This window comes from Macrobrachium rosenbergii, chromosome 9 (genome assembly GCF_040412425.1).
Source record: "Macrobrachium rosenbergii isolate ZJJX-2024 chromosome 9, ASM4041242v1, whole genome shotgun sequence".
NCBI classification, from domain to species: Eukaryota; Metazoa; Arthropoda; class Malacostraca; order Decapoda; family Palaemonidae; genus Macrobrachium; species Macrobrachium rosenbergii.
The window spans coordinates 15,292,999-15,365,087 of NC_089749.1; the positions used below are offsets into that span (position 1 = coordinate 15,292,999).

Consider the following 72,089-nt stretch of genomic DNA (forward strand, 5'->3'; position numbering starts at 1 on the left):
CATCTAGATAGTTAAATGTCTCTCTCTCTTTCTCTTATATAATTATATATATATATATATATATATATATATATATATATATATATATATATATATATATATATATATATATACAGTACATATGTATATTTATGTACATACATATACAGAGAGAGAGAGAGAGAGAGAGAGAGAGAGAGAGAGAGAGAGAGAGAGAGAGAGAGAGAGAGAGAGTCTCCCATACTAATGACCCTTAATATTTGCCTTTATTACCTGTAGAGTGAGAACCACTACTGGCACCTAACACCACCTCATTAACAGGCCATACACCTCATCGGCATTCAAATGCCCTCAAAACTCAGCACTTATTCGTCAGTCATTAGGCAGAAAGTTTTCACAGGTTTCAAGTCTTATGTAAGCTCTTAGTAAGTAAATCATACACGCTCATGCATACCTCTATACGTGTATATATATATGTATATATATATATGTATTTATACATACATAATACATACATACATACATATATAAATGTATTATATGTGTATAAATATAAATATATATACATATATATATTATATATATGTATATACATACACTATAGAGGGTATGTATGAGCTTGTATACGTTAAAATTTTACTTCAATAAAAAAATACGCAGTTGTCAACACACTATTTTAATTGAATTTATTTAATATCATCTGGTGACAACAGTTTAAACTAACTTGTATTCATGTAAAGAGTTTATTCCATTTTGAATATTGTCCATGCATTAATATTTTGTCCACTTTTTCTATCCATTGTAACCATGTGTTAAATACAATAAAATTACTATATCAATCTGTCATGTTGGTACACTTATAAGTTTTATTTGTCATGATGAACTATAATTTTTTAAGTATTTATTTGTAATACTTGGAAAATAATCATTTTTTACGATTTTGAACGTCTAAAACAGTCATAAAAAGCTAACAGGCATTTCTGAACCCTACAACCTTTCTTTATAAATGTATATTGTGATATCTCACCGTGTGCAGTGCTGGATAAACACACCTCTGATAAGCATTCTTTGTAGGTATGGTAATTACTGAAGCTGTGTATGTGTTCATCATAGGGATGCGTGTGGTGCCATACACAACGTAGGAGTAATAGTAATTTCCCATCAGCGGCGAAGTCATTGTATTATAGGCCTACATATTTTCGTGATTCGAAAATTACTTACGTAAAGGAAATGTCATTTCTATATGTAAGCTCCAAGTAACGTAACTGTGTTCCCTTCCCTACGTTGCTAGTTTTGAGATCAGTGAAATAATGTTAATCTTTACAGTACGTATACGGCAGACCGATAGGTTATGGGGTGACCACAGAACCAACAAAAGCCGAATTTAAAATACCCAAACGCCACAGACGCGTAAGTGATAGAACGTTCTTAGACTGTGAGTGTGGGAATACAGCAATTTTCAACAGAGACCCGAGTAGCCTACAGAGTGAAGAGGTGTCACTCGACACTGAACCAAAGTTATATGGTAACGATTTGGCAAACTGATCTTACAAAACAATTTGGATGCCAAGTGTCATACAACGAGGAGATGGAGGAACAATTACGTAATAACAATATACCTTTAAACTGTGGTAGGAAAACGAGACGGCTCTATAGGTCTATAAAAATCTTACGCTAGCAGACAATATGTTTATTCTACAGTATTTAAAACATAAATTGCTGTGAAATTACCTTATATGATATGGACGCCAACAGAAGCCTTCCACTGTCATTTCAAAGGGCCTCTGGATACCAAACTTTAACGTTGCTCGGAAGTTCAATCTTGACTGTGAGTGACTTGCAAGCCTAGGCTATGTCACTCATAACCCACAAGAATAGTATATTACCCGCTGATATTAATCGCTTGGGTAGAATATTCCTCGTGTGCAACTTGACAGTTGCTCTTTGAGGATAGAAAAATGGCTTTCCTTGGTCCATAAGGGTGCATTACTTTTTGGCCGGCAAGGATAAACACACACATATCACTAGTTTTCCCTCCAGCTGTTGATGTCAGGTAAGTTCTTTACAACGAGAATATTATTTTAGATATTGAAGCAGGTATATTCATGAGTTTTATAGTAAATACATTTATATGAATTATTATATTATTAATTTTATTAATTATTTCATACTTTGAATCAATTATAAGATAAATTTTAAAAATAAGCGAACAAGTCTGCGTGTGAACGCCACATTCTGGAATGAAGTGAATGTTTCTCAACTACTGTACATTTCCCAAATAGGTCTTTGTAAAATGTTCTTTCGGTTTTTTATAAATAAAACTGCTTCTGTGTTACATTATGGTTTAATGATACATGAAACATATCGCAGTGAGAAGAAATAGGTAAGAAAGCCAATGAAACGTCGATTTGCCGCGTTTTGTATACGATCTGAATCGAATGCGATCTTGTAGATTCACATACTGATTATTTCAATTTCCACGCAAATTTTCCGTAGGTTGGCTGCTATTACTGAATCTCAGTGAATCTCGGCATTCTTTAAATTACCATATAATGTTATGTGTGGGCTTAAACATTATGGGATCGATGTGTCAAATTATTCCAAGATCAATTTGCTCTTTTTTCACGCAAGATCACACAAAATCGTGAGGTCCCTAGGGATCAGTTGAAGCTTATTATGCAGCAAAAAACAGAAGAAGAATCTTACTATTTGAAGTAGCAACTAAATGGCAAAACCTCCATGTTTAGAGAGCAATGGTTTTTGCATACAATTGTAGTGTGGGAGGAAAAAGCTTTCCCCATGACCTCACTGATCATTCATAGTTTACAATGCAATGAACCCTCACAATCAGATCACTTATACTCTTAGAAAATGTTTTTTTTTTTTTTCAGTGGTAAGGGAGCCTTTCTTTGGACTCTAGATTTTACTTTTCCAATGGAAATCCTTTTATTCTTAATGAGGAAACGCTTACAGACCTGATTTATTCGACATTAAACAGCAACTGAACTTTCTAAAATCACTAAAATCCACATAAGACCACGAAATATTACTTAGAATAAGAAAATTAAACATAAATAACCCCTCTAATTGACACAATTAGCATCATATGCACCTGGTTTTTATACTTGCACCCTGAAGTTCGTAACCACGACATCTTCAAAAACCTGGTCCAGTAAGCTGTTTGCGTAGAAATTACCTGTCACGAATATTTCGTTTAATGAAAATCCCTTTTATTCTGGGTTCCCAAAACCTCACTTTAAGCCTGAACACCGTGGTTCAACTCAACCGGATACCATTTGCATAATTGAGGGCTTTAAGAATCCTTTTTACATCTCGCTCTACACCAGACTCTTGAAGAGACATAAATTCTGAACATAATTGCCTAGACAAACAAAGACGAACATCTTTGTAGCTTTGGTCTTCATGATCACGCAGGCTTTACACTTGTGTATTTCACCAGCAATCACAAAAATCGAATTAGATCAAATTCTATTACAGGCATGTCCTTCTTTGTAAGCCTAGTTTTAAGCATATTATGCGATTTAAGGTTAATGACCAAAACATGCATATTGAACGTACCCAGCGCGACTGGCTGTGGATTTCGCTTTGCTTAGAAACACACGTTGGCATTACCTTTGTTTTCTTTCATAGCCGTTGTCGGAAAAATACCTGAACTAACCACAACCACAGGCTCTGTACTGCGGTAAACAGTTCCAGGGGAAAAATGACAAGAAACTCGTGGCTCCACCTACTGACATATTTATTGTCAGTTTATACAGTCTCATACATCCAGTCGTTCGCATAAACTGTTTGTTAAGACACTCTGAATTATGTCATAGAATTGTGATAACGGGAAAATGTTATTTATTTATCTATTTACAGTTGGAATAAATTACAGGTCATCTATTCTTTATAAAACCTTAAACCTATCCATGGCGATAGGGTCCTTGCTTTTATTTGTAAGGGCTACCAGGATCGAATTCCAGTCCAGGCTATCCAACGAGACAGTAAGCACATTTCGTAAGATAGCATATAACACGGCGTGAAAGAAGACAAGGAAGACATTAAAATAAAAAAAAAAAAAAACATTCCGAGGAGGAGCCGTTCCCCGTAACTTTACGGAGAGAACCAATGGTCACCCCAAAACCTGTTTTAATCCCAGATTATCAGCAATAGTATTGCTTCGCGGTGAAAACGAACAGCAATGTAAGCGACTGTTCCTTTTCTTCTGCTGCCAAGCTTCACAGTTCTCTCACCATTTCTGTTTTCATAATTCCCGCAAAATTTCTTTTGTTTGAATCGGCAGGTCTGCCACTTCCTTCATCCTATTTCTGGCCTTTTAATTTTCTTCTTTAATCTGGGCTAGGCAAGAGCGTCGTTGCACGATTATTGGCCTTGTTCTTCAGAGGACTTGTATACATTCCAAAGGCTAATCGCAAGAGCAAGACTCCATGCTGGCATAATGCCGGTTCGATTTAATAATAAGAGTAATCTGTGGCACCACAGAGCCCAGTTATCTATCAGTCAAATTTCAGTCACGCAGGGCCGTTGGTTTTGTAAATACGACTAAATGGCGGTTTCTCACTGTCTGGTAAACTGATTTTTTTTACTTGTTCATCGTTATTTAGTATAAAGTAACGGTCCTCAGAACTCTTAAAGGTTACCAGTGGATATGGGGTGCAATTAGATTTTTTCGTATATATATTTAACTGTTATATCTGTTACAGACGACTTTATGCTCAACTTTTCTATAACTTTAGATGCATCTGTAGTTTTATTTGCTTAGAGATGTTCGTTTAGTTTTACTAAGTTCAAAAGTGTTATATATATATATATATATATATATATATATATATATATATATATATATGTATATATTGAAAATTTGCAATTAAAATATTTATCTGCTAATTCTTCTGTAATTTCTATTTCCAGTTGACTTATTTCCTTTCTTTTTCCTACTAGGTCTTTTGCAGGTCACATGTCAAACAAAATTAATCTCCAGTGTCTATGCATTTCATAATGAATACTTACAAAGAAGTCATCTGTGATTTACAGAGCTTGTCCGTCAAAGCTTTTGGAAAATGATTAGATTCGCCAAAGAAGAAGAGGCTACGAACCAAAGTTTACTTGTTTTAATTCAACCAGTGTACTCAGCCTGTCAGGATTCAACTTTCTAGTTATTCATTCTAATTATGATATGGTCACAAACAGATGAAGTCAATGTAACTTTCATTTATACGAAGACAACATAGCTTTCCTTCACGTGAAGTCAAATAGTTTTATTGGAGAAAATGTTTCATTTCGGAATTCTTAGTAGAGCGGAACATACCGGCACTGTGATATCACCATATATATAAGCAGAATAAAAGCTGTTTTTTGCCAGATAGCACAAATACTGGATATTATTTTATGGATGAAATCTTCATTTATAGATAGTGTGATATTCCATGCAAATGTAAAGCGAAAAAAAGAAGTATTTTGGAAGATAATCCACCACTGTCCGCTCTGTCAGTATGAAGAACCTGCTATTTCTTTGAATTTATGTTTGTCTAATACGTCTTACGCATTGTATTAAATGAGTTATAGTAAACATGAGGCATTCTGAGTTTCAGTTCCGGGATTAGGACCACATAAAAGGACACAGCGAATCAAAGAAGTGAGAATCGACAGCCGAGAGAAAAGAAGCGCCGAAAGAGGTCCCACGTGAATGCCCAAATTTCCCATTTTCCTCTTCATTACGTGACGTCATCGTCAGCTGTGCGTATAGTAACAAGAGCTTCACCAGTTTGAATGATTTCTCGTCCATTTACTTTTCATTTTACCTGACGATTAAAGATCCAGAGGTATCCTAAATATTGTTCTTAGGTAAGAAAGCATCGTTTGAAGTGTTATTTCCGACGAATTTCGAGAAATATAACCGAATATATCGAAGGTCGTGAATGGCCAAGTCACAACTTTTATGTCTGCCGCCCGTGACAATCTTAACTTTAATGTTGTGTTTCGGTATTTTCGCGGAAATTTGAGGTCACGGGGAGCCTCCTGATGATTAAACATTATAATTGTTAGCTGTAGGACGGGAATATTACCGGCTAAACATAGGCTACGTTATACCAATCGTGTGATAGGCTAAGCCGAACATACCCTACCATACTCTACTTGAGTCAACTTAGGCCAGTCAAATTCAGCTGACCGGGTCAGCACAGGTCAGGGCTGCGTATTCAGCTCACACATCCATCTGTGTATTTAAATTTTGTTACTTTATGCTTATGCCTGGTCAATTCCATAGAATTAAGGTAAGCAATATGCAAATCGCCAAAACTGAATTGATGTGGGGAGGTTCGTGGTCCTTCCTAACCTAGCTCACTGTTCGGGGGCCACAGGTGGGTAATAGGCTGTAGCCCAACGTAGGTAAATATAATGGGTAGTCTGCATAGTAGGAAGACAGGAGAATTCGTAGGTAATTTCGCCTCTTAGTGAAAACTTCCTTCAGATAAACCACCCGAAAAGGAAGCGCTCTGCATTTGGGTATTACTTTGGCTGCATATTAAGAATTTACCGTTATTTTTTGTCGGCTGACCGTAATTAACCTGTAATTAACCTCAGAAGTTGTATGCTAGCCATCTTGGAATGCTACTGCGTATGCGCAGTATTATAAGGAAGCTTTTGGTAAAAAATGGAGTTTCCTTTACCAGGGGGTCTGAGGGGCAAAGCCCCCCCAACTAAGTAACATGGCCTGTTAGGTTAGGTTAGGGTATGTTAGGTTAGTATAATTCCTTTTATAGTAGGTTTCCCTGGCTAATCCTTTCTTAAACGTATGGCTCCCTGATGACATGTGCATGCACGGAACTGTTGCATAACATCAACATGGCGGTCCAGTCTTTCTCCCAACATTTCCAAAACCCCGCGTTCCCAAAGGATCCCCAACCATGTTGGATAGATATGAGGTTAATAATAATTGACCGACAATAAACTCCACCAACTCCCTCATCAACAACACTCAGAGTATAAGAAAAATCAATTTCCAAGGTAATAGTCCGTGAGGAGCTCTTGCTTAGAAATACCCGACAATTTGCCGATAGGCTATTTTTTTCCACAAGATAAATTTTTTCCGAGTACCCACTGCTCAATGTTGTGTGTTGCTTGAGGGGGTCCAGAGTGGGCAAAGCCCCCACGACCAGGTCAGGGCACAGCATCCTAAGTCAGGTTAGGTCAGGGCACAATGCTGAAGGAAAGGTAGGGTTAATGTTGTTTTTGTTAGGTCATAGCCAGTGCCAGACCACTTGTCTGAACTGAAATTTAGTCCTGCAGATCTGTTTTTGATATTCATTGTTATTTTTTTTTTTTTTTTTTTTTGGCAGCTTCCCCAACCAGGGCACGACATGGCACCATGAGTTGGGATAGGAAGGTAAGGTCTGGTGATGTCAGGAAACGACGTTCTAGGGAAGGTTTGGTTTGGCCTGTTTTCATGGTTGGATTTCTCATGCCTACCTGCCTCCCTACTCTGCATCTGCTCCAACATAATTTAGGTTTACCCATCATAGGCTAGTATTTCCGTACTGTGTAGGCCAGTTTCAGGATAGGTCTAACCTGTTATACAGTTCTGGTTAGCGAAGGCTAGGTTAGCCCACTGGGCAAATTCAGTTTAGTCTGCAACAGTAAAATTAAACCAAATAATATACTGTTCCTTAAAGCTAAGGCTACCTTGTTGCATGTATCTTTTTATTTTTATTAGTGAAGAATTCACTACTAATTTTGTTATTTTCCCCTGCATGTTTATCCTCCCCTTAAAATGTAGATGCATTCATATGGGTTATGTCACAGTTTGTGAATAAAAAAAAAAATGTAGCAGTGGGAAAAATAGCCCATAGCTGGTTTTTAATGTTTCATTACAAAAAGAAAAGAAATTAAGTGAAAAAATTAAGGATCACAATACCCTTAAAAATACACAACATGACCTCCAGTACTTTAACCCTACCTAAAGGTAAGTACTGTATCTACTTGCAGGGATTTCAGTCTCACCTGATTCCCAACAGATATAACTTTACATACGACACTATGTCTTGCTTTACTTTGGAAGGTTGTCATTCTTGGCCCCTGTGATATCCCCAAGATGAACAGGTAAAATGGTGCTTAAATCAACACAGTCTTATACGACAAGATGTGCTTTGGCTATGAAAGAACCCTCTTAAGATTCCAGGAGTTGAATCACTAGATGAAGGATGGTAATCTGATCTTTGAATGCTTGTTTGGGAATATTCTGTAATTGGGTGATATTTAGGAGGAAGAGTGATAAACATTTAGTCATTTTACTACATGTGCTTCACCCTGGTTAGCTCATGGTTTAACGTGGGCCCTGGAGTTGCTTTTAGCATGAAAATGCATGTGTCAGTTACGCTTATTCCAGAGTACATCGACCAGTACCTAAGGTACTAACCACGTGCCATGCTCTTGCGACCAGGTGCTGGAGCAGACTGGTGTACCACTGTCTCGGGAGAACCCAACTGATGCTTCTGGGGTTCTGATAGGACTATATATACAGTTCCTAGCCTCTGGAGCTTTAGCTGAGTTGGAACAAAACTTTCAGGAGGTCATTACACTTTTGCAAGCTTCGTGGTCTCAGGGAGACTTCCATGGCTCCACACCTAAACCTGATCTTGTCAGAAGTGCTTACTCTTGGGTAAGCTTCTGAAGTGAGAATGTCAATTATGTTTCCTGGCACCAGCTGTCCCATGGCATTTTGCGCCTCATGAACATTGTGATATCCAGTTCAGAAAATTTCTTGTCCAGTAGATTAGGCAAGCTTCTTCCTCTTGCCATTGCCATATGAAAGGAGATTTTATATGACTGAGAATGCAGAGACTACTTCCCCACCGTTGTACTTGTCAGTCTACAGATTGGTGAATGACCCCTCTATGGAGGGACTCTGTTAGGTACTGCCCTCTGTGCAAAGGAGTCAGGAGCCATAGAGTCTGTCATCTTGGCCTCCTTTCCGGCACTAATGTGTCTCAACCTTTGGTAGAACATGCTTGCTGTTGTCATCATCACAAGTGTCATATCGGAGGAAGAAAAAACTAAGTTTAGAAGGGTGCTGGTTTTGGGAGGAAATGTGTTGATTTTCCTCTCCTACCAGAGTGCCAACTTGTGGGCCAAATTCGTCATGACAAGATGGGATGTGGTTTTTTCCCTCTTACAGCAAGTTTTGGCAGAAAGTAGTGTTACTCTGCAGAGCAGTTTGCTACTGAGTACATCTTTACTCTTTCCAAAGAGTATGGTTGAGGCAGCTGCAGAAAAGGGGCTTTTTGACTTTCAGGACTTTTAAGATAAAATAAGACCCTTTTCTGGACTGTAATTCTTCGTGTATTGCTAAAGATACGGTGAAAAGTATTAAGCTTTAGGAGGACTATGGTCATCATCATAAGAATGTGTTACATTTCCTTTGATGATGAGAACAGTAGTCCTCATAAAGCTTAAGGATTATATCAGCGTACTGTATCTTTAGTAGTGCATCAAGAATTACACTCAAGAAAAAGGTCATATTTTATCCTCATCTTTAAAGAACATGACTGTTCTTCATATTCTTCTCTCAGGACTTTCTTACCTACATGCACTCCTTTAAACCACATTGAGTTAGAAGGTAGCTGCAGCTGAACCTTCAGGAGGTCTGGCATTAGGAGTAAACATCCTCCAAAATTGAGACAAAGTGCCCAGTCATCTTCCTCTAGAAAGGGCAGGGAGCCTTCCCAAACCTTTATTTCTCCCCTCCCAGCCTTGGCCAGAAAGGGAGGGGGATCCAGAGGCTGGTAGTCTCCCTCTGTATCTGCCATGAGTAGGAGGGTGCCTGTCTTGCCAATGGGCAGTGTGGCAGAGATGAAGTGGAGCCTTCAGGACTGCTACAGAATAGCTTTCAAGGACCGTTGACCTCCCCCGTCTCCTGTAAGGGCTCTTATTATATCTTTCAGGATCCTTGAAAGCTCTGGCTTTGTTTGCAGAGGTTAAAGTATGGCTGAGAAAAAAGCGCTAGGAGTCATAGATGACCAGTCTTTGGGGTTTTACAGTTACCTCTTCCTTGTAGAGAAGGCAGCATGAGACTGGTCATCAGTCTCTCCCCATTTAATGAGCTTGTCCGTCTGACTCAGTTCGAGAGAAATGGCATGGTCAGTGTTGTATTTCATGAGAGAGGGTGGCTTCATGCTTTCTTTGGATCTAAAGTTTTAGTGTTGATATAGACACAGTTGCTTCATAGCAAAAAATGCCTATGCATGGTTTGTCATGAGGCACAGTTGGGTCTCATGTCCAAGCAGCAGGGAAGGTACCTGAGCATACACTTGTCAGCAAGTTTAATTAGGTTGCTGTCTCATCAGAAGCAACCAGCACGTCATCTTCAGCCACCTGTCATCACTTAAAAAGTTCATTCTGCGTTGGCAGCTCCATCAGTAGCAACTGGAATGGCACTGGTTAGCTCCAAGCTATCCTCCCTCCTGGCTCACACCTGTGAGTGTGGAAATCAAAGAGGATCTCACTTGGTAGCTGGATAACAGAAGCCTGCTGGGAGTTCCCCTGAACACTCCACCTCCCAGAATGTTTTTGTTTACAGCTGCATCAAAAGAATGTTGGGGTGCACATCCAAACAACTCTTATGTGGATGGTGTGTGGGCATAGGGTGAACCTCATCTGCACATCAGCATGCTTTGGATGGAGCAGCATTGCTAGCCCTGAGAGCATTCTGGCAACATGTGATGGGTCACTCTGAAGTGTTGCTGAACAATAACACCACCAGTGTAGTGGCACTATGACAAGGTGGGATGGTTTTCTTTCAGTCAGTTGACAAGGCAGTTGCATGAGAGGGTGGTTTGCCATGCCATTGAGCTGTCAGTCAGGATTATTCTGTACAGGTGGAATGAAGTGGCAGATCAGGTCTGCTGCTGGGATTAGGTAGTGGGGAAGGATTGGTCCATATCTGCTGATCCCCTTGGTTGAGGTGCTAAGAGAGATTTCCCTGTGGTCCTTTCTCCATCAGCTGCATTTTCTGAGGTATCAGGTAATACAGTCCCTCCAGCTACACAATTACAGGTTATCCAGTAGAACTTGTGAGAGAGTTTGTCACAGGACTGTGTGGGAACAGTCAAGGTACCTCTGCCATTCATCTACTGCAATCTGTGGTCATCTACTGCAATTTGTGTTGTGGATAGGGCCTCTCTTTAGTCAGATAATCATGTCAGTGGATTGCAGACCTCTTAGTATACCTTTGTCAAGATGAACTTCTAAGTCTTAGCTGTAATGCACTGTCAATTAGCTTTGAGCCAGATCGTAATACTGAATGCATTTGCAGAGTTATCCATGAAGAACTTTGAGCATTGATGTTCACCACGGGAACTGTCTTCCCAAGTGGAATGTACAGTAACTCTCGTTCTAAGCTGCCTAACTTAATAGCCATATGAGCCCTTGAGAGAGGCCTTGGATTGGGAGTTCACACCAAGATTCTTAAATTTGACAAATTACATCAGATTGATATAAGGCTTATCCTGTTTAGTGCACCTCTCTTAGGGCTTGGGCCACTCTCTTGTTCATCCCTGAGTTTGTGGCAAAAACTCAAAGCTGATCTGTCTCTTATTTTGTATACTACCTAATAGTAATAGAGATAAGTATAATAATGATTTGTTACTTATGGCCAAAGTAGTTTTTATATTCATATGAAAATAAATTGATCCTGAAGTAGTCAACTTAGTAACAAGCTAAAATGTTTTTGAACTTTTTATGTTTATATTTTTCTCTACCATATTAACTAGCTTCATTTAACTTACCTCATGTTAATTTGTATGTTACAGGATTTCAAGAGTATATTGAATGGTTCAGAGTGTGATGCCTAGTCTAACAGGACCGTTCATCTTGGGCGGTGCAGGAGCAGAAAGAGAAGGAAGTGACGGGGGAGGCAGCCGTGGAGGAGGGAGGAGCAGTGGCGGCATTCGGCCTATGACAAATGAAGAATGCGGCATACGAGAAGTATGGGCACACAACATGGAGGAGGAATTTCATCACATAAGACGCGTTGTACAACAGTATCCATACGTTGCTATGGTAAGTGGCTTTGTGTTTTCTTATAGGGAGTTGAGTATTGGGATGGCAACGTTAATCAGGCCGTATGAAGAGTTAGAGCGATTTGAGGTTTTGAATTTCATAGATAGAGCATTCTTTAGTCTAACAGTCACAAGATGATGGTTAGTAGTGAAGGCAGGCAAAAGTTTCTTCAAGATGAATTAAGTGATGTGAAGAAGGACAGAATTAGCTTTCTCAAACTGTCTCAAGATTGCGATCCTGTAAAGAGTTAGCGGATTTCTGTACTTAACAGCTACCATATTATTTTTCCCTGTGCAACCATTTTAGATATGATACATATTTAGATATATCTTGTAAATTGAATGTTATATGTAATGTATAGGTTAGAAACTATGTGGAATTGCTGTGAGTTATAAGATATCTAGAAAATTTTCAAGTGCAGGCTTTAACCATAGGGTCTTTGTCACTTATCAGAAAGGCCAGACCCCCAAAATGTCTGCTAAGTTGAGGTGCTACTGTATAGTAATGCTATTGTATAGTATTTTCAGAGAGCGTGAGTTCAATACAATATTCACTCTACTTATATGATTTTCTTATTTTTCACTTCAAATTATTTCAGGATACCGAGTTCCCAGGTGTTGTGGCTCGGCCAATCGGTGAATTCAGAAGTAACGCAGATTATCAGTATCAGCTTCTGCGATGCAATGTCGATTTGCTCAAAATAATCCAGTTGGGCCTCACTTTTCTAGATGAGCAAGGGAAAACCCCTCCTGGATACAGTACTTGGCAGTTCAACTTTAAATTCAATTTGACGTAAGTATTTGGCTCGTTCAGTCGACCAGAGTAATTGATTATGTATCTGGTGATCAGTCACTGGTATTGTATCACAAATGGGAGGGGAGACAGAATTGTGAGGGAAAAATAGCAGATATGAGCAACCGTTTCTCAGACCAACCGTATGCTTTCATATTATTTAGAACTACTGGAATCTTGTTATATGATATTCTTTCATGCAAGATCCAAGATCAGGTTGCAATTACCTGATAGTCATGATAGGGTTGCAAATATTTATTAGTCCTGATTGCAGAGTGAACTTGTGAAAGTTGTTGTTTTGTACTTGAACATAAAATTTTTAAGTGTTGCATGCATCTTTTTCCCTAGGGAGGATATGTATGCTCAGGATAGCATAGACTTGCTACAAAACTCGGGATTACAGTTTAAAAAACATGAAGAAGATGGCATTGAGCCTGTTGACTTTGCCGAACTTTTAATGACTTCTGGTATTGTACTAGTCGACAATGTGAAAATGTTGTCTTTTCACAGGTAGGTACAAGAAGCATATTGGTTTGTAAACAAGTTTCTTCACTTTCTATGTATCATTTATTTACATACTTAATTTCTCATGAAATTAGTCACAACACTAAACTGCAATATGTTTGAAGCGGCCCAAACTTTGTAACTATTTTCAAAATGCTGGTCAGCATTTTTCTCAGTTTTGTCTATTAAATGTGACAGTCCACAAATTTGAGTGCACATTATTGGGGAGCCTTCTTTGTCTCCCTTGAAGCCTCAGTGTTTTACAATAAGAAATAGGCTAAATTTTGCAAAGTTGACCATCTACATTTTTGAAATTGTAACATTCTTATTTCTTTTACTTTTTTTTTCCTTGATAACAAAATTACCATAAACAACTTTACAGAAAAATATGAACTTATTTAACATGCACATTTTTCTTTCCCCAGTGGATATGATTTCGGATATCTGCTAAAATTATTAACCAACCAAAACTTACCGGCTGAAGAAAGTGATTTCTTCGAGTTACTGAGACTCTACTTCCCTTCCATATATGATGTAAAGGTAAGTAACAAATTTTGTCAGTTTTACTACAGAAATTTTCAGTTTTCAGAAACTTTGAAAATTTGGGGAAGTGCTGAAAAGCAAACTAAGTGACCAAATAAAAGAGTTTTGTATTTAAAAGGGAGTTGTTCCACTTTGAATTTAATCTCGTTCACTATATTGGCAAAAAATATTACAGTATATGGTAGATTTAATTGCTTCTGTTTTTCTGAAGGGCAAAACCTATTTTCTTTCATCTCTACACCATCATTTATATATACCCACAATATTCATGGTTTTTTATTGTCTCCAGATACCACACGCTTGTCTAATAGAAAGATCAGTATTGAAACAGAACAAGCTCCAACTTAGCCTTCATATACCTGTTAAATTAGTTCCCTTACTGTTCTTTGTTTATTACTGCATGTTGTTAACACTTTAGCAAAATTCAGCAGTGTTTTCTTACAGGAAAAATTGTCTTGTTCATTGTCATTCTGACCAACTTTTCCTCATCACTTATGATCACATGTCCAAAACATCTCGGTCTTGCCCATCTTTTCCAGCCTCTCGATACCACATCCCTTTTATGATGTGATCTCAACATCCTGCCATGAAACTCAGTACAGTCAACCCCTACTTATTCGCGGTCCTGGATTCGCGGATTTCTCTATGGAACATAAATACACATTATTCGCAGAAAATTCGCTTATTCGCAATATTTTTCCTAGAGAAATATTCACAAATTACTGTATTTTCATATTTTCGTGACTTGATGCACATTTTGTGATCAAACTATTTAAATATTCAGGTATAAACATTTTTAGAGGGTTTTTTGGCGTTTTGAACCGTCAAAACAGGCAGTTATAAGAGTATTTAGAGGGGTTTTAAGTATTCGCAGACTTTAGCTATTTGTGGGGGTTAGTGGTACGCATCCCCCGCGAATACGGGGGGTTGACTGTATTCCATGGGTGTATCTTTCCCGGCTGTCATTAATTTTCCTTGTTGGTGCCCATGTTACACCTGCCTTGAATCTTAATATTCCATGGTCACACCTTTCCCAATCTCTTCAGGTTCCCATGTTAGTGCCCATGTTTTTGCTTGTTGTAGTACTGGCCTTATGTACCCATCATAAGTTTTGCCCTTTCTATACTAATTTTAAGTAGTTAAACTAGACTGCTGAGTAAGAATACCTTCTCTCTTAGAACTGTACTGCCCTCTCTGTTAATGGGACAATTTTATTTACCAGTAGTCTTGCTATCTTTATTTCAGTCATGTTTCAGCAACTGTCTTCTCCATTTGCTCTGGTAGTATTTCAGACATAAAAAATCTCAGAATCTCTGATTTATGATGGGGTTGTGGTAATGCACAGTTTTTTCAGACAAACCCATCAGTCTTGTAGGACTATGTAATTAGTGGGTACCTGGCAATTCAGTTGGCTTTTACCTTTTGCTACTTATCTATTTGTTAGAAAAATGCAGTGTTTTGGAATATGCAGAAACCACAAATATTGTTATATATATGATTGTTATAAAAAGAGTCAGGTTTGTATGTATCTTTATAAAAATATAGTTTAGTTGCTTATCACTTTTTTTTATGCTTTCCAATCAGTACCTGATGAAGTCCTGCAAGAATTTGAAAGGAGGATTGCAGGAAGTTGCAGAGCAACTGGAGCTAGAACGAGTAGGGCCACAACATCAGGCCGGCTCAGACTCCCTCTTAACAGGAGCAGCGTTCTTTAAGATGAAAGAAGTAAGGTTCATTCCTTAGTAATTATTTCTTTTTGTATTTTAATATTTTTTTGTTGTATATAGAGAAGAAATGTAGAAATCCCCTTGCTTACAAATTCTGGATGTTACAATGGATATCAATAATCTTCAATAAATAATAAAGATTGTTAGATTTTTTTTTTAGTAAAGTTTGGTTAGGTTTGTTATTCATTGTATTCATTGTCTGATGATTTTTTTGTAAACAGTGCAGTGCTATGTACCAAGGGGATTAGCCAAAATAGCTCAGCTCACCCATTTAACACAAATTAACTTCCTAATTAACCAAGTTTCCATGACTGATTCTAGCTCGTGTTGAAGAAATACTCCTATGTGAAAGCTCTTGTTTGTAGACTTTGGAAAAATACAAGTCAAAACGCTTCAAGTGCTTACTTTAATTGTACTGTTAACCCTTACTTATGTAAAGTTCATACATTTGTACCACTTTAGTATGGTTGTACACCTGAAATAAGACTTGTAGAAAATTGTGGTACTGAACCTCACAAATAAAAAAGCAAGACAGAATTAACAGCATATCTAGTGCTATGTGGTGGATGGCATATTCTGGGAAGATGGGAAGATCTATTCTTTCTTGAAGGAAAAAGACTGGGAGTTTTTAGGACATTCAAGACTGCAAATATGGTTTCCCTATGATAAGAGGAGAAATATTATTTGCGAGGAAATATTTTTTAATGCAAAATCATGTTTATATGAGTGTATCCGTGTGCATGGGCTCATGGAAACTAATTAGACTTGTGTTAAAACAAACTATATTTTTTTAAAACAGTATTTATACTGTATTTTCCTTCATTTTTTTATTATAAAAGTGTTCAGCATTACCTTGATTCAGTTTCGTGTCTTCACATGTAGACGTTCTCTTCTTTGGAAGCCTTGTTAGCAAGACTTTTTTGTATGTTCCATATGAAAATTTGCTCATGTGGATTAATGGTGATGATCACCCTCGTCACCTCACCCATAGCTGATTGTCAACAAATTCACTAACTGGCATACCAGGGAGCATCTGAATCTTAATTCTATTATCCATAATTCAAGGATAGACAGTCATACCAACTTAGCTAATTGTTAACCTCCACGGCGGATGCATACCGAACCTAGTGTTGTTCGACTTTTAAACTAAACCTGGAGGAATTGCAAAATCTTTGAAGGGTTGTTATGTGTCTCATAGGTGCAGTACTAATGCTTCTGAAAGGTTCATCCCAGTTTGAGAGCTCTTTCTATTTTCTCCCCCATTTATTATTGTAGGTAACCATAAAAAGGCAAAATTTTGCTTTTCATATGATCACATGGGCATTTATTAAAGCGAAGTTTTCTTTGTTCCTACACAAATACAAACCCTCGATCTTTACATATGGTATTAACTTCAGCAACCCGGTGAACTTTTGCAGTGTGGTTACGGTAATAGCACCAATGGTAGGGGCAGAACCGCCACCCGCCAAATCAGTGCGCATTCAATTCTTCGCAGTTTACTTTTGGCCATTGTCTCATTTAGACATGCGTTTCTTTTCTCCGATCTACTGTTCATCCTTTTTCTTCTTTGTTTGAATGTAATTGTTTTTATGATATATTGTTTATATTTTTTATTTATGCTTTGCATATATTGATATTGTTTATATTTTTTGTTAATACTTTGTGCATATTGATATATTGAAACATTTCAGTATGTTTTTCTGTCTCCCTAATAATATATTCACTTATTCGTGCTAAGCAGCCTTATTGACAAGTTTTAGCCTGTATAAGTTTTGGAGCCTTTCGCCTTATATATCATTTTACTTCTTTTTATTTTTTGTTGCCTGTTCATATTTATGCAAACCCAACACCTGTTTCCTTGGTGGTTGTTTGTGTATTCTGTTTTCTTTTATTATGAGTATCTATGGAGAGTTGGAGGGATATCCAACTCTCGACCGCTAACTGTTCTATTTTTTAGACATCTTCCCAACCTGGTTTTCAAGAACTTCCCTCTTTGACGTTCTGTACTTCCCTCTTTGACGTTCTTTTTCTCCTTGTTCTGAAATGCTTTTTCATAAACAATTTGTTTTTTTTTACTACACCATTTCTTGGAATGTTGTAATGTATTGGTCTTTCAGATGTTGCATAGATTGAGAGGCTTGAGGCAAGGCAGGCTTTTCATGTTTTCCAGGCGAGGGTTTCGTATTCAGTTATGCGAGAATACTTCTTGCCTAGTGCGAGGATACTTCTTGCCTAAACCTAGCAAGTTTCTCCCTCACCCTCAACACGGAGGTTGATGTTGCAAGAACTTTGACAGTGCGTTTGGTCCCAGCTTGCTCTCCAAGACCAGTGGGAGTTCCTGTCTTTTTTTCTTGCCCCAAGTTTGGGGGGGGGGGGTTTGAGTCGAAGGCTCACTCCCTTCCCCCTCTCTTTGTTCTTGTGATGATGAGGAAACCCCCAAACAGTTTTCATCATTGTATGCTGTTCCAACTGTTAAATCCTTTCAAGTTTCTAACAACTTCGCCAACTTTGCCTTTTTATTGGAATAGACAAAATTCCATCCCTTTGTGTCTCATATCCTGTCCAGGAAGTTCCTTCCACAGTCAGTTATCTTCCTTGGGAACAGTTCCTGGGTGCCTTCCATCGTTGGATTTGCAGCAGAATTTGTGCCTTCTCCTTCATCAGTTGCGCCTCCTGTCAGTACAGCCCTCTCCCAGGTCGTCTTCATCAGCCAGGGAGGATGCACAGCCGGGCTCAGTTTAACACGTGTGTGCAACATGACACGTCCATTTCTTGCTTTGAAGGAATACCACATTGTTCCTCCTTTTGGGGAGTAGGTTCTTCATTACAGCTATGAGTTTCGTAGCTGTATTGTCACTTAACTACAAACTACTACCCATCTCTACACGTTCTTTCAGGAACAAAGTGCCAGGGTTTCTTACGTCGTTGGATTTTGCAGTGGAAGTAGAGAGATACCTTCACCGTCTTCTGTCCCCGAGAGGGCTGTACAGACTTCTTGTGTACCCTTCTCTTCCCTGGCAGTTTTTTTGGGAACAGTACCAGGTTGCCGTGTTCAGTGCCCATCAGCGTAACACAGACATACATGCAAGGACATGTCTGTGTCTGTTTGGAAGGATTGTATGTATGTGCAACGAATCACGTCTGAATTGGCAATGATGTTGCCATAGTTTCCAAATGCTTGTCAAACTATGTTCTGCTTATAAATTATACATACATGCAACGAATCACGTCTGTGTCAGCTTTGAAGGAATTATATGTACATGCAGTGTGACACTCTGTGTCTGCTATACGTAAGTGCAATATGACACGTCTGTTTGCTATACATACATGCAATGTGACACGTCTGCTTGCTTGGAAGGAGTAATACATATGAACAATGTGACATGTTCTTGTCTGCTTGGAAGGAATAATACATACAAGCAACTTGACCAATAACAAGTCTCCTTGGTTGTTTTCTTGGATATCATATTCTTATATTGTTCTCCCCATCTATGGATGTAGGGTCGGAGCCTCTCCTGCTTAGACAGTCGCTCTCTAAGGAAAGAGAACGCGGCCGCATGAGTCATGTGTCCATAGACCAGAGATAGGCAAATGTAAGATGTGTCTTTATACATTGTTGATGGTCTCGGTCTATTCATTGTATAGTATGGCATGTCCGTGACATATCGATGAAGCTGCAGTACGCTGATCGTTTCTCAGCGAAAGGTTCTTTTTCCAAGAGTCAAGAAGAGCGGCCTAGCATGTTGCTTCTTCTTCCCGGAATGGAATCACACTTCTAGAAGGGTCTTCCCTTCCTTTCAAGTATGCTTGATTGCGGTGTGGAAGTTTCCTCATGGTGGCGTGTTTGCGAATCGACCATCGACCACGCTCACGTGAAGGTTTGGGAAGAGAACTAGATGCCCTACGGCCATACCACGTTGAACCACCGATTCTCATCTGATCATCGGGCAAAGAGCATGATAGCACTTCTGTGGACACCTAGAATGGCAACATCCCATGTTCAAGTACATCAACAGCATGTCTTGTGCAATGCCTTTTGTTCACACTCACGTATGTGTTTTAGCTTGATCATCACTACCATCTACATACGAGTGAACAGGATCATTCTACCAACTTTTATGACCTTCATAATATAAGTTGTCAGGGTCATATTCATTGGGTAGTGGCCAGCCTCCACTTTCAATAAACATCCACATCATCAAACAAATGGTCAACGCATTCAAATGAATGGATCATTCTTGCAGGCGTTTCCGACATATGTTATGACCTTCATCGGTTATTTACAGCGATAATATCCAATGTCCATTTCAATGATGTCTACAACCGAGTGAATGAGTTTGTTCTATCAGACTCCTACGGCTGTCATTGCGTGAATTAATGATCTTTCACTCATGTTCAGACAGAGACTTTAACATTTTACAGGTATGAAGAAATCTGTTTCCTTGTTCCAATTCGAACCTAGACCCTTGATTGTTCCTACACTAATATAACTCCCTGAGCCAAGGCAGTTACAGTTTGCTAGCACGGGTTTCTTCGGATTCCCATTTGTTTTTGACTACAGGTTGATTTTGTTTACAGTGAAGTTCTGTAAAACCATACTGCCCTACGCTTCTGGAACAGGAGTCAGTTAACCCTTAATGGATGGACATCATCATGTGATGATCTATAACAGGTTTTGAGCGATGGACGGGCTAACTCATATGAGTATTAATATTATGCGCCATGTGATTTGGATGAATTTCGTGGGAATGATGTTCATAGTGCTTAAATGGTCAATAAATGACTAATGGCAACTTTAGTACCTCAGCACAGGACAGAGGGGGGATCGGTATGCCCAGGGATTGCTGTTGGTTTTAGTTCTTATCTTTTATGATAGTATATCAGCTATAATTGTAATTTTGCAAAGAAAAGTGTAAAGAAATATTAGAAAAAAGATGTATACCTCACAAAAAGTTACTGCTTCTCTCCATCTCAGTAAATCTCATAAATATTTTACAACAAATATATTGAGAATTTGTTACTGATTTTAGTTCTCATCTGTTATGATATTGTGTGAGCTGTAAATATAATTTTACAAAATAAAATAAAATAAATTATTATTAAAAACATGCATAACTTGGTAAAATTAGCCTATTTTTGCAAGTGTCTTGCAAAAGAGGTCCCACACAATCTTGTAAATACAGTAGTCACTTTCAGCTTCCCATGGAAGGTAGGGAAAAATTTATAGAATTTTTTTCTTACGCCATATGCATTTGCATATCTTCCTCTTTCCATTGATGAGTTTTTTCTTAAACTGGCCAACCTTAAAGTTTGCCCAGTCTGGTGGGGTGTGTTTGGTATGTTTAACATGTATTTAGCCTGTCCCTTAAAGGTTAATACTGATCGTGCAAGATTTTTTCCCTATGCTATCGGAATTTCTCTCTAGCTATGTAGATCTACAGATCAGGCCTACTCCTTGGTACACTAGCCTCAGTGTCCTCTTCTGCAAGTACTCTTCTTAGCACAAGGATGAAGTCGAATTCTTGAAGATGGAAAGAGGGGTTCTGGGCTACAACAGGTCTCCCCATTCCTTCCCATCCTCTCTCAGAGAGGTGAGACATGACTTAGCCTAATAGTTAGATGACAGATATCTCCTGGGAGTGTTGCTAGACTCTTCCCCTCTGAAGATTCTTCATGCTAGCGTCAGCAAGAATTCAATCACCACACCACACTTCCAAGAGGTTGGGTTGGGTACTTAACCTAACTTAGTCTAGCCTAACTAGATGTAGCCTAACCTTACCAAACCTGTACTTCAGTACCCTGGAATTTCTTGTCTCATGGCATCAACCAGAAGGTAGTCACCTGCTCTTGAAAGGGCTATTTTGGGTATTAAACCCGTCAGCCTAGTCTAATCTAAACCCAGCCTAATCTGAGCTAATCTGCACCTCAGTAACCTGAATCTTAGCCCGCCAAACCTCAGGATCCAAGGATAGGCATTCCATAGTGTTGTTAAGGAACAGTACACAGTAGTTCCTTAGTCAACAAGATGCGGGGGGAGCTAGTATCCTATCATCTCCTCAATCAATGGTGCCGGTGCACAGGTTTGCATAAGCACACTCAGCACAGCGGTCAACCAGACACATTCCAGGACGATGGATGTATGACAGACAAGTTCGGTGACTAGAGTCGGTGTTAGCGACAATTGGTCTGTACACCTCGATGTTTCGAAGAATTGTTCGATCTAGGAAGACAGTCAGGTTAGTCCTTCATTCTCGACACACCGAAGCTGTTACTATTCGGCTGTGTCTTTACGGTCCGTGGGCATAACAGCCATCGTCCATACCACATTGAAAATATCACTTCTCGTCCAGTCAGTGAAGTTTAGCAATGACTGGGTCTGGTCAGTACTTGGGTAGGTGACCTCCTGGGAACACCAGATGCTGTTGGCATCAAGATGTCAATCTCATCCATGGTTAGAAACATCCTGGGAACACTGGATGGTGTTGACGCTCAGGAGATGCCTTTCATCATCCATGTTAAAACTTGAAACTAGTCAGTACTTGGATAAGACTTCCTGAACCCAGATGCTGTTGGTGTCCTACGACATCTTTTTGCATCCATGATTCAAGTCTTGGCCTTACAACTCATCGTTCTGCCCTGATTAGTCGTGGATCAACAGTGTATGGAGTTATTCTGTTTCTAAGGACCTAAAGGCTACCAGGAGTGCCCATGGGCCTTTTGCATTACCACCAGGACTTCTCAGCAACTTATAACAGCTTGTTTTGGTTCCACGACTCTGCCAAGAAGTGGTGTCTAGGAGCTCCATTTCTTTTGACTTTGTGTAGTTACTCTTCCACTGTGAGGAATGGAAGATTTGGGAGTTGTAAGCAGTAACTGCTGCTGCAATTACCTGTTGATCCACAACTCAAGAAGGAGAGAGTGTTATGTGGATCTAAAGTGTTTCAGGGGTCTCAGGGTCCAAATAGGCACTCCTTTGATAGCATCAGAACCAAGGTAGTACCATGGTTACACTACCCTCCTCCAGAGATTTTGTTCTTCTGCACTCCCTTTCTTGGAACTTAAGCACAGTTCTTCTTAGACTTTCAAGAGTCTCAAGATCCCAAGGTGGACACTCCTCCGGGTGATAGCAATGACACCACGGTAGTGCCATGGTCAATAAAGGACCTAGTGTCCTTCATCTGCTCAGTTGCAGTGCAGGTACACGAGTAGACAGTCGAACATTAGTACAGTGGCCAACCAGACACTTCCCAAACAAGATGGATGTAATTACAAACAGTTCAGTCGATAAAGTCATGAGATAAGGACAGTTAATCTTGGTACCCTGACTTGCGGAAATTTGTTCAACCTCTGAAGAAGTTTGATCATAGTCCTTCTTTTCTCAACTTACTGAAGTTGGCGCTGTTTAGCTCTGTCTTCTCGCACCCTCGAATAAGCAAGGTATCTTTGGTATCCATTTACATCTGGAGGCTTGCACCTTTCGCCATTATACATGTTTCAAAGATGATCAGTGAAATTGATCATTCTGCTTCTATGGTCCTGTGGTTCCAATGACAGTATGACGTCTATGTTGCTTTCTTAAAGACTAGACCTTCAGCCTAATGCCAACGATTCATGTTTTAGCTTTGAGTTGGCCGAGAAACGGTGTCCAAATTGTCATTTCTCTGACTAGTGAGGTGATCGAACAAGTGTACCCTATAACTTCCTCGTGGACATCAGTACTTTTCAGGCCAGATCTTTTGAGGTCAGGGGCATCTGTCTTTACATCACATTCAGGAAGAACATGTCGGTCGAGTACTAGGATGGAATGTAATCGTGCAGATCACATTCATCTCGTTTTACCTTGGGACGTTTCCCATAGGTCAGGTCCTTGGACACCTTTTCCTTGGGTCCTATGGTGGATGCTCTACAAGTCATGTAGTTCACCCAGCTCTTGAGGGACAGGTTGCATCTCGTCTAAGGTGTGCAGCTGCAAGGAAAAGGTGTGTGTGGGACTGGCCTCCTCCCTTTCTCCTGTCTTCCTTCCTCTTCAGTAAACAGAGGAACAGTGAACAAGCTGTCATGTGCTGGATGGGCGTGCATGCTGGTGATCTAGATGACTGAGCATCCTATCTATAATCTAGCTCCATTTGGATTAGTAGATGCAAATCTTTCCTTCTCTCAAGCAAGGGGAGAGAGGGCTAACTATGAACAAACCAGTTGGTTATTCTTAGCTTTATAGTCTCTGACACTGTGGGTTGATCTAAACCTTTCTGAATCAAGGCTATTACATTCCATTAATTCGAAATGCCCAGAAGTCTGGCAATTGAACATCTCTCGTATTCAATAGATCAGAGGTATGGTCTCCTTCCTTTGCTCTTTCATGACCAGGAAGTGAGTACCCAGGTGGGGCTGAACTACCAGTCAGTTCAGAGATTTACTCAGAAGCCTCCCTCCAAGAGTAAGTCTCCTATATGTAAAGACTAAGGGTTTGTATTTGTGTAGGGACAAATGACAGATTTTAAAAGTAATTTGTATTTTTCCTAACATGCAAACCTGAGGTCTTTACTTAAAGTGCCCACCTCTTATCACCCCTCATTCTCTTACCTGGGCCAAAAGGTAAACTGCTGAGAACTGAATGCGCATCAGCTTGATGGGTGGTGCTTCCTCCCTTACCATCAGTAGCTATTACCATAACCACCTTGCAAAAGTTTATTGGCTGGTTTCCCAGCTCGCTGAAAGTTAATCCCATATGTGAAGACCTCAGGTTTGTATGGTAGGAAAAGCTTGAACTGAATTAGGGGTCCAAGGAATTAAATTTATTCTCGCACTTTGGAAGTATTCCTCACCCTGATGAAAACAGATTCTTGGTGAATTCTTACCTCTGAGCATAGAAGGAATAAAACTCTAGAAAGGCAGTATTTTTATCTGCAAATATTTTCTAAGAAATTATTTTCTGTAATTGCAGTTTTTTAAATATATGTGAAAAAACAATATTTTATATAAGTAACTTACTAAATACTGTAACTACATACCTATTAGCTTCACTTAATCGCAGCAGTTCAAAATTTGAAATTTGCGGTAACGCGCTATTGTTTTAGTGTAGATAACTAAACCCCTCCCGCTTTCGGGGAAGAATAGGGACAACAGTGCTTAAGAGCTCAATTCTTTTCTGCCGGTCAACTGAACGTTTGGTTGAGCTCTTATTTGAATTTTACCAGATGGTTGTACCTTTCACCTTTGGTGAAGTATTCATTCGTGTTGGTTGCATGGTATTCATTAGCTTAGCTAGTACCATTGTGACTAATTTTCATTTAGTATGTCGGACTCTAGCTTGTCAAGTATTAGGTATTGCAGCAAAGGCTATAATACTAGACTTACTGCTGCTAAGTATGACTCGCACACTTTGTGTTACCATTGTAGAGGGCAAATTTGCTTGTTGGAACCTAAATGTGACGAGTGCAAAGACTGGGATCAGGGTAAATGGAAAGTTTTGGATGCGCATTTAGATAAACTCCAGAAAGACAGACAGAGAAAGGCGGCTGCTAGAGCTGAGGCTAGAGGCTTAGCTAGTCAGGTTCCCACTCCAAAATCGGATATTGCTGTTCAGCCTGTGACTGCTTTCTCCCCTATCACCAGCCCTCTGACTTTTCCTCCGACTCCGCTACTGGGCTCCCATTCTTCGGAACCTGATGCCATTGCCAGCGTAGAAGCTAGAATTGACCAAAAGTTTGGTCTGCTTGTTAACACTGTAGCCCAAATTGGGTCTTCGGTTAAGGCCCTTATGGACCAGGTAAGTGTAATTAGTGTTGGTGCAAGTGCAGTGTCAGTGGAGGAGGTGACTACTCTTCCCACCGATGCTCGTAGACAAAGGTCAGTGTCAAACTCCCCCAAATCTAGGAGGCGGCAAACCGGAGGTCTAAAGGAGGTCGGTGGGGTTTGCCCACGGGTAGTTGCCTCCTCAACCGAGCCTGTTGATTGAACCCAGGACTCGGTGGTTCGCCATTGGAAAGGTGTTCATACAGATGTTCATGCTCTGTCGCCCAGTGATTCGGACACCAGTGTGGACAGGGGGCTTCAACACTTTTCAAAAGTATCAAGGCCATTGAAGGTGCATGCTCCTTCCGCAGAGCACACTTCTCCGCTTCCCTGTAAGCTTCCTAGGGAACAAGAGCTTAGTCTTCTTCCCTCCTAGAGATTTTGGATTAGTCCTGAGTGGTTTGTGCATAACACTTTCGTGATGGAGAGCCAGTCTTTGACGTGGCATTCCTCATCCAAATTGTCTGAGTGCCCACTTTCCAAACCTATGGTATCCAAGTGTTCTGTGTCGAAGTGCCCAACTTCTGAATGCCCAATGTCCGAATGTATAGTGTCGGATCGCCCAGTGGCTGAGCGATCAGGTTACAAGCACTAACTACAGGTTGAGATGAGCGCCAATCTGAGACATTATCTTCCTGCTGCAGCTCTCTCACCAGGTAAGGTTAACAAACAAGCTTTACACCAATGCTAGCTACCTTTCTACTTCAAATTTATCTCCTTTACTGAGTGTTTTTGGGTAGAGCAAGTCCATGCATCCCACCTCCTGTCAATGTGGGATTCAGCTATGTAGTTACTTAGTAAGGTAAGTTATTTATGTAAAAATGTCATTTTTATGATAAAATAAAGTTTTACGTATACTTACCAAGTACTACATGATCAAGGCCCTCCCACCTCCCCACTCATGGACATAGGGCACAAATGAATTGAGCCCTTAAGCACTGTTGTACCTATTCTTCCCTGAAAGTGGCCAGGGACTAGTTACCTACATTAAAATAATATTGCATTACCGCTATTTCAAATTTTGAACTGCTGCAGTTAAGTGAAACTGATAGCTATGTAGTTACTTGATAAGTTTATTTAAAACTTTATTTTATCAAAAAAATGTCATATTCTAATATCTTTGAATAATTCCAGATGTTTTTTGAAGATAAGATCGACGATGCCAAATACTGTGGTCATCTCTATGGCTTGGGAACATCTTTCGTAGTTAATGGTAATTCTGCATCAGCATATAATGACAATGGTCACACTTCAGATTCAACCTCTAATTCATAGTGAAGTGAGACTTGAGTGCGCTTGAAATGCATCAAGACTGAATGAAATGTGAAACTCATTACATGGCTTCACCTACCTAAACTATAAGTACGAAATTAGCTGAGGAATCAGTGACTATTTAATAATTTTTTTAATGTCCTTATAGTTTGTAATTACAAGCTTGTGCAAAGGTGATTGCTGCACCTATTTTTTAAACATTCTCTATTTCCACACAGTTTTATGATTAAAGTGAAGATTGAAAACCCTATGAAAACTCTCTCTGTGATATGTGGTGATATTCTGTAACTTGCAACTCTTGGGTGAAACCATACAACAGCAGATGTGTCCTCCAAATTGCACCATTTCTAAGTTATGGCTGCAGTGGGGGGGCCATGTGATTTCAGTGAGTTTTACAAATTGAAACAAAATTTACCTGATTGTGGAGAAAGGTGTTATTTCGGGGGGAATTGGAGGTTGTAGCACTAGGTGGAAGCAGAGCATCAGTAAGAGTTGGTTTAAAAAGTCGAAGGACCGTGAACCATCTTCACTTGGGCTTTGTTTTCATGCCAGTTTGTTTTTTTCTGTGTATCCATTGATTTATTTTGAGTCAAAGGTGTTATAGAGAAATAGTAATACAGATGTGCAAGTTTTGCAGTTGCAAAACTTTGAAAGGAATAATGTCATGCCTTAAGTCATATAGAGCAAGTCATTTGTATTTTCAATGTGAAGTGTTAATGAGTTCATATTAGGTTAGCAGTTATTCCTATCATTATATCATTGTTATGTACAATATTTATATCTTAGCATTGGAAAAAGATCCCATTATTGTAAAGATTGTTGGCAAGTTAAAATTTTTATCCATAGAGGAAGTTCACAGAATGGCCATATATCCCTGTTTGTAAATACATTTGCAGTACAGTATCATATAAGGTCAAGTGAATGAACTTTTCATATTAAATGTGTAGCCTTCATTCACTTTTTTGTCACTTAAACATTTTCTTTTTGTTTGTGTAATTTAATGCTTGTCTGGTTATGTGGACATTTATTCATTTTGTTGAAAAAGAATCTCTTTGATGTTCAGTCAGAATGTTATCTATTGCTTCTGTCAGTTAAAGTTGCTTGGGATCTTTTTAAAATGATAGAACTTGGGTACTCATGAAATGCTCTGTATACTTGTCAAGGAAATTTTCAAATGAAGTCATGATTCAGTTTTAGATTATGGTAAAATTTGCTGGATGTGAATTTACCGTCGGCTAATAGGAGATGTTTTCACTGTACCATTTCCAGTGTAGCTCTCAGTTTTCGCTGCTTTCAAACTTTCAAATTTTCTGAGGGTTTTCATATCTCATTCCATTTGTTTCATTTCATGTTTTAGGTCGAAAATGTGGGAGATGACCCTGTATGTTCATAAAACATCCATTCTTGCACCAAGGTTTCTTACAAAGACCCGGGCCTTGTGCGCTCATGTATAAGGGCTAAGAGTTGTAATATCATTGTTTAGAGAGGTCAGCATCTCTTACTAAACAACAGAACAGCTACTTATTTTATGTAGAGTGCAGGAATTCCATTTTTTTTCCACTTTCCCTTCCTTCAAATCATAGATCAAACTTGTTGCTGACTGATAAGTTCAGTGAACTTTTTGTCTCTTCTTAAACTGTAATTGAAATCTCTTAAAAAACATTTGGCATATTACTTGTGACTCCAGTAACTTGCATTCAGCTTCAGGTTTGAGATTGATACTGGGTCTCCAGTCGTCCGTTACCGTTATGTACGTCCAGTTTAGATATAAAACTGAGGTCACAGTGGTAGACTAAAATGGTTTTTGGTTTTTCATACTACAAGTGTGTTAGGAAAAAAAAAAAAGCATTTTTTACAGTCCTTTCATTCAGCCAGTGCAAATCTTTAAAAAAAGTATTAATGAAAATAAGAATGTATGACACTTTGTAACTCCAGTGGATCTAATTTCAAGGGATTTTTAACTTGAAAGTGCTTAGCCATTCATTAGATGTATTCAAACACATGAAGCCACTCAGGTACTCTTAGAAAATTAGCATCTTTTTTCTTTATTTTTTTTTTTTTAGTATTAGTGTTAGATTTCGTTAAGATTTCCTTGATATGCAATATCCATGTTCTGGTGTTATATTACATTAAAAAAAACAAGGTGAATATGTACAAAGAATTGCTACAGTTTAGACTAAGGGATTCTGTAATGTTTAAGAAAGTTTGCACTGCCCAATTTATCTTCTGACGTTATGCTTTTGAATCTCTGGTGATAAAATATGCAGGCCTTAGCTTGGGTTGATAACATTTTTCATCAATGAGTAGCACAAAATAAACAGATAAGGAATTTAGAAATTGTAAAAACCTTGCTGCTACATTTGTTGTAACAGAATTGCTTTGATTGGGCTAAGTGGAAGATAGATTGGCAAAAGACAAACCCAATGAATGGCTTTAGTGAACCTCTCTGGTGACGTATATCTCATCTTCTGAAAACATGAGCATGAAAGTGCATTACCTGGTGAACCATGTTTGTGGTAGAACATACTTGGAAGAACTTATGTTTGCTTGGGAAACCTCTGTGAAATGTTGGTGTTGAACTGTCCTTAGGTCCTATGCAAGGACTGATATTTTCTTTGATAAACTTTCAAGAAGCCTGTCAGGGGCCTTTTTCATGAAATGCAAAAAGTAATGGATGAAAAGAAATGAAGAAATCTGACAATACTGGTGTGTGGGTCATGAAATAATGAATGCAGTTGTAGTTTTCATGGTGTGAAGAGTGGTACAAATGCTGTTCAATATTGTCGCTGAAATGTTACGTGCAGGACAATTGATCCTTCTTTATTAACGTGAAAATGTGGGAAAAAGAATGGAAAGGAAGACTTGTCAGTCAAAGGGTAATCTACTAATCTTAAGAATAATGAAAAATGGGACACTTTCACAAGTTTGCAAGCTGCCTTAACTTTGACTGTGGAGCAATGTGCTTTTGGATGCTTCATACTTGAATAGCAACTTCCTTGGATTGCAGTTCACCAATTCATAGAGACAGAGCAAATCTTCTGATAATGATCGTATTGGTGATATCAACAGCTGCTTATTTTTACAGTGTTTGAAGCATATGTGGTGCTTTTTGGTAACGTTATGTTGTATTGTGCAATGATTTTTAAAGTATTTTTCAATTATTCTTTATAGTGCGCTGCAAAATGTGGATGTTATTACATAGTTCAGTTTTTTGATAGTTCATTAGTTGTTTAAAAAAATGAATCAATCTTATTTCATGCAGCTGTTAGTATTGTATTTTTTGTACATCCATCCAAGAACAGTCAGGCGTAACTGCAGTTTGAGAATTATAAAAAAAAAATCTACTTGGTTTTTTGGTGGTCCAGGGTTTCAAGAGATATGTGAAGGTTTCTTGATTTTGTAGATTTTTCAAGTATTCAGAGTTATCAAGGTTAAGATTTACTAAAAGAGCATAGAAGATAAAGAATCACAATGAGAAGAAATAGCTTTGCAGACACAGACCCATATCTCATATTAGGTTTTTGAAATGACATTCTGACTTTGTAATCCTTTCTTTCCAAATGTGAGCCTTGTTACTATTACAGTATCATGTTAATCAGCCTAAGTAACATGTTTTATCGTTTCCTTTCGAAATGCAATCAAGAACCTCTTCTACATCACCATGTAACGATTAAAGTTGGAAGCTGTGGCTTTAGGTGTTTTTGTAAACAGCGTGTGTTCAGTATAATGGTAAGACATTCTTACACTGAATAATTACTTACCAGTTGTCTGACAGTTGAAGCATACAGTTAACATACAAAAGAAGTTCTGTGATAATGGTTCATTCTTCTATTCATCTTTCCCCTAATACCAATAGTTCCTGGTGTGTTTTGTTAATGAGGCATTTTAAATTAGTGGAGGTTTTTGCTTTAAACATGAAATTGCTTTAGAAACAAAAAGAAAGACTAATCAAGTGTTTTCAGTATCGGAATTGCTTTGTTGCTAAATATAGCAAGGCTATGTTTACCATTGTACCACAAAATGAGGTCTTACATGTTTGTGAATAGTGGTTTTGGTTTCTTGTTATGCAGCCTTTTTACTTTTATCTGCCATGTCTTCAGAATGTAAAAATTCTAGGAAATGTTTTGTGATATGGTTATAAATTGTCAGTTTACCATTTGTAAATTACAGATGGAACAGTAACAGAAGAGAACTTATGTCATTTACACATTGTAAGATGTTGGTGGCCTACATGAGAAATGATTTTGTGAGCTTATTCCAGTGCATGATAAAATTTTAAGCATTGCAGGTCCGACCTCACATTTAAGTTGGTAAGTATTCTTATTAGGTTTATACTTGAGTTCTGATGTAAATATCTTCTTTATTGGAGCTATTGGTAGGTGTCTTATGGTTGAAACTGCTGTGTAACACAGCGTTTGGCATCAAAACCCATGTAGCATGATTGTCGAGCGGTTGATGATTTACAGTAGACTGTTATCTTTTTATTTGTAAGTAATTTAGATGATTTTTCAGTCTCAGCAGTGATAGTGAAGTCAGTTTGCCATCCATTGTCAAACACCAGTAAGATATGGGATATTTATTGTCAGTCAGGCTTCCTTGTGATGAAGTTCAGGTTTGACATCTGTGATTGAGAGGATGATTGCAGTTATTGCAAGTATTTCTGTATGATTAATTTGCAGTTGTCTAGTCAGTGGTTTTTAAACATACTATGATTTGCAAAATTTTATGGTCATTAGAATTAAAAGATTTGGATTTTATGAAACTTCTTAAGAAAGTTATCTTGATTATGCTTTTTTAGTTCATCTCGTTTGTGTCAATTGCTATGATTTGTGGTAATCCTCAAGTACTGTGTTAATTCAGAAGCACACTTTTTGTCCTCTTAAGCATTACTACTCCACTAAGTTGACACTGTTGTTTTAATTGTATTTTTGGTATGTAAATATTTGTTTTTATATATTTTAGCAGCTTGCAAACATGTTCATGTGCTCATTCATTGGAGAAAATAGATCTTGTTTTGTAACACTTGTTCGTTGTTATTTTCCATATTTATTGATTATTATTGTAAAGCTATTTTACCATACTACTGACTGAATTCTAACTTCCCTGTCTTCCATTTTATTTAAAGCAATGAACGTGAAGTTTGAAATGATAATCAAAGTCCCATGTTGCATCAAACTTAATTTGCAACAGGTGGTTATTTTGACTGTATTTTTAGATGATATTTTGTGTAGTTCACTTCATAATGACTGTTTGTATGTTTGTACCAAACCAACCACTGTTCAGTGTCAGTTAACACTTCTAACCAGATTATAGAATAAGACTATTGAAGGCAATGGTTTGTGTGTAGGAAATATGTGAAATGAAGAGAATAATTATTATTGTGCCATAGAACAAATTTAGGGGACCTTGTGAAGAAGGAGCTCTGAGACTGAATTGCCTGAAAAGTAGACCTAACTTCTAGTTGTGAGGGCAGAAGTAAAGCTTGTCTGCACTAATAGCCTCTTATATGCATCTAATCCAAATAAAGTTGCACCTGCTTGATGTTCCTACAACAGAAGCTTCAGATGAGGGTTGCTGTTCCCGTCTTCATTTAATTCAAGGGTGGAAGTAAGCTTCACCGCACTGCCAGTAATTCAAGTCTTATTCCAAAGCTAGAAAATGAAAAAGATCACAGCACCTAGTCCTTTGGGCAAATTCTCATATGTTACAATTTTGCGTGTTTTTCTCTTGCAGCTCCATGTGGCGGAAAGTGGTGTGTTACAGCTTCCTTTGTGCAGCACACTCAGCACTTCTGTAGGTTTTTTGCAACCTCCCTTCAGCCACTAGCTGCATTCCCTTTTGGGGGCTACCCACTTGTCTATCCATCTCGAAGTTTTATTCTTCTTTTTCTACTTTCCATATGAGGGAAGTAATTTTGGATCAGCCCTGTTAGAGTGGAATTTTGACTCTGGTTTTATTACATTATTTTTTTAACAATAGAGTGTCAGGTGGCTTTGATTGTATTTTGTGTGATTCATTACAAGTAAATTTCAGGATACAGAACTTGATGCGGGGGCATTTGCGAGTATCTGAATTTTGGAATTTAGTTTTCCTTATTACTGGGTTAAGAAAAGTATTAAAATTAATCAAGCTTTAATGGCAGTAAGCCTCCATGTAACCCTAATTATTTATTCTCTTTTATTTTCAGCAGTTACACTACTACTGTATTTTATTTTTCCTTGTCATAGATTTTTATTTGACAGGCACTCCTCTCCCTCTTCCTTGATCTTTTACCTAGAATTTTTACCATTGTCCTGTTTACTATATCTCACTGAAAAAATGTTACCCTAAAAAATCAGTAAAGGGTGAATAATACGTGTATTTGTGCACTAATATTTTTATATACTATGTCAAAATGTTGGGTAAATTGTGATTATAATTATTTGACAGCTATCCATGATCTGTATTCAGTGATGGAAACATTTGTATCTTCATATTTCTCATTTTAAATTTTATACAGGATTGCTTTGGGAATAATTTATTATATATATTTTTTTTTTGTCTCCAAGCAAACTTATGAATTATCAGCCATCATCAGTGATCTTGGAGTGTCCAGATCCTTCATTCTGTTGTTTGATAGACAAAAGACAACGATAGATTCCTGTATTGACTTCTGTGAAGTAATTGATCAATTTCATACATAATAATGTAGCATTAGTTGGATAGGTTTGTTTCACACAAAATTTAAAATAATTTTCGTTTCGTGTTGTTTACTAGGAGTGCTGCCCTTTCAATGTGGCAGGCAAGCCAGGGAAGAAGTCTTGGTTAGGCAGGTCTTGCCCAGTAATAATGAGTGCACTTCTGGCTTGAAAAGATATCCTGCTACAGAATATTTTGGCATAAGCAAAATAAAGAGTTTTGTACTGTATTCAGGAAAATGTACACCTATGATTAAAGGCGTCATTTACATGAGGTAGGCCCTTAAGTTACAAACAATACTCTATGTACAGTTTATTTCATAGAAAGAAACTTTTTAAAAAATTACATTCTGATTTCAATAATATTTGTGTGTGAGAAGACAGGAAATGTAAAAGGTTTATAAATATTATTAATATGTGAATTCCAACTGGAACAGTTCCATTTGGAATGTAAACTTAATGTCATTTGAAGTACTGCTATATTTGTAAATACCCATGGTATTTATTGAAAAACTCAAATGACTCAGTGCAGAATGACACTTACCATTAAACATATATGAACACCCATTTTTCTACAAATGAATATCAGTTTTGGAAACAAATTCATGACAGAAATTTTGCCATGATCAACATTTTCAGTTTATGCTATTCTAAACTTAAGTCTAGTTAAACTAGTAAGTAACACGAGTAATAAAATTTGCTACTTGTGATAGCATGACTTATCACAAACTTATTCCATAGAAAAAGTTCTATTTTTTTATTCTGACTTTTCAAGAGTGCATTGGAAACAGAATGATGAAAAAGTTGATAACTTTGTGCTCACGATTTTATACTCGGTTTTCTTTGCATATATTATCCCTCCCAATTATTCACCGTATAGACAAGATAGCCTATGGTAAAGAAAATGAATCCTAAAGGTACAATGATTCTGGAAGAGGTGTTAAGTAACCATGGTAACTGAGGATGCTTTCTGAAGTTTTTTGTGAGGGGCGTGCCATTCTTCACATTGTTGAGATCTTTTGGTGTCACGGTGTGGTAGCAATTCTCCCGTAGATAATTTATCACCACCAGAATCACAACAATTATGAAGTCCATAGCAATGCAGAAAACAAACCATACGTCCACAAGCTGATGGAAGAAACCTTTGTTAGCCAAGGTGATCGAAAAGTTGTCTTAATGCATAAGTACATTAGTCCCCCTTATGCACAGTCCTTTTATCCATTGGTTCACTTACCCGAAGTTTACAATCGCCTAAAAAATTATATGGGAAGTTACATTAGTAGATTAAATGCATCATAAGTTTCCATCTGCCTGACTAAGTGATTACTGGCTGTAACCTAAGGCAAACTTGTTAAGTTCCAAATTTGAAGAAAAACTCGTGCGGAAACTGTGATAATGTACAATAATCTTTTTGTACTTAATGCTTAAGAGTTTACACAAACTATATACAGTGTGTGTTACACATAGGCCTGTGTATGGATTGTGGATAAGTGAGGACTACTGAATATACAAAAACATACACTGCACTTATTATATTAATAACAATATTCCTGTACCAGTCAATATATACATTAAGTAATTTAACCTGTTGGTCGGTATTATTTCGTGATTCACACTGAGTTGGTCTAAAGGATTTTGTTTTAATGAAAGGGCTGACTATAAGTGAACAGAGCCCTCAAGCTAGACAGACCAAAGGTAAATAGAAAAATAAGACAGTGGCTTGAAAGTAATCTCAGCTGAAGGATATCTAGTGCAAGCATACCAGATTACTGCTCAAGGCACACTGTAGGCAGAATCCCTTTTCTTAATACTGTAACAAGTGAATACAGTATACATTTACACCATGTTAATAATAAAAAATTATATCTATATAGATACAGGTAATGTGATATTCGTTTGTTACAGAACACAAAAATAATCTAAAAATGAACAGCACTGGCCATACTAATAATAATTTATCTTAGGAAATATATCACTTATGCAGCTGAATAAACTACACTTCAATACAAGCGCGCCATTGTAGTTTGCAAATCATTAATTGCTATCTGACTGTCCATATCTAGAATTAGCTACTGGCAACAGAATAATAAGAACAAAAATAATTGTACAGTACTGTACATTTTATTAAAATAAAAACAAATTGACGTAGCAATTGCCCCAATGTCTATACAAGGACATGCATCAATGGTGCTTTCCCACCTACCTTAAGGTAGGCCGTTCTTGGCATCGCCTGATTTGTCTGAAGGAAAAGTGCAGCAAGCACTAACAGTGCTGTTAGTGACACCATGATACGGTTTGTAAAGTCTTCCAGGGGAAAGAAGAAGGTGAAATACGTGATTGTCATGAGTAATGTTGTAGGTACGTAGCTGTGAAAAAAATTAAAATTTGTTACAAGCAATTTATTTCACAAAAATTATATAACATTGCAATCAAATATATAGATGTGGTTGTTCTGTTACTGCATACGTACACTAATGCCATTATTTATTCATAGTAAAATAGGTAAATGGCACAAATGAGTTAAATTTCAGGACTTTTAAGGCTTGCCTAAAGGATTTTGTTATTAAATGCAAACTGAAAATTTGTGCATGGTATAAGATGAAGTAGTTGGCCAGATAGGCTGGAGACTAAAAGGAACTGATGACTGTGTTTATTTATATACAGGCAGTCCCTGGTTATCAGCGGGATTCCATTCCGACGCTAGACAACCACCGATAACCAGGCCTGCATATTTCTCTTTATCAGCGCCAATACAGAGTTATCAGCAACGAAAATCACCGATTTTCAGTTACTTTCAGTTACACCGTTTTGCCCTTACTGTCACATACGTGTCGGGCAGACCCCCACCAATAAACAGGGACTACCAGGGATTATAAGTCACATGAAAGCTATTGCAATTTTATTTATTTATTTTTAATCATTTGCCTCAGGGGACCTCCAGTACCGGAGACTGCTGTAAGCACCTAAATAAAGCAAACAATGTATCTGGGGTTATTGCTGTAAAGCACCTTAAATATTCTATACATTGTAAGTAGTACCTACCTATGGAGATATGAAATTCAAGGTACAGAAAAATAATTCGAAGGGGCTTTCATGTATGAAAAGGAAACACACCTGAGGTGCCAGTTCCATTAAGATGTAATTTAACTACAGAACAGAAAATATCCTACAGTATACTATACATGGCAGTACAGTATATGTACACTGGATATCCATATTTAAAAAAACTTAAGCTTTGAATTGACGTATTGTAGTTTGCTTGGAAAGCAGCTAGTACTCAAGTGCCAAAACTATTCTATATTACACTTATGCAAAAATTCAATGTATTATAATTACAATACAGGTGATATCTGAACACCAAATACAGTACTGTACTTGAACAGAGATCACATACACATTTAAATTTTTATTCAATATTTCTTGACGGGCCAAACCACTTACGTGCCAGAAATGTAGTAGTTGTAGAGATTGACAAATCTAATGTAGATTCTGACTTCACTTGCTCCTTGCGATTCTGAGTTTTCAGATTTCAGTTCATCTACGTTGTACTCTAAGAGACGACGCTTGCCCTAAACAGTATGTCATGGAGGATTAATTGGTGAAAATACTCCTTTGTTTAGAGTAAAAGAATGCATTAATAGTAGCAATAAACTAAAGCATAACATGTGTCAACTACTGACCAAGAAAAATGTTTCATTGTAATGGACAAACCACTGCTTTTATACAAACTTACACTTTGTATGTACCTGTACCATATTTAGTAAAGAGACAATGTTACTGTACTGCCAGTGCTACAGGTAGATGCCTCACATTCAGTCTGTGAAAATGAGATAAGTGGATCCAGGAAGCAAGCACAGCAGTACTTCTAATACGCAAAAATCTGGTAAGCCTGGTGAACCTCGTAACCATGACTAAAACATACATATAAATGAATTTGAAAGAAAAACTTACACAGTATTCATTTATAAAAAGGCTACTGCAGTACATGAGTATTTAAGCCGTCGTAACCTACCACAAAGTTGACTCCAGTAGTATTCAGTTTTACACTTTTGATTCCAAGTGTTGACCGAATGATAAGTTGGCAAGTTTGAACATCAAATGGATACAATGAAAGGTCAAATAAACAGTTGGATGTTACTGTTAGCGTCCTCTGATCAACAATGCTATTTTCACTTCCTTTAGTACAGTTCATCTGTGGAAGGAGGAAAGATACATTAGAAAATTATACTAGCTCATCTTTTCAAATCTTTCACACTAGGTTATTCAGTGTTTACAATACAATACATTCCTGTTGGGAGAATTTTAGCAATACTGTATAGTATATTGTATAATGGACTAACAGAAATCTCATACAGTAATTTTATTTCATCTTTTTTTAAACTCTCAAAATGACACAACTTATAAAATTACTTTAAGCATGCACACAATGAATATGAGTAACATTTAAAAGCTGGAAACACCTCAGAAAGATGGGATGGTTAGGTAATATAATTAATGCAATGCAAGAATCTTGATGCTTTATGTAGGTTAAAGTACTTCAAAGTAACAATAAGGAAAAGCCTGACTAATCTTTTTCCAATTAATACCATAAAATGGTAAACTACATGTATATCACTTTGTGGGAATCTCAAGTCTTGCAAAGTTAAAGTAGCGTACAAAAATACTAGTGTCTTAAAATAGATTATGATGCCCTTGTAAATCTTGAAATTATCAATACTGTACAGCATAGCTTTGTATAATCTTGTTGGGCCTTTTGAATAAAATTTTGTATTACTTTAGCATATCACCAAAATCTTCTAATGCCTCCAATTTCCCATCATCATTGTGACTTTGCATTGCTTATAATCATTGTGACTGCATTGCTCATACTATTTACTAGCTTGCATATGTTTGTTGCTGTTGCTGTTTATAATTTAGCTGGCATTATGCCAGCACGGGTTCTTGTTCACAGAGCAATCCATAATTGCAAATGTTTAAATCTAACCTTCTTTCAAGCGGGTTAGGTGATCAGGCAGAGGTCCTGAATTTCGTTTCACATAAACCTGAGAAACCCTTTCTTCGATGTTCACCTTGCTTCCTGATCCTTCCTCATGGAATACTTTCGGACGCCAAATTACACTACTGCCACCGACCACATTCATTTCCATATTATCCTGTTGGTATGGAAGATATCGTGTTTGTAAATAAATTCCTTAGGGTGTGGGAGAATAAATTTCTTAATTTAACAGACTCTTTGGGGGTTGGCTTTCTGATAAGTAATACAGTCTGGTAAGAAACTAAGACCCTATATTATAGCCTGTATGCATGTCCTCCAGATATCTTCCTACTTAAAGCAATTCTGCAGTTCCCAGCTTAGACTAACCTGTCTTTACACTTAATATTCAATTTAAAAGTTATTTAAAAATGTGAGTTATCTAAAAATGTATCACATCATGGTAGCACAGCAAAAACTCATAATAGTGTAGCTGATAAGTATGGGAGTCTGCCATGTTGAGGCCCATTAAACTGAAATTATAAAAAAATTTCTAGGTCTGATGCCGTAAGAAGGAAAATGTCTTCACTTTCTATGTATTTAATAACATCAAATTAAAAAAAAAAGCATTATGGAGAGGTGCCTTGTATGACTTCTTTTTTTAGCATTACAGTCTTTGTAACTACTCTTTTTGTCTTTTTATATACAGTGAAAATCATTTTAAAAAATCACAGTACAGTATATACATTGTTAAAACTCCAGCTAACTTCTGAATTTTTGATCTGGGAAACAAATGCCAGATGAAAGAGGAAAAATTCTGATAAAGTACGATTAAAAACATGGAAATAAATACAGTACAGTATTGAATATGAATATGACAAGAAAAAAATAGCAATAATTGAAGATGATTCTGTGGCATTTTGAAAAGGAATTTATTGTATTCCTATTACTGATTCCTAATGTATATTTATAATAATTATCTAATAGTAACTATATATGTGAGAGTTAGCATATAATTTATTCAACACATTTTTAACATGTATACAAACTTTGTATGTATGTGTACTTAAATGTTATTGATGGCACACATGCACAAACAAACAGGGCACCATTAGCCTTGCTAGAAATGGTAAGACTCCTACGCTTAAATTCAAACATTTAATATCAACACCACCTTTAGATTTGAAAATATCAGCCTGGAATCCCTCCAAGTATATGAGGCTATCATGTCGAAGGCAAACATGAGGTCAAGCAGTGAAAAAGCCCTGATGGAGGTGATATTTATCTGCACTCCAACGATGACTGCTGTGTTGTTGGCCTGCTGTGGTGGTAGTTCCGGAATGTAGGAGTCGGGTATCTGTAATATTCAAAGATACTTGGTGTAAAGGGAAAGACTGGCTTAAAAGCAGAAGCCTGTACTACTGTATACTAACATTACTGATGATTAGTTTAACCAGACCAGATAGTTAACATTCTTAAATCTCATAGGCTGGCAATAAAAAAAATTAAGAAAACTTCAAAAATTATAGATTAGACTAGAATATAAAATTTAGGCCAAAGGCCAAGCGCTGGGACCTGCAAGATCATCAGCACTGAAACGAAAATTGACAGTAAAAAGGTTTTAAAAGTGCAACAGGGAAAACCTTGCAGTTGCACTATGAAATAACTGTTAGGAGAGGGTGGATAGCAAGATGGAAGAAAGAGAATATGAACAGAGGTACAGTAAAAGGAATGAAAAGAGATTGCAGCTAGGGTCCAAAGAGACTTCAAAGAACCTTAAGTAATGCCTACAGTGCACCATATGAGGTGCACTGACAGCACTACCCTCCTACGAGAGCTACAAAAATTATGATTTTGAATATAAAAATAAATTTTGAAAAAACTATACAAAAAACAAGGATTAATAAAAAAAACTTCACTTTACGGTACTTGCCTTGATGAGATTACAGTTGGTTTCATCACTCTGGTCAGGACAGTCGAATAAGAAATCACATCGCTGACTTATTTTCACACATGAACCATCGTCACAAGTGAACTGCCCTGCCTGTTTTGAAGTGTGGTTAGATATACCTTAGTTTAACCAGACCAATGAGCTGATTAGCAGCTCTCCTAGGGCTGGCCCGAAGGATTAGATTTATTTTATGTGGCTAAACCAATTGATTACCCAAGCAGGACCTACAGCTTATTGTGGAATCCGAACCACATTATAGCGAGGGGAAATGAATTTTTATCACCAGAAATAAATTCCTCCAATTCTTCGTTGGCCGGTCGGAGAATCAAGCGCTTGGGAGCCAGCCAGTGCTAGCTGAGAATGGTACCACCCATCCAATAAAGAAACTTTCAAGTGTGGTAATTGAAGGGGAGTATTGTACACTCTCACATAATACAGTATGCATAAAACAGAAATTGACCCTTACTGGCATGGAAAATACTTTGTGTGAAATAAAGTTTAAAAAGACACCCAGGTGACATCAGTAATGGCCCTACAGACTATTAACTATAGCGACAGTATATTCACTGACATTGTACTGTATATAAAGTGTACAGTTTATAAAAAATTTTTCAGTACGCTTCATAGTTAACAATATTTAATATGAACTGTATAATATTTTACATTTCCAGTCTATATGTGTTAAAATATCTCTTAATTTCCTGGACTCTGCTTGGAGGTCAATTGTAAAATCACAATGTCAAGTATCTTACACTGATTCTTGTGAAGAGTTAACCTTTCATAATGGCAATTCACTGAACATTCTACTCAATAATATGTCATAATGCATAACTCTCTATTATACTCCACCTCAGTTGTATGAAGAGGGGAAAATCTTTCAATTGTAATTTTTCAAATTTGATTTTATTGCACAGTTTATCTAGATAATATTTAATTTTGAATAACAGTAATTTCAAGCCTTACTAAACTTTATAGTGTTTTTAAATTCCCCATACACAGTACATGCACCACCCAAAGTAAAGAGTTTATGAGATTTTTAGATAAGGGTAATAAACACTATCATTAAAAGAGCAAATGCATGTGATTGAAATCTCATAAATAAAAGTTCCCCCTTTTTTTTTTACCTTGCACGTTGTAAACACAAGGGGAATATGAGCTTCCTCCCCCACGGAACAAGGATCCTTTCGTACAAGCCACTCATGACGACCCACGGGATACTGATCTGTTTGAGGGTAAAAAAAGAAATTGATGAATAAAATCATATCTTGATAATGGTACTTAAATTCCAGTACAGCAATGAACAGATTTTGGGCTATTATATATGTACACTAGTTGGTCCCAGCTATATGGTCATTTGATACCATCTGTAAAATGTTTCCAAACAAATTACTGTATTTAATTTACAACACATTTTCAGACAAATAACAGTAAAGTATATTAATAATTCACTAAGTATGGTATTTCCAAATAAATCATGCCTAATACATTCACAAGTTCTGTTGGACAACACACAGAAATTACATGTTACAGAAGCGTGATCTTTGTTTTAGTATATGATACTGTATATATAAATTTATGATACAGTTAATATAAATACTTTTAAACTGAACTTACTAGGCTTTGTAGGAATCATTGACGCATTTGTCGCTTCATACATTAAAGAAGTCATTAACCATTCATTTCCAGACCACTCAAGATTGGAATAATAAAACCCTTGGAAGTATGGTTTGCTATCTGGAGTACCCATGACCAAGAATCTTTGATCGAATAAAGAATCTGCACAAAGTCCACGTACCTAAAACAAAATGTTTCATTATTCATAAAAGTTAAGGAATTAAAAAGTTCTTTAGGTTCTGGAAAAATCATTAAAATGTAAAAGTTCAGAGAATTTAAACTAATTAGGTTATGGGAAAAAACATCATTTTGAAAGGAAAAGTAAATACTTCAGAGAAAAGGTACTTCAGTAGTGTTTACAACCAGTTATCAAAATTGTTTATGACTAATAAACAATTAAATGTTCATCTTAAAAAAAGACCCGATACACTGCACACCAGGGATTGTGCTCAAGTGAAAAAAGGGCAAAATATAATAATGAATGAGGCAAAATATACATACAACTTCTCAATATTCTCTCAACTTTATTTAAACTAGGTTAATAATTCAAGAATACAATAAACATGACTGATTATCATAGGTACAAGTAGGCTAATGAGATGAACATGCAATATACTTCACTGACTACCTGACATGAGAGCTTGGGAATATATTTAAAGAAAAATTATATATTATTTACAAATAAATAACAAAAAGAAAATGATCAATCAGTGATTAATACAATTGCAACCAGACTTATCATTTTATATTTATAAGAGAACCCTCCTGTGTTTTCTTTGAATATGACTCACTGTTGTTGAAATCAAACAACAAAAGATCAGATAGCCACTGGCCAAATTCTCATGGTCTATGACTCTCTTTAAGCTCTTGTAATTATTATTATTATTATTATAATTTTTTTTTTTTTTTTTTTTTTAAAACAGCCTTCTGATCCTTATTTCCAGTCCAGAAATTATTATAATTATTATTGACACAAAAGGGGCACTTTTCAATTTCATCACTGCACCCCTAGCAACCCCCTCTGCACGTGCCTGCTGCACACAGAAATATATCATTGGTGCATGTCAAACATACAAGCATCAGTATAAACTGCAGCGTGCAACCCTACAAACCTTGAGATGAGTTATGCCTGAGAAAGAACAAAGTGTACAAAGCTCGTAATCTTTGCATCGGTTCTGATACCATTTCCCTTCACTGCCAACAGTCATCAGGTAACCCATACACTGGATATCATCAAGAATGGTGAGTGAAGTGAGATTGTGGTACTTCAGGGGCTTACCACTGTCATAGTAATAGTATGTTCCTGTTTCTTTGTCTCCTTTTACCCCCAGGTGGACAATATTTCCATTGCCATCCTTGCACTGGGTTATATGCGGTGTGACATAGGGCAATACTCTTCTGTTCTCTTCTGGGGAGGCTGGGGCAACAATGCTACCATCAAGATTGTGACAGAGGGCGGCAGATTCTGAGAATAGTCTCGGCTCTGGAAACATAGTCAAAACGGTGTCTTCCGTTTTGCAGATATCTTCCAGTGAGATCTGACCAACCTCTACAGAACCTTCAAGGGTCCACTGATTTGCAACATCCGTAAAATCTATAATCGGCTTCAGACGGGAATTCCTTGTCTTACACATAACAAAGTTCAGGGCATCATCTTGCGAAAGCAAACTGTCAAAGACCTGGAAATCTGCAACGATTCCATTGAAACTCTGCGATGCAGCAAATCCGCCATTCAAATCATCCTGATCTTGCCCTAAAATGAATACTCCACCACTACGTATCTTGTCAGGGACTGTGATTGGACCGCTGTAGGTCTGGTTGTTCCAATAAAGAACGTACATCTTCTCTTCCATGTCCAACAGGAAACAAAATCGCCACCACTGATGAAGGCCATTAGGAATACTGACTTGGCACACTGAATCGTAGTCCCACCAGACCTCGAACATCATACCCGAGGGAAAAGGAAACCCTTACGAGAGAAAGAGAGGGAAAATTAAAATAATGAATTTCCGTTATAGAGAATTTGCTCCTAAAAACTGCTGCTGTTTGTGTAAATGTAACAATAAATACTAAAAGGATTTACAATGATGGTAAAAGGCACCATTTGGGTATCAACAATAGTTCTACAAGGGGAGGAAAAACTAAACAATCTGGTGAGGTTGGTTTCAGCTTGGTTCAAAACTTACTTTATTATTACTATATTAATAGGATTTGCTATTAAATGACAGGTGAAAATTGTAACCAGGGAAAATGAAAGAAAATGGACAGCTTATTCAAGAGAAATCAATAGATGTGAATGATTAAGTATATAAGCAGCTAGTGCTCATAACTACAACAGGCATTGAACACTATAGGAAACATGATTACTCCTTTGATATTCTTACTATATCTGCAATATTAGGGTCCTATCACTTTCTGCATTTCCCTTAAAATAAACTCTTACATGTGAAGAACCCAGCATTGAATGATTGTTATCTGAACAGGATTAATCTTTTTTATGTGTCTTATTTTGTGATAACAGATGCAATACAATAGGCAAAAACTTCAAGTACTTCGTTGAAATAAATTCGGTTTGGTAGGAAAAAATTCAAAAAACGAAAACCACTACCTAGGACAAATGTTGCTACTATACTAATCTGACTTTGATTACTACTTACAAGCATGCAGATCTAATAGGATTACAATCTAATTCCGTAAAAACAAAAAAAAAATTACCAATATAGAGTTCATTAAAATTGCTCTCAACAGCGTAACTGACAATAGTGTCGTAGCTTTTTCTTGCTCTCCAGGTCTTCAGGTACATACACACTGTCAGTGACGTCATCTCCGGTACTGAGCCTTTCCATCGGGCCAGAGAAATATTTGTTGGTATCTGATCGGTTTGGAATGTTACGGTGGTGGCTGCAAACATAATAATAAAAAAAAAAAGTCTGTAGATTAAAGGTTTTCAGGTTGCTAATGTAAAAAGAAAAAGATGTTTACTATCATAACGTACAAAGCTAAAAGGAGGGGAAGTGGACCGCAATAAACTGCTATAGCTACATTAAAACAGGGTTCCTCAGCCTTCGCTCTCTTGGATAGTTTTCATGTGGAGAGAGAGAGAGAGAGAATTATCATTATACTTTTAGGAAATTTGCTTTCTTAATTGCAGTACCATTTCATATTCAAATAATCTCAATAGCAATTCCACTTTCCGTGTCAGATTAATATGGGGGTACAGGTTTGCTGGAGGTCGAACCATTTAGGTGTAAAGTAAGTGGGAAAAAAGACTGAGAACCCTTACACTTATAGCATACAGGACAGAGAGAGAGAGAGAGAGAGAGAGAGAGAGAGAGAGAGAGAGAGAGAGAGAGAGAGAGAGAGAGAGAGAGCAACATGGCTAGACCTATTATAGTCCCTCGTATTTCACAGATAAAAGTAAAGATGGCTAGACCTAGTCCCTCTTATTTCACAGATAAAAGCAAATATGGCTAGGCTTAATCCCTCTCAATTCACAGATAAAAGCAAAACATTCACCAGCTTAAACCTCATAACTAACCTCGCCTCCACACGTAAATAATTTTGCAGACCGAAAAGACATGAGAGAGATATTCCCGGTGCCAAGAATAATTTTCAACCACGAAATAAACCCACTTCTTAAGTCTACCATATGCCATGCATAACCCGTCCATTAAACGCGGTACATTCTGGTAAGAGTCTGGCTTGATTTTTCTTTCCTTTTATCACGCACCTTTTCGGAAGACTCACGAGGTCGTGATGGAGTCAGTAAATTCCTTTACTCGGCTAATGGAATACTCAGCGACACTGCTCTCTTCGTTTCTTACCGCAAGTGGCGTTGTTAATGGGCTAATTTACTGTTATTCCTCAATTTTCTCATGCTGCAGTAGTAACCGTACACTTATTTTCAACATGACAAATGGACGTTAGGGAAAGATGGACAACATTATTATTTTCTTTAATATGTAACAGCATATCCACATAAACTTTGCATTAGGCGCATAACACACACACACACACACACACTCTCTCTCTCTCTCTCTTCTCTCTCTATATATATATATATATATATATATATATATATATATATATATATATATATATATATATATATAGAACTTTACATCTTCGTTCATGGAAGATGTCAGTTTGCTCACATATATATATATATATATATATATATATATATATATATAGAGAGAGAGAGAGAGAGAGAGAGAGAGAGAGAGAGAGAGAGAGAGAGAGAGAGAGAGAGAGCAAACTGACATCTTCCATGAACGAAGATGTAAAGTTAAAGTCGATGGAAACTTGTAAAGTGAATTTGAAACATATAGTGGGGCTCTATATGGGAATGTTCTGTTTGCCCTTTCGGTTTATAGATGGTGGGTTAAGATTGGAAAGTCTGGATTTGCAAACTGGAGACACTATAAACCTTGCTTAATAAATGCATCCCATATCTACATCTGGGACTCAAAATAAATCTAAGAAAAACAATATACATAATATATATATATATATATATATATATATATATATATATATATATATATATATATATATATATATATATATATATATATATATATATATATATATATATATATGATTATTATCACTATATTTTCAAATTTGCGTGACTCCATGACAGTACAGAAAAATGTGCTAAGAAAAATTATCACATGAAAAAACAGGTTGCATGAAACAAATTACACCCGTGACAAATATCTCTACTTACAAGACAGATAACCATAAACGGCTAACGAGTGAATAATTGTTTGCCCAATCTATTTCCGAAGTGATTTCAGGATGAGGAAATAACTGTCTCAATAATTATGTCCGCCATGACGAAAGGGTATCGATCAACGTGTGAACTGTTTCTTTAAGGGTATCCAATCCTCTTCTTGAAGTCTCTGGGATTGGTGGGTGGGGAGTAGGGCATTGTGGGAGCCATCTCACTCCCCTCCGAGTTAACGCGAACTCGGATTCTGCCTAATTGCAAACACGGTCAACCAATTTACTAAGGTACAAATGAGTATATAGATTGCACAAACAATGTGAAAATTTGCCCTCTCAACTTCTATAATTCTTTGCGCTTTTTTGGATACGCTTGTCACTACAAAGCCTTAAGATCCAAGTGCAAGAAATTGAAGTGGTCGGATCTTAATTCTTTGTAGTGACAAGAGTATCCAAAAAAGCGCGAAGAATTCGAGAAGTTAAGAGGGCATTGTGGTTATTACAATTACGTAAGTATCTGGTAAAAAGTGACCAGTAGATTCTCTCTCTCTCTAATATATATATATATATATATATATATATATATATATATATATATATATATATATATATATATATATATATATATATAAACACACACTCTCCAGTCACTTTCTTCTGCTAGGATAGTCCATGAATATTTCATTACACTTAAAAAGGAATCTCCCTTACTTCCATTCAAGGTCATTGTCAGTTTTTCCGCAGCTTTGTTCCGCTATGAAACGCCGTTTAATCTTAAACTTTCAAAAACCCCGACTGTAGGTCCTACCTAGCAACAATCAGTATGCTACAAAAGCCAGAGAATGAGCTTTATAAATTTGTTTTCCCATCCTAAGTCACTACACATAAAGAATACTAAAAACTCCTAATTCACTGCACATAAAGAATACTAAAAACTTCTCCTAATTCACTGCACATAAAGAATACTAAAAACTTGGGAAGTAAATTAGCATGGAGGCGCCTTCCACATAAGCCATTTCTTAACCACTTAAAACACTTTTTACCGCGTTTTACTGCAATACAGCTCTACCCTTTACTCATGGCGCTTTCTTCTCCAAAATAAATAACGGTAATAAGCTACCACCGCACGAAACCAGACAATCTGAGCTGACATAAATTATATCATACACTTGGCAAAGCAGCTCTATTCCTCGTGAGGGAATCTCCCTTTTCAAGCAAAATAAATTTTTTTTTCCTTAATCGCATTTCATATTACTCGAAGTTAGTTCCGAGATCAAGAAAGGTTTGTTGTTTATAAACTTCGGCAGGACTCATAATTACATTTAACCTTTTTAAGAAAATTTTAAAAAACGCGATAAGATTGAGCATGAACTGATAATACAACGGTTTTACAGTCAGAATTATGTTTCTTTGTTCTCCCTCGAAGCCTGAAGCAGAAAAAAAAGATACCTGAAAAGAAATGTCTAAAAGTCAAGTTTGAAAAGACTCTTAGACTACAAGGAATTATGTCATAAATCCACATATCCTATATCCAATTCAGTGATGTTAATATCAAATCACGCAGATAACTTTTTTTCAGTTAGAGAGAGAGAGACAGAATATAAAATTACAAATACATTTTGTAAATAAGTAGCGTTCTTTTCACACTAGAGTAATTTGGTCAAACGCGCGATTTGGAAATAGCGTCCATTCTGTTTGCTAAATGTTAAATTAAGTTTAATCCACTTAAATATTATTAATTCATAATTACAGCAATGAATTCCGACGAGTTCAGAGTAGACTTTAAATATTCCATGGGAAAGACACGAATGTACACATCGAAATGGAAAAAATGAACGCAACCCAAGAGTTGTATTACGTTTGCTGACACGAAATTGTACTTTTGCAGAAAGTCATTAGTGTTTAATTAATTGACACGCATACGGGTACATTCTTTGAGCATATCTTGGGAAAATGTAAGGAAAACGTCTTCTTGTATTTAGAAAAGTGTACGTCGGTTTTTATGTAATGAATTTGACGTTATAAAGATAAGTGGTTCCTCATGAAACATTTAATTCGGTGACGTTTTTCATATAAAAGAGACCTTTGAAAGTTGAGGGCTGTTTCTCGCGAAGACTACAGCAAATTTATCTGAGGGGACTCCGTAGTGTGCGATCTCTTTAGCAAAATACAAACTTTGCCTTCTTTTATAACGTAAAAGAACTGATGTTTTCTCCTCTGTTTATCGCAGAAATACTAAATATTGTATGAGACGAAAAGAATAGACACGTGGAACGCTTCATAAGACTAATGACATAGATGAAGTCGTTGGGCAGTCATTCTACCCTTTTAGGACGTTGCGTGATTTATGTTGCCATAACAGGTCGTTAATCATGCATCGTAGTACGTGTCATCAATACTGTAAATGAAAACGCCTAGGTACAATGACTTACGATAATGATGGGAAGAACGAGAGGGCATTGTGGGAGCCCTAGACTTATGTGATACGTCCGCTGATCGCACGAACTGATTTGTTTTTGAAAATATCTATCGAGTTGTTTTTAATCTTTATATAATATTCCCAACATATCAACAAAGATACTGTGAGCTGGGAAAGAGTTTATTAGCAGTACAACTGCTAATAAACACTGCTGACATTTTGATCAAGCGTTCTTTTACACGTGACGTTAATTTTAAATTTCTTTCCATCTAGGTTTTATTAACGAACTTACTTGAAGTGGACTTTAAATTTTCTGTCTTACCTTGCTGAGCGTAGCCAAAGTTCCCACGGGCCATCAAACCTCCGAGACTCAGAAAGCATATTTGAATACCCGACATGATTCTTATATCAATTGACATGGTGCGTTCTTTGTAGGTCTAACGTTCCGCATTGGTCATCCAGCAAGTGTCAAAGCGATGGGGCTGCCTTGTCGTCTGTCATTAACCGGAAAGTATTGCTGTCGATATTTTCTGACCTGAAAGTAATAATGTGAAGTACATGAAGAAAAATTATAGATGTCCAGAGACGTGTCAATAGAGATATCTTCTGCCATTTTAAAACACGAGCAACGGCTTTTTTTTATTTATCTTCATGCATCTATCATTTTATTTTTTTTTCTTTCAGATTTAGCAAATATCATTTTATTTCTTTTTAATGCCATAACATTTGATTTAGTCATGAAAAAAATAAATGTTAGATTTATTATTCTCACTTTAATGCTATATATATACATACACACACAAATTGAACGAAGTTAAAAAGTTAAAAAAGCAAAGAATCAATGAGGTTATTTTAACAAAAAAATAAATAAATAAATGTTAACTTGAAATAAGTAGTAACAATCAAACACATCTATTGACTGTCCCAGATGGCATCATAAAGAATACTTACTTACAAAATAAATCAATAAAGGATATTCTAGCATATAAGGTATATTTTCAATTAATAATATCATTCTCTTCTAAACAAAATTAAATTCATAAGTAAAATATAATCTATATTTTTTCTCAATTTTTTTTTTCTAATTCCCCCCCTTTTTTATTATTTATTTATTTAGTTAACTACTAATTTTTTATGTACTCTTTCCCCACTTTTCCCATACCTGTAAAAGAGTAGAGGTCTGGTTAAATATTTATAACTAACTAACATATATATATACATATATATATATATATATATATATATATATATATATATATATACATATATAAATATATACATATTTATATTGATATATATATATATATATATATATATATATATATATATATATATATATATATATATATATATATATATATATATATATATATATATATATATATATATTTATATATATATATATACATATAAACTGATTCACGAATGATATATATATATATATATATATATATATATATATATATATATATATATATATGTGAGTGTGTGTGTGTGTGTGAGCTAGCTAGGAGAGGCTTTTTATAACAATTACAAATAATTTTTCAGTACTGTAGTTTGTATAAAACATTACTTTGAAAAGTCCACTTTACACATGAAAAAAGAAATTTATTACCATAATCTAAACTCTCACATCCCAGGCTACCAAATTTCCCCATAATTGCACTATTAAACGAGTTGGCTTTTTGTAGTTTAATCGAAACGCTTTTTGGTCGCAGAAAATGGAACACGCGTGTTCAAACGGACCCCGTCAGACGAGCGATTTTCTTTTTTCCCGCGACAAAAAGATGCACCATGTTCCATCTCAGTCGCCGTTTTGTCGCTATAGCTAGTCGCAAAAATAAAGCACAAATGGTCTAAAAAAGACCTTGGAAATGTCAGCAAAAGCCTCGTTGACTCGAAATGTTCATTTTAGAAGTGCAGAAAAGACCTGTACTCTAAAATAACCTGGTTCCCGTGTACAGTGACATAAATAATCGACATTCTGCAGTAAACCTTGAGAGTTTACAGGGTGATTTAACTCTTATGTATCTCATGAGACTACCATTTTATCCAGCGATGGCTTAAAAAGTAGGTGTATTCTTTCCTGCCAACTCTAAAACGCAGCACGAAAACGCACGATATTTCAACAAAATCTATTTTCAGCTGAAAAAGAACCTTATGACAAGGCTTTTCACACCTCAAAAACTTACTTTTCTGACGCTGCTACAGTTCATCTGATCATATTGAGGACTGGATTCAGACTCGACCTCCGAGACACGTCACCTGGCGATGAACTCGCCTTTTCTTCACAATAAGCTGTTATTTGTTTTTTCTTTATGTTCTATGGTTTTACTTATAGACAGCAGACAAATGCATGATGCAAAAACGCGCATAAAATAAAAATCTACCATAACAAAATGTCTGGATATCTATTTTGAAGTACAACTAGCCTGAACGTGTTAAGTACCCTTTACACGCACACAAAGTACAAAATTTCCGTGACACAACTTTTCTCTTATTGGATACCCGGCCCCCCTTCTCTCTCTCTCTCTCTCTCTCTCTCTCTCTCTCTCTCTCTCTCTCTCTCTCTCTCTCTCTCTGGCTGGCTTCCTGATACGAAAGCTGTCATTCTGATAAATATCAAATACGGAATTCCAGCGCCTCAAATTGTTATTATATAAACTTCCGGATAATGGCGTGCTAGTCTCTCCCAAGAAATAAAAACTTCTTCTGTCGTTTATTCCATAATAATAATAATAATAATAATAATAATAATAATAATAATAATAATAATAATAATAATAATAATAATAATAATAATAATAATAATAATCTTCAGGAAAAAATAATAGAAGCAACGGTGAGAATGCATAAAGGGACTGTTGTGACAACATTGTCGAAAGCAAATAAAAGAAACAAGGTTGAAGCTTTCGCCACGGAAATTTACAATACTTATAAAAATGGAAGCTAATGAGATCGACAGTATTCTGTCTGCGTAGCTTATGTGGCGTCGTAAGCTGAATTAGAAGTGTGAGAAATATGGAGATACAATTAAGATACGATTAAGCAACAGGCAAAAAGGTTACCTGGCTTGAAATGGTCCAAATATGGACACAACGATAGGCTGTTGAACACATCAACTCGAAAGTAAGTGTTAGGTCTAAGGAGGAGAGGAAGACTTAAGTAGCTGGATAAAAGGCATGAATGAGGTCCTGGAAATAAAACAATAATAATATAACAATACTATATCATAATATCTTTAACGATACAAAATCTTGCATAATGTGCAATGAACATTTTTTTCCAAAACTTGTTTACATCATTATAATAACACAAAATTTAAGACAAAACTCGCAGAGTCGCCATCTAAAACTACGACATCATGTATCTTATCCTTCTCTTTATCCCAGTCAGAAACAGACAATAAAAATAAAACTAACAAATTATAGATGATTACACTACTCAGCAGACACGTGCAAAGCAGACGCTGTCCTGGGATAATTCGTACCTGTCTGAAACGACATAAAACGAAGAGGAAGAAGAAAACACAGAACACTGGAATACAGAGGAATAATTCAACGTTCAGCAACGATGGACTCCTAACAGACAGGAGCTGGATCTACCGCTAAACTGAGTCTAGTGTATGGAATGGATGCCACTTGTTAAGTCGTGATTCTTTTACGGGAATAACATATGAGCAAAGCTGGTCACGCATGCGCTTGCTCCTGTTCTCTCTCTCTCTCTCTCTCTCTCTCTCTCTCTCACACACACACACACACACACACACATTTTTCTGATACTTCAATACTGGGTGTCAACAAGATAGCATTCAGGGAATGCATTATACTTGTACATTATTATTATTATTATTATTATTATTAAAATATTTTAACCAGACCACTAAGCTGACTATCAGCTCTCACAGGGCTGGCCTGAAGGATTTGCATGAAATGTAAGGTCTAGGATTTTTTTTTTTTTTTTTAGATTGGGCGGCAGTGGGAGCTCTCGCAAGGGAAATTCAAGACTATTCTTTACCAGAAGATTGTGCCTCAGACTGGCTTAGTGTCTTCTCGTGCACGGACTAGGGCATCAGAGGTGGCTATCAGGAGTTGGCCGCTCTCTGTGCTGTGGGAGTTTCTAAGAAGAGGGAGCTTGGTGTTCGTTCACCACCAAGGGTTACTTCTTCACAGAAGTTGGCTCTTCTTACTGGGACCGAATAGGCCATTCGGTATGGTGATGAATATATATAGAGTTTAGGCCAAAGGCTAAGCATTGGGACCTATGAGTCATTCAGAGCTGGAAAGGAAATTGAGATTAGGTAGGTCTGAAAGGTGTTACAGGAGGAAAACCTTGCAGTTGCACTAGGAAATATTTGTTAAGAGAGGGTGGATAGCGAGATGGAGAAAGATATGAATGGAGAAATAAAGTAAAGAGGTTGCATGAAAGAGGTTGCAGTACACCGCATTGCCAAATAGAGAGATTCGACGCTGCAAAGAACCTCACTGGAGTAACTAACAATAAATGCATTTATCTCCAGTATTATTTTGTAATAACAAGTAATACAATCAAGTCATCAACTGCGTTCCAAACCAATCTACTATCCTTGAGGGACAGATTTAAGTCTACTGCGGAAAACGTTCCAATTGTTTTTTAATATGTGCCCATTTCATTATCATTTATACAGCACGTGTCGTTTGAATCTATGAATTCTATTTTACTTCCGGCTCTATTCGAGTTTGTACAATTACAATCCCATATTGGGTTGTAAGTATTAGAATCACCTACTGCTAATGTAGGTTTCTTGACATTGTTAAGTTATTCTTAAGTTTATCAATGTCGTAATTTTTGTTAAGTTGGCTGTATAAATTATAAATTACATAATTATCGTTTTTTTATTCGAATTTTAACACCTGATATTTGTAAGTCAGTAACGTTTGCAGGTACTTTGTCATAAACTATTTATTATACATAAATGGCTGTACCTAAATTTCCTTCTTCCTCTTGTGATGTAGATGCTAAGGTGTATTTACCTATTTTTGACATGTAAACATAACATCATTGGTTCATATTCTTTTAGTAATCATTGTATCTCTCCTAGGTGTAATCTGTGTGGTGATAAAGGAGGCCAAAAAAATTTTGTTGCCCAACCCTGAGACTAACTTTTTTTTTGTGATACTAGACACATATCCCTCCTCATTGCTGCAAAAATCAGATTCTTTGGAATTTTTCACATATGAAACCTAATTTCATGTTACTAATCAAGGTGGATGCCTTATGCCATAAGTAAGCACAGTGTATGTGAACAAGTAATAGGCTAGAAGAGTTTTTTTCTTGGGGAGGGAACGGGGGATGTGCAGTAACATTACACTTACTCTGATCATCCAAGAGTTAAGGCTCGTACTTACATCAAAACAGCTGAAAACGTTTTATTCTCGCTAGCCTAACAAAGTCATGTTCATTACCTCCGTGTTGAAAATATAGAATTGCCTACAATTTGTTTCATCATTCTCTAATCAAAGTACTGTAGCCTAACAAGCCCAAGCCAATCTCAGATCTCATGGGGTAAGATATTAGCCTAATAGGCTACTCCTTGGCTATTCTTAATTCAAAGAAGCCTATTCGTGACAAAATTTACATCTACAGCTCTTGTTGCCTTACCCGTCTCAGCAGAATTATGGGGTTGCTCCACATCGGGTATTACCTTGGAAATTGACTTTTCCTATAGTACTTTGGTTGCTTATTAACAATTTACCATTATTTCTTGTCAGTCGAGTGTAATTAGCCTGTAATTAACATCGGAACTGATATGTTTTTGCATGCTGGCCATCCAGGAATATCGCTAGGTTTATGGGGGAACTTAAAAGCGGAGTTTCTCCCCAGGGTAAGTAACAAGCCTTGCTAGGTTAGGTTAGGGTACATTAGGTTAGTCTAGTTCCTTTTATAATATGTTTCCTTAGCCAATCCCCTCTTGAACATATGGCTCTCTAATGACTTGCACATGCGTGGAACCATTCCATAACAACATAGCGATCTGGTCTTTCTGCCAACGTTTTCCCCCACCCAAAAACCCCGTGTTCCCCAAGGATCCCCAACCATGTTGGGTAGATATGAGGTTTATAATAATTGACCAACAATAAACAATGCCACCACCTTCATCAGCAACACTCAAAGTACAGGAAAATACATTTCCACGGTAAGAGTCCGTGCGGAGTTACCCTGTAACTTTAACCCCGTCTTGTTGGATTGGCCAATAGGCCTCGTCCACTTTTTCCTCCCTTCTAGCCCTGTAAGGTGATAGACCTACTGCCTTAATTAAAAAAAGGCTACTCCCTTTTGTACCTCACAACTTAACTATCCAACTTCTTAAGTTGAACTTCCTCTAAACGTTCTCATTTCAACTTACGACGCCCAAGTTTAACAAAGTTAGGACCTAGGGCTAACATAAGCTATGTTGCCTTATTGATTTCGGTCAAAGCTACGGTGGGTAGTTGTGTCAAAATACTGTACTGGGTTTGTCTAGGGTCATAATAGCCTAGCATACACGAAGGCAAGTTTTTGCCATGAGTTAATCCTAAGAATTTACAATACTCAGTAAATTTTCACTTCGCAATCACCCAGAATATCCTACAAATTGGGACAGGCCTATACTCTAAGACACCCTACTCTAAGGTTACACCGATTAGGCCAAGTCCGAGATTATAAATGCAATTTCTTTTAAAGAGGACTTATCAATTTACAACACTAAATGGCGAAACTTACCTGTACCTAGAAGATAATAAATAGAACTGAAACAAGTGAGATTTGCACTTGACAAAGAAACGGGACACACATTTAAATGTTCTGGCTCAAAACTGAACAATTACAAGTAGCAACTTCGAGGAATCAGCCAGTTTTGAACGTGTATGGCGGCTCCCAAAAAATTTTCTACTCGCATTAGTTTGCCGACCGTTTGTGAGGCGAAGGACTGGCTGCAAAAAGTTGGGCACGGCCATTGCATATTCATCTGTCGTCTCGAAATATGCACAGAGCAAGAAATTTGCGTGTGTGAGAAATATCCAAGCGGAATGGAGGCAAGACAAACCGGAACAAATAATGAGTTACCAAATGCCAATTAGTAATTATAGTCACTTATGTCACTTTGGGGTGACAAAACACACCCATAGGCCTACCGTAAGATTAAGACAGAAAAAAAGTGGCCTGTGATAATTTATTTAAAAAAAGGAAAAGTGTTAATTAGCATTGCTTTTCATTCTTTTGATTTCTTCTGACTGTTATAAGGGTACTGTATTACAGACAAATTTTCCCAAATCATCTATTTCCTTGCCTTTTGATAGTGAAAAACCTTCATAAAGCCTTATGACCCGTAATGTAGAATCGCTGGCAGTAGTACGTCGACCAATAATCTACTACGCATTTTATTGCTTTGTGTGTCTTGCATAGCTTTTTTGTTTAGAGTTATTATATAGCGAGATACAATTACTGATGCCTATCACTAGTAACTGAATAAACAATTCATATGATTACCCTTTGGTAAACCCCCTGATCCCAACCCCTTGAAGGGGTGGGGGCTCTGAGATCCCCTGCCGGCGCTACAGAGTATGCTCTTTACCACTACTCTTTCAAAGTGGATTCAACTGAGACATTGGGACCTTTAACTCCTCTTACCCTCCCTCCCCCTCCTCCCACAAATTTTCCTTCCTTCTTCCACTTTTGTGCATGGTATGGTAGGATTACTGAATTCACTGCTATTTTAACTTGATGGAGGGTGGAGTTAAACGGCATGCCTCTCTACTCGTAAAACTACAGTGCCCGACGTGGTCGAGAGAGGGGAAATATATATGTCAAAGCATGCCCTCAGTGCTGGGTACGACCTGGATGAACTGACGACCCTTAAGGTACTGTGGGTATGGTGTATATCCTCGTGAGAGTCCCAGGGCAGCGAACACTGTGTGTGACGGTCTTGCTCCTCCCCCAGTTGGGCCTCCTTGGTGAGAGGGACCTCATCCTGAACGAAATTTATTTATTTTTCGTTTTATGGCGAACATACCAAACATCCCTAGGACTTCTGGCACGGATATGGACTGTTCTAAGGAAAGCTCAAATCACAAAAGTTAGAGTGGTACCTTATTACCATTTACTAGACCCAAAAAACCTAAGTAGGCTACGTCATGACCCAACCTTGACTCACTTCGACTCTCTCTTTGGGAGTGGAAGTTGGTCGAGGTTTCTAACCATGAAAGCTAACCAAAATATTTCAGCTTTAAGATTAAAAAAATATTTATTAAATAGACAAAGTGTCTGTACTGTTGATAGAAACTGATACATTAAAACTTCTATATATAAGATATCTGCAAAATTTAAAAAAGAAGTAATTTATGGAAGAATAATTTCATGGAGGAAATATACATCAGATCTCTCTAATAATACTCCCATAAAAAAAAATTAAGTGGGAAAAATTCAGGAAAATTTATGGTACCCATGTTTAAACCATCTAGACATACCTTATTAAAAATTGAAAAAGAATACTTGATGAAAACGAAATAAATAATGTAATCAGAGAAAACTTAGCAAATGTGAGTAGCGATGAAATTTTGGATGAACACTTCTGCACAAAGAAAAATAATATAGAATTAACAACAATAAATTTTGAAACAGCAGAAGACATACTGTATATTATAATAGAAAATTTAATATGGAAGAGTTTTGAGATAACTCTGATGACAATATTTGTTTGAGATGATCTGCCACTTAGCACCTTTTGGCAAAGTCATACTTATTACATTTTTATAATCATCTGTGGATTAGAAGATTTATTTCTGATGAATGGTGTAAAACTGTAATGATTCTATCCCCAAACCTGGAAAGGATCAAGTGATGTAAATAATTACAGACCAATTTCTTTAACAAGTTGTTTATGCAAATTACTAGAGAAAATGGCACTTGACTAACATGGCATTAGAAAACAAACTTTTTGACTCTCACTCAATTCAAGTCACAACGTAACAGATCTGCATTAGATTCTCTATCTAACTTGGAAGACCACATACATAGAGGATTTGAACGAAAGCAAATTACTGTAGTTGTCTTTTTTGACACTGAAAAGGCATACTATACTGTACTACATTGAGGTATGCAATATTATAAAGTGTATATAAAAACAGCAACCATGGACTTTTACCTATGTTTATCCCAAACTTTTTGACAGATCGTAGTTTTCAGGCGAACTGATGATGTTTTGGTCCGACATTTCATTTGAAAATGGCGCGTTCCACAAGGAAGCGTCCTTAGTGGCACACTGTTTACTTTTTAGCAATAAATTATATCAGTAAATAATGTACTTATCGGAATAAAAGTAACCTGTATATGGATGATTTTATGCCATATATTATTCAACATCTCGAATAAAACATGCAGAGCGAATCATTAATAAAACTATAATAAAAATAGATGAATAAACTTCGTCTGTAGGCTTTAAATTATCCATACATAAGACTCAAGTAGTCTTGTTTTATAAAAATAAAAAGTCGAAGAATGTTAAAGAAATAGATTTAAAAATCAGAAATCATAGTATACCAACTGGCCAAACGGCAGAACTTTTGGGATTAGTATTTGATACTCACCTAAATTTTAAAGCTCACATCACATACATGAAATCAAAATGTAAAAGAGCATTAAATCTAACTAAAGAACTATCAAACACTACTCGGGGGAACAAACAGACATAACCGAACTGTACTGTATGAAGTAACAGTGCTGTCTATCGTTGGATTAAAGGAAATAAGAGGCTCGGCATCAGACGCATTGAATATAGAAATATGTTGTACTGCCCATATGACAAAAAAGAAGAGGCTGAAATATTCCACATGACAAAATCGAATGTAAATTTCTGATTATCTTACTTGTAAAAGTAGGCATTATAAACAAATGGAAAAATAAAAGAATTAAAAAATGGAGTTCATCATACTGTAGAGAAGCATGCGCAAGTAATTCTAACACATCTCTGAATGGGCCTTACTCGTCTGACACATGCATACTTAATGAGCAGCCCACATGAACCGGCTCCCAAATGCTCAGAATGCAAAGTTATAATAACTGTTAAACATGTGTTATGAGAATGTCCAAACTATAACCAACATCGGTTATCAACTTTTGGAAATGGATCGATTGGTGAAGTTTTATCAGTCTGCAACATTTTCAATTGACCCAATATTAGTATTCTTGAGGAAATGTAAATTAATTGATAAAGTATATTTGTGTGTGTGTGTGTGTGAGCCGCTATTTTTTTTTTTCTTTTTGTATGAAATCAGGCCCTGGTTAGGAAAACCGCTTATGTTGAGGAAAATAACCGATATACACAATTCTGTTGAACGCAAGCTCAACAATGTACCATTTTTTTTTACCATATATGTGATATACTGTTTACATTCTAAGTACATTAATACAAGAACGTATATTTTTCTTACGCGCTGCTAAATAGCAAGAGCCCGTGCCAGCACAAGGCTGGCTAAATTTAAATCCAAGAACGCATTTTACTTTGAACACACGAAGCTTAAATTCCTTATCTTGTTCCATTTTTAAAAGTTATATATACAATTTTGCATTTGAGTTTAATTACTTGAATGCAGAAGATTAAAAAAAGAAAAAGCGTATATATACCTTCGTGTAACATTTGACGTCAGAAGTTCGGAACTGTGACATCGTTCTACTTTGAGCCAAAATATTTAAATGTCTGCCGCGTTTCTTCGTCAATTGCGAATCTCAGTTGTTTCCGTTTTATTCAGTTTGTTCTAAGTGCAGGTGAGAGTTTCGCCATTAAGAGTTGTAAATTGCTAAGTCCTGTTTAACAGAAATTGCATTTATAATCCTAGACTTAATCGGTGTATCCTTAGAGTAGACTAGGCCTATCCCAAGTTGTAGGATATTCTAAGTCACTGCGAAGTTAAAATTCATCAGGTATATGAATCCTTAGGATTAAATCATGGCGAAAACTTGCCGTCATGTATGCTAGGCTATTATGGCCCTAGGCAAACCCAGTACAGTATTTTGACAAAACTTTGTTACCGAAGCCTAGGCCGATCCCAGTAAGGCTACGTAGCTTAAGCTAGGCCTAGGCCCCAACTCGTAGTTAAACTTCGGCGTCGTAAGTTGAAATGAGAAAGTTTAGAGGAAGTTTAACTTAAGAAGTTTGATAGCTAAGTTTTAAGGTACAAAAGCAAGTAGCCTTTTTTTAATGAAGGCAGTAGGCCTAGCCTATCACCTTACAAGGTTAGAAGTGAGGAAAAAGTCGACCATCGGCTATCGGCTAGCCTATCACCTCATAAGACGGGTAGGAAAAAGTCATTAGGCCTGAAACAAAAGCAAGAAGCAGCTTGGATATAAATTTTGTCAAGAGTAGGCTACTTTGAATTCAGAATAGCCAAGGAGTAGCCTATTAGATAATACGTTACCCCATGAGATTGAGATTGGCGTGGGCTTGTTAGGCTACAATATTTTAATTAGAGAATGATCAAATAAATTGTATTGTATATTTTCAAGAGGGAGAGTGAATGAATATGACTTTTTTAGCTGCAGTAAAACGTTTTTAGCTACTTAATGTAAAAACGAGCCTTAACTCTTGTGCGACAAGCTATATAATTTAAGAACGAGCCTTAACTTATGTGATCGGCTATAGGGACATAACAACATGTGATCGGCTTAATGAGCCTCTTATGTGATCATAGTATTTATGTGATCATGTATTTAATGTAAGAACGACTGTAACTTGGATAACCATAGTAAGTGGAATGTTAGTCCACACCTTCCCTTTCCCTCCCCAAGAAAAAACTCAAGTCTAGCCTATTACTTGTTCACATACTCTATTCTTACTTAAGGCATCCGCCTTGATAAATTTAAGACCTAATCAATCAGTTTAACAAATATGTGCTCAATAAACTAGTTCATGATAGTTCATGGGAACATCCTTTTCACCCACGTAATTTTTGTAAGGATTTTGCTTTTTGAATTTTTTGGTGAGAGGGCCTGACCTAAAGAAATTTTTGTTTGAGTTCACATTTTCAGTTACGGTAAATAAAAAGAGGTCTAGATTTTTCTGCATAGTTATTGAATACCCTGGTTATTTTACATTGCCCATGTGAACAGCTAAGGAATAGCTTCATTTTGTTATTTTTGACTGGCTAATCTGTAACTCACTTAGCTAACATCTAGACTATAAAGCTATCATCCATTTTTATAGAAAATGTTAAGACTTGAATTATCTTATGGTGTTCATTTAGATTTTTAAATGGTCGAAGTTGCTATGTTTTGAATCTTTTTTAAAATTGAGTTTTAATTACATATTTTTAGACTGCAAGAGATGGAGACTGAATCCTCCGTGGAAGTTTTAGGTCAGCCTTCAGTCAAGCCTGCTGCAAAGATAATAAATGATGAGGGCGTGACAGTTGATAATGGAAATACTGTTGCCGATGCAGAGGAAAACATAAGCCAAGGGTCCAGTAAGTCAGAAAGTAAGTGCATTGTTGCACATGATCGGCAGTGAAAGGCTTTTATTTTAATTTACTAAGAAAATGCTAAATATTTAAATTATTCATTTTACCGTTGGTTTGTTTTATAGCTTCTGTAACAAAGGCTTTATTGGTCTAATATTTCCCCTACCGTATACTGCACACACACACACACACACACACTCTCTCTCTCTCTCTCTCTCTCTCTCTCTCTCTCTCTCTCTCTCTCTCTCTCTCTCTCCTGAAACCTGTTGTGATGCTTGAGTTACACATAAATGGTTTGTATACAAACCATTCTTAATTTTTCATGATTATTCTTGCTGTATCTTGTATGGCTAGATCTTAACATTGTATCATATTTTGTTAAAACTTTCTTTCTGTGTTTTGGTTTTAATAACACCCAGTTTTCTACCATGCCAAGGGAGTGGGCACAACAGTTTTTCTTTACCTGTAGGCTTTGCTGTATGGCCCCACCCTGCCAAAGACCCCTGTATGACCAGCATGTTTGCTTGTTATTTATGTACACTTGCAAGTACATCATTGAATCAAGGTGTACTCCCTAACAGTTGTCATATCTTGAGTTATAGTTATCAGGAAATATTGGAAGTGCATCTTGGCTCAAAAAACCACCTCTAGCTAGTTTTGAATTGACACCATTCAGTCAAGTACTTATTATCTACTGCCTTACCATTTTCATTCCCATTGATATCCACTGCTGAAAATCTTAAGGGCACTAGAATATCAGACAGTATGGTATGTTTGAAAACATACAATTAAATAAGTAATTATAATGTGATTTTCAATCCGATAAATTAGCTTAGCTGAATTTGTAATACCCGTAACCTGCCTCAGCAGCTGATAGACAGGGTCTTTCAGCTTTTGCGAGTAGTTTGGTAATTGTTAAGACATTCATTACATATACAGTTTGATATTTTGTTTTTGTTCATCTATTTAGAGACTACACTAGTTGATTTTATGTTCTTTCAAGCTATAATCCTTCATGCGCTTGGAACACTTTGAATTGTTTCTTTTACATACCTTGGAAAGTAGGTGGTGCTCCTTAATTTTGTGACTTCACCTGAATGACTTGTTACGCAGAAACTTACATGTGATGAAAAGGATAATTAGAATTGCACTTTGCATGAAACCAGTACGTTGCATGTGTCCTTTTTATCATATTTGTAACTATATAATTGTTTTATCTGTATTTTTGGTGTTAGATACTGTCCTGTATAGACTTTTGAGTAATGAGATTCATCTTGCATTATTTACAGAGGTATACTTAGCATCACCTCTGAGATTGACTTTTTTATTGAAATGTAGGTGTTAGTAATATAACAATAATCCATATTTTCAGGTATTAACCAGTTATTGCTCTCAAAATCCGGTAATACTACAACTGATAAGTCAAATGGCAATATATCTGGAGCTGCAAATGCAAGGTACAGTATGTATAATTCAGTCGTATAATGTACATTGGAAAAGTAGTACAGTACTTATAAAATCAATTGAGCTCGTATTGTCTTTGACCTGTCATTTCACTGTTACCCGTCAGAAAGTAATTTTATATTTTAAATGAACTTGCAATTGGAGTTGGTTAACTTCTATTACTGAGACTGTTGGAACTTTGTAGAAATTCAAACTTTGACATTTTTATGCATAACACGACACACAGAAAATGACATTCAAAGGTTTTCTTATTTATCTTGAGATGAATTTTTATAAGTAATCTGTAATTTATAAAATCAGTGACATGTTATTGTTCAGCTTTATAAAGGTAATGGAGCTTTGATTGATAGGTAGTCCTTTGAAATGTAGGTTTTAGTTGAAGTTTATTTAGAAAAGTAAGATGCTACAAACCCAAGGACTCTAATAGTAAAAGCATCCTAGTATGGAAAAAGAAAAACGGATGTAAAGGATAATAAATTATATAATAGAGCAGCAAAGGAAAACAAATATGCTAAAACAATAAAAACTATGAAACTATGCAACGAAGTGTCACTAATTTTTATTCTTACAGTAAAGAAAAGCAGCAAAGTAAGCCTAAATCCCGTGTTGTTCAGTCACGGTTTCGGACTGGTTTGAGCAATTCAAAAAATAACAACAGTAACAGCAGGAGTGGATTAACTGGCAATGACAGTAGCCACAGCAAGAATAATCTGAACTGCACCAGTGGTCTGACATCTTTGCCTGACACAACTACCAGGAAGAAAGTGTTGAGGTATGATACTATTTCTCATAGTTTGAAAATTTATAATTGCTTTTGAATCATGGTTGTTGTTTGTGTATAAAGTATTATCAAAGAAAATATTGCTGTAACAATGCTTTTTTTATATAAGTAACTTACCAAGTAATTACACTGCTATAGTTTCAACTTGCACGGCAGCTTAAATTTTGAAATTTGTGGTGGCACTTCTTTTGGGGGACGAAGCGTAGGAAACTTTCTTTCTATCCTTGATCTCTTCGCCTTTATGTAGGGTGGCGAGTCCTAGGGGAGCCTGGGGGTACCCTGTGCCTGGAGTTCCCACCAGTTTTTTAGTGGTTGGGTGGTGGTGTTTTATTATGTGGTGTAGGTAGGTGACGGCATTGTTTGTCTGGTTGTTTTTTATTGTGGTACTGCGCCCAGGGCAGGGGGCAATTTTTGATGCTTTGCTAGCCATCAGAAATGTCCTTCGCTGTAAAGCTCTTACTTAAGTATAGGCGCTCCACGGCTCTACATACTGCCAAGCCCTGCAAGTTAAGATGAGCACCAACCGGAGGCAGTATCTACCTGCAGTAGCTCTCATACCAGGTAAGGAAACAACAAGCATTGTATCAATGCCAGCAGCTTTTCTGTTCTCAATTCATTACCATTACTAATGATTTGGGGTAGAATATGTCCATGTATTCCACCTCCTGTCAGTGTGGGATTCAGCAATGTAATTACTTGGTAAGTTACTTATATAAAACTGATGTTTTTATGATAAAATTAAGTTTTATATATACTTACCAAGTAATTACAGAATTGGAGCCCTCCCGCCTCCCCTTGCATGGACATAGGAGTACAAACAAACTAAAGATCTTTGCTGAGTTGTATCTCTCTTACCCCGAAATTTGGTGGGGCTAGTCACCTAAACAAAACAAAAGAAGTGCTACTGCGAATTTCAAAATTTAAGCTGCCATGCGAGTTGAAACCATAGCAGTGTAATTACTTGGTAAGTATATATAAAACTTAATTTTATCATAAAAATATTTTTTAATAAATTTCCGTTTCACATTTGGATCAAACTAAGGACCTACCACGTGAGAGATGATGTGAGGTAAATGTTTATTTCTGCATTCAGCTTAGTATTGTGTGTTCATTATCACTGTTATTTTATTTATGTATTTCTTTTTTTTTGTTTTTGTTTTTAGAGGTTCATCATCTCAGAGGCCTGGTGTTGGAAAATCATTGAATAATATTACAAGAACGACTGAGAATGCAATGAGGAGCACTGTTAATGTAACTTCAAAACCAAGACCTGCCAAATCAGCTTTCAATCTGAATGAGTCTAGACTTAATGGTCGTAGTCCAATGAAGTCTAAGTCTTCAGCTAGTGGGAGTTCAAAGCTTCATTCAACAGTGTTGGCAGAAAAGACCATGTTGGGGAGCACACAAAATATTTTCAGGTACTATACAGTATTTTTACTCTTGCCGTACATTATTTTTTGTCTACTAGTTTTTAATTACTGTATTATAATTTCAGACATTTCAGCAGAATACTTGTGATTTTATTTTGACTATCATTAGTTTTTATACTCCAGGTTTACCCTCCACAGGGCTAATGTGAAGTGAGTTCTTTCTACACCTATTATCTTGAGCACTTTTTGCCTGAATTTCTGTGTGGTCTAAGTCATCTTGCTTTTTTTCCATCCTGCTTCTGCTGATGATTCCCCTGATATGATTTAATTTTTTGTTGATAAATGTTAAGATAAGCAGTAACATAGCACTGGGATCATTAAAGACATTCTTTTTGCTTTTCCTTGTATTTCCCATTTGTTTTCTGACCGCAGAATTTCTTCAAAATAACTTGCGTAGGTATTTTGGAAGGATGACCATGGTGAAAAAAACACTTGGGCAACATTAAAAAATACTTGGTAAGAATGAAGAATTCACCTGGTAGTCTAGTACATCTCATTTAGGTTCAAGAATTTATTGATAGAATTGGAGTGTACTTTTGTATCTACATATGTTTCAAGAGCAGTCAAGTACAGTTGACAGTGTAATGGATTTAATGTTTAAATTTTGATAACTTTGGCTTCAGAAAGGTGGATTTACGTAAGTTAGGGATACTGCAGTCTGCAGGTTAATCAGACCGCTATCAAATTTTTGGTCTCAAGACATAGTTCAGAGGATTTTTTTAAATTAGTGTACAGTACCTTAACTTATGTAAATTAGAATGTCAAGATGGCAAGTCACAACCTTGGGTTTCAAGATCAAGGTGCTTTCATTTTGCATATTTATTTAGGGGCCAGTAGTGAGAGAGGTTGCCCCTGGACTGGATAAAAACAAGTCCAAATACAGTATTAAATTTCTCTATTACCTCTAGACTATAGTTATTATAGTTTATGCATTAAAATGGGATCATGAGGATGCTGATACGAATGCTTGGTAATATTTTGTGCATTATGGGAGGTACAGTCCATTGAACCCCCGTACAGGGGACGTTTTGAAATTTTATTTGACTATTTCAATGAGTAACAGATAGTAAATCTTGAATTCAAGATATTCCAAAGAAATCCTATCAGGACTGAGTAAACTACCATTAACTTGTATCATAGCTAGAAAAGAATCTGTTATTAGTGCATTAAATTTAATTTTATTTAGCTTTGCTTACTTGTTTTGAAAATTATTGGGAAAACTAAGAAACAAGGTTAACATCAGTAAGACAGTGAATGATTAAAAGTGTTTGATGTCAGGGATCAAAAGTTATTGGTATGATGCTGATTTCAGGTATGTGAAATATTGTTTATAAGAATTCAGAAATACTGTAATAGACTTGAAAGATATGAGAAAATTATTTTGAACACTTAAAAAAAACTGTAGTCTAGTGATATTGTTCTGCAAAACATAACAACACGTAACTTGACTATAAAGTTCTCTGGAATAGTCCTGAAGTAAAAATGCAGTCATGAAAACTCTAGAAGTGTACTTCTGACATTTTTATCACTAATGTGCAGTACTGTTTTTCGTCATTAACATTTTGATTTCAGGTTCTCTCTTTACCTAGTTACATGCAAAGATTTTTCTACAGCCACTTCAGTTTTGCATTTTCTGTCTGAATTTACATTTGGTCTGAGTCTTCATTTCTCCATCATTCTCTTGGTCTACACTGTGGTTTTCATCCTGCTTCTTCCATATATTCTGCTGATATGTTTTCTTATTGAAAAGTATTAAATATTTTTGGGAAATGAAGCTTTAATGAAACACCTTAATAGTTTAGAACTTTGTTGGCATAGTACTTTATATTATTTGGAAAGTATTGGTTAAGATTCATGGATTTGTGACATGGTAACTTTAACCACTGTCCTCTGAGCATTTTTCCTTGGTTGGACATATACTTATTTTTATTTATAACCAAGAAAAGGAATTATTATTGATACAAAACTTGTAGTTAGGGGATTGATATTACTAAACTTCTCCTGTTTTTTTGAAGTACAACGCTTGTAGGTGGAGTTGAACCTGGGAAAGCAAATCTTATTGGTCCGAAAGGATGTGACATAACAAATAGTGCCATTCGTGAGCTTCCTGAACTCCCTGATATATCTGCTATACGACTGGACTCGAGTAGTGGTGAAAAGAATGAAGTCACTATCTTATCTACTGGTGAAAAAGATTCCAGTGTGAGTCATTGCATTAAAGTTAATTCCATTTCTGTATCGAAATTAACTTTTAATTTATAAGTACACTGTACATTTCTAATTTGGCATGTGGCTTTTTCAACGTCCTTCAATTTTGGCTCCTCACTAAGCAACATATCTTTCAGATTAACCCTGTTAAAGCTTAGAAATCAGCCTCAAAGACTTAATTAAACCTCTGCACAAAGCGTGTTTCTGTTTAAAGGATCACGTTTTCTTAAACACTTAAAGCATACTTTCTCAAAATGTTGCATAGTGTACTGTATTCCATAAACGATTATGAAAAGGACTGTTGCCAACTTTACAAGTAAACCCAGACTACTAAATCTGATGAATTCCTGGCATTAGAAATAATTTCAGTTGTAGCTCTTTTTCACTGAAGTTCATCTTTGTTTGGTTGACCAGACTACTGAGTTAAGTGAGTTTAGAATAATAATAATAATAATATTGTAATATCAGTCAGGTTTAGTCTTGTGAAACTAAAGCAAGTATGCTCTATTACTAACAGGAAGACACAAGTATAGGATCTTCTAAAGAGGTTACTTTTGAAGACCTTGCAAAAGAATATTTAAGATACCTGCAGGCAGCCTATATTGATGTTGTTACAGAAGAGGCATTCGACAAACAGTTGGAAGACTTGAAGGTAGATCTGCTGAATAACTGTTCCTTTTTGTAAGCTTCTACATAACAGGTTTTTGATGGTGCACGTGTTTTCGTATGTTGCCAAATAACTGGCAGACCTGAGTAAAAAATCTTGACACTTTTTTTCTAGAGCACACGTGTCACTTAGCTTGCTATTCCATTTTACACATTTGGTTTTCATCATATTAAGTTTTTTAAGATTTCTTGTTTTAAATCTACAACTTTTATATTCTTAAAGGTATTTGTTTTAAATCTACAACTTTTATATTCTTACAGGTATTGATAAGAACCTGTCACACAATCTATACTGTTTTATACAGGCTTACTCCTTATTCGGTGCTCTCCTTTATCATGTTATTTAGAAATCCATTTATGGAATAATTTTATTATTTTGAATACCCATTTACTGAACGTCACTGAATTGTATTCACTGGCAAAAAAAATATCAGTTTTAGAAAGATTCACATTATAGAGCATTATCAGGATAGATGCCTGATATGTCTGTCTTCCAGGTAGTAAGGATTTAACATTGAACAAAGACTGTTTTTGGAATGAAATACTTTATCACATACAGTATATGTAGTTTGGTGTATGGAACAAAAAAGGTAATTTTCCACAAAAAAATAAATTTTATTTTAAGTGTAGGTACATCAGCTGTGATAAAATACTATACTGTATGCTGGAATTATTTGTCAATTTAGGAAAATTATTCCAGCATTTGTAACAGCATGTTTTGGGCATTTAAATCTAATTTTCAACTGTTTTCTTTCAATAAGACCCAACTAGTGTTCTTGGATAAACATATTTAAACAGGAGGAAGTATTCCAGCATTTGTAAAAAGATATCTTTAGAGTTGCTTTAAATCACCAGAAAGTCTTCCAGTCTTACCAAGATCAGACTGATCTGCTTTGTAAACTTGCAGGTGAGATTATTTTGTATGACATTTTGTGGTGTATTGTTTAAATTCTCATAAAATTCATTTTTAAAATCTGCTATACTGTATACTTTTCATTTCATTATTATTAATACACTTCATTAGGAGATAGCCAAACAAAAATATTTTGTCACATAGGCCATAGATTTAAAATAAAATTGACAAAGGTCTTGCCCTTCCCCAAGTTAGTCTGGATCTTTGAGGCTTTACTGCATACAGTAATCAAATTTACTGTATACAGTAATCAAATTCATGATATATTTTAAGAATTTACATGATTTTTTAAATTAGATTTCTGATTACAGGATCGTTGTAAGTTGCAATTATGTGGGTACTGTATTTATATTTTCTTTTTAATTCAGACTGCCTACCAGGCTGTGAATCTGCATTAGAAGTTCTGACAAAGGAGTCTGAGAAAAATTTGCATCAAGTAAAGATGGATAATCTGTATATGCCAACAAATCATGCAGCCTATAGAGGTAAGTGCTAAAAAAGTAATTGTTTATAATGTTCTTGAGACACAAGTACAAATACAGCAAAATGTAGTACTACATCTGTGTATTTGTTCTATCACAACTTTATGTGTCATAAATATGCCTTCATTCTTGGTCTTAAGATTCCACCCCCCTCAAGACTCACGAGTATTTAGTGTAACAGACAGAAGTATAGTAGTGTCATGTCATATGCACTACCTAGAAGCACAGTTAACTTCTTTACTTCTAAATGTCAGCAGCTCTGTGTACAGCTCTGTCCAGAATTGATTGCTATTTTGCAAGGTTATGTGTACCTATATCTCATCAGTTATTAGTTTCCAGTATTTTCACTAGTTTAGTAAGTCATAAATGAAGGATCATTACACTTTAGCAGTCTCTTTATTGTTGCTTATCTCTACCTCTGGATTGTTGGCTTTGTGGGGTGCCTGACTGAATAATTACACATATTTTTTATTTATCTTGAAATTTTTGGTTGTCTGCTGTTGTTAGCAGTATGCCAGAATGTTTTTCAAGGTCTTGTGTTTATTACTACGGTTCTAGGCTTTGGTGTTGGTTACTTAATGTCTGGTTTTGGCAAGTGGTTGAGATGATGTTGACCCAGTTGATACCTGTATTCCACTTTAAGCAGATTTATTTTTGGTTCTGAGGCATGTGAAGACGTTAGCTGTCTTAGCTATTAATGGCTATAGTTCTTCCCTATCAAATTTTTTAGCTTTGTGGACTCTATATAGGTGCTTCTTTGGAGCTTGAAAGGCTACCAGTACTTTTAGAAAGAGATGCCTCGGATGTCTAAACCTCCCAATAGGTATTTTTCACAAGCATTGAAGAGTTTTACCAAATCAGCTTATGAGCCTTTGAACAAGATAGCCCTGTGGCATCCCTTACTGAAGACCCTTTCTACTTTGCCTGTGTCTTCAAGACGGATCAGCAACCTTTATAAACTCTTTTGAGCAAAGTTACCAATACAAGTGGCTAGACCCTTGATATTGGTATATTTGGCCTTCACTTAATATGTGTGATGTCATAAATTCGCCCAAAGTATTTCAGTTTTAATCAAGCAAAGCATATTTGTTGATTTTTAGTTTTCTTTGTTAGAATGCACAACATTTTGAAAAAATGAATTTAATAAGTAAAATAATCTATTTGAAAGTTAAATACATAATTGTACTTATCACAATGGTGAATTTTGTGTCTGGGTCACTTTCAAGTTCTGTGGTGTTGTACTGAAAGTCCTCTATCGTTGCAAGACCACAATCATTGATGGTGACTGTTGTAATTTATTTGAACTTTAGCTCCTGAAAGCTTCACCAGTGATTCCTTTTACAAGTTACAGATGGATGTTAACATGCATTCAACCTTCTTGAGGCATGAAACTGTGTTGTCGATGCTATTTGATATAACTCCCGAAGGCAAGGGAAAAAGAAGCTTTCCCTAAGTGGTTGGATTCACTCATTTAATTACCTACTGCAAACAGCAGATTTTTAGTACTGTACTGTACTTGACCTAGTCTGTCCGTGTACAGTCACTCAAAAATATTTTGCAACATGTTCCAGAAGTTTTTGTTCGCCTAACAATAATTTGTTCATTTAATATATACAAGGAAATGTGCTTTTCTTATTCGATTTTGGTTATTAATCATACAGTTAACTATATAAAAAAAATGGTGAGTGAAAAATAACGAAACATTTTGAAAATTTTTGCTCATGATAGTAGGGTAAAAGAGTCAGATAAAAAACTATAATTAGTCATCCATTCAATCCTTATGGGAGTAAATTCAGAGAGATATTTTCTTCAAGAGGTACTTCTTCATGCATAAATAACCCAATGGAAAACTATAGGGAGAAAATCTGATAACACCCAATGGATACTAGTGGCATAGAGAGAGAGAGAGAATGAATGATTAAATAAAGGAAATTATAATAATGACAGAGAGAAATAAAAACAGGTTTAAGGGAAACGGGAGGTAATTTCTCTGACTTACCAGTCATATCTGTGGTTGTTTCATTCACTTATGACGGAGCTGCCATATAGCGCCAGATGTCACTATTGTAACCTGTTGTCCGAAAAGTTTTGAAGTATGTTGTAAAACATTTTTGAGTGACTGTACAAAAGTAAAGTGAGCATTTTTAATAACATGATCTATGTCCTTGCATCCATCAGGTATAAAAAAAAAATTTACCTTGTAAAGCAGAAACAGTTATAGTTATTCTCTTTACCCTGTATATGGTAGAAAATTGAAATACCCTTCACCTTTTTAGGATTTTCTATAAAACTTTTACCTTTCAGTCTATATGGTTGATATAGAAATATTACATTCATACTCAAGCTGATGTCATGACACTCTCCAACTACTGTAACGATGTATTAACAGGAGATATGAGTTTTTGTTAGCGTTTACATCAGATTATGATTTCCAGATTGTCAAATAATAATTTGCGTGTTAAGTTATACAGAATGATTTTTTAAAAATTTTTATGGAACATTTTATTTAAGGAACACTGATTTTAGCAGTGTTCCATAAAGTTTATATCTTTGAATACAAGTACAATGATTTTCCTTTCAGATCAGTTATCTGGAGCACTGAAGGATATGACTAATTGTCTTTG

General features: G+C 36.4%; 3 protein-coding genes and 1 pseudogene across 3 annotated transcripts in view; 3 read left to right on the top strand and 1 right to left on the bottom strand.

Annotated features, from left to right (window-relative positions):
* Positions 1-5,712: 5,712 nt before the first annotated feature.
* Pop2 (CCR4-NOT transcription complex subunit Pop2) lies at positions 5,713-31,712 on the top strand. The gene is made up of 7 exons (XM_067108459.1): positions 5,713-5,847; positions 11,808-12,057; positions 12,656-12,849; positions 13,198-13,359; positions 13,779-13,893; positions 15,481-15,621; positions 26,553-31,712. Exons 2-7 carry the CDS (start codon positions 11,827-11,829, stop codon positions 26,691-26,693), a joined length of 984 nt encoding a protein of 327 aa, XP_066964560.1. The 5' UTR covers positions 5,713-5,847; positions 11,808-11,826; the 3' UTR covers positions 26,694-31,712.
* On the top strand, positions 21,932-22,051 carry LOC136842186 (5S ribosomal RNA; annotated as a pseudogene).
* Positions 31,713-34,091: 2,379 nt separating the features above from the next.
* On the bottom strand, positions 34,092-55,989 carry LOC136841501 (uncharacterized). The gene is given in 14 exon segments (XM_067108458.1): positions 34,092-34,495; positions 35,571-35,733; positions 36,809-36,936; positions 37,380-37,547; positions 37,549-37,559; positions 38,352-38,520; positions 39,514-39,696; positions 40,273-40,383; positions 41,415-41,512; positions 41,905-42,085; positions 43,017-43,873; positions 44,620-44,805; positions 49,377-49,589; positions 55,796-55,989. Coding segments are annotated over 13 exon segments (2,628 nt in total). The 5' UTR covers positions 49,474-49,589; positions 55,796-55,989; the 3' UTR covers positions 34,092-34,219.
* Positions 55,990-59,453: 3,464 nt separating this feature from the next.
* Positions 59,454-72,089, top strand: part of LOC136841503 (protein rtoA-like) — a 24,732-nt gene continuing 12,096 nt past the window's right edge. Inside the window, exons 1-10 of the mRNA XM_067108460.1 lie at positions 59,454-59,833; positions 61,379-61,539; positions 62,894-62,978; positions 63,557-63,757; positions 64,930-65,184; positions 67,212-67,398; positions 67,922-68,056; positions 68,832-68,977; positions 69,352-69,468; positions 72,047-72,089. The exon at positions 72,047-72,089 is cut by the window's right edge and continues 96 nt beyond it. Coding sequence (XP_066964561.1) covers positions 61,389-61,539; positions 62,894-62,978; positions 63,557-63,757; positions 64,930-65,184; positions 67,212-67,398; positions 67,922-68,056; positions 68,832-68,864 — 1,047 coding nt within the window. The 5' untranslated portion in view covers positions 59,454-59,833; positions 61,379-61,388 and the 3' untranslated portion in view covers positions 68,865-68,977; positions 69,352-69,468; positions 72,047-72,089. The remainder of the gene's footprint in view (positions 59,834-61,378; positions 61,540-62,893; positions 62,979-63,556; positions 63,758-64,929; positions 65,185-67,211; positions 67,399-67,921; positions 68,057-68,831; positions 68,978-69,351; positions 69,469-72,046) is intronic.

Bases quoted from the DNA above. Each gene is read 5' to 3' on its own strand.
- Pop2 (XM_067108459.1), top strand. From the start codon at position 11,827: ATGGTTCAGAGTGTGATGCCTAGTCTAACAGGACCGTTCATCTTGGGC. The intron at 13,894-15,480 runs GTAAGTAACAAA...CTTTCCAATCAG, and splicing joins CTTCCATATATGATGTAAAG to TACCTGATGAAGTCCTGCAA. The intron at 15,622-26,552 runs GTAAGGTTCATT...GAATAATTCCAG, and splicing joins CGTTCTTTAAGATGAAAGAA to ATGTTTTTTGAAGATAAGAT.